The sequence below is a fragment of the Oryctolagus cuniculus genome, chromosome 1 (genome assembly GCF_051225735.1).
Source record: "Oryctolagus cuniculus isolate XC-2025 breed Fujian yellow rabbit chromosome 1, ASM5122573v1, whole genome shotgun sequence".
Classification (NCBI taxonomy): Eukaryota; Metazoa; Chordata; class Mammalia; order Lagomorpha; family Leporidae; genus Oryctolagus; species Oryctolagus cuniculus.
The window spans coordinates 20,074,076-20,143,445 of NC_142867.1; the positions used below are offsets into that span (position 1 = coordinate 20,074,076).

A 69,370-nucleotide genomic window follows, 5' to 3' on the forward strand; every position below is an offset into this window, starting at 1 on the left:
CCCAACTGGGACTAGAACCTGGTGTGCTGGCACCGCAAGGCGGAGGATTAACCTATTGAGCCGCGGCACCGGCCCAAATGAGCCTGTTCTTACTGATGGTGGTTGAAGACCTGGGACAAATGTGGCGAGGCCTCTGGAGACCACACTCAGAGCGGGCACACTGTCATCATGCCTTACTCGTCCTGTTGGCCAAAGCGGCTTCCTGGGCCAGTCCAGCGTCAGCCTGGGAAGAGAGGTCAGAGCTGCAGGGCAGAGGGCGTAGATGGGGGTAACCCCACGGTGCTGTCGGTGGGGCGTCTTCCACACACCTGAGAGTAACAGCCTGGCTACTTCTCTCTGCAACCAGACGTTGTCTTGTTCGCCACTGGATCCCTGGGGCCTGCAAACAGCACAGCACGTAGTAGGTGTCAGGCAAAGGTCTGTTGACTGACTAGATACAACCCTGGGCTGCGGAGCGGTACCTGGCAGGAGGTTTGCGTTACTCAGATTTTTTGCAACTACGATGAAACACACAAGGCATGGTGCTTATGAAGAAGAGAGGTTTGTTTTTGGCCCATGGTTTTCGAGGTTCATGGTCCAAGATCAGAGCTCTGAGGTCCAAGATCAGAGCTCTGAGGTCCAAGATCAGAGCGTCAGATGGCAGGAGGCAGCGGGTGTGTCCGTCTCTGTCCCTCTGTATCAAGCCACCAGGATTTGACCACGGGGACTCCACTGTAAACACCACAGCTGGATTCAGCCTCCTCGGATGATCGACACAGACGCTGGGGCCTTGGACTGCAGTATCTGGGCTTTGGGGGACCCTCAGGTTAACATCCGAGCCCCGGCAGCTGAATGTCTATGTTGGTGGCATTTCTGAAATGCCTGAAGTCGATAGCAATCAATGAGCCATTGAGCAGGGTTGGGGCATCATACTGAGTCAGCGTGATCGCGGCAGGACGGCAGACTGGGCGGCGCGTTGGACCTTTCCCTAATGACTGGACATCCGTTTTCAAATGCACGAGTGTGTTCTAGAAGTCACCGGAACTGAAAAATCCCCTTCTGTTCTTTGTATGTTGAGATCATTTCAATCACTTGGAGGATACACGTAGATTTATTATTCCAGGGTAAAATGGCACAACAATTAACGGTAATTGTAAGCTGTTAATTCTGTGTGCAAAGGTAATTGTCAAGTGTCAAATATTTGAATAAATAGAAAAATAGGCGGCTACGTCATCTGCATATTGGAGTGTCTCAGCCAGATAACTGGAGGAAGCACATCTCATTCATTTGAAACCAACAAATGTTTATGCAAATTTAAAGAAGAATACGAGGCCAAATAATAGGAACTTAATTATCTTTTATAATCCCAGTCTTTATAGAATTGGCTGGCAGAAAAGCATTTTAACATTAAACAAAATGATTTTCAAGGACTATAAATAAGTTCAGCCATTGAACCCCACGTAGACCACTCATCTCTCAGGAAAGTGTCCATCTGGGGATGAATTCAAAGCACAAAGTCTGTTTTTCCAACTCAATGTTTTATAAGGAAGGAAAATTCTAGTATCAAAGTACGGCAAAGTCTGTGACGAATTCACTTTCATTCAGGCGTGATGAAAATATACAAACAGCATGAAGGAAAAAGAAGATGATTAAAAATAAAGGCAGATTTATTTATTTGAAAGGCAGAGTGACAGAGTCAGGGGAGACACAAGGGGGCGAGGTCATCCACCTCCTGGTTCACACCTTAATTCGCACAATAGCTCAGGCGGGGCCAGGCCAAAGCCAGGGACCAGGAACTCCAGCCGGGTGTCCCATGTGGGTGGCGGGGACCCAAGCACTTGGGCCAAATACGCAATAGTGAGGGTTTCTCCAGGCTGAAGCCAGGAGCTAGGAGTTTCATCTGAGTCTCTCACGTGGGTGCAAGGGCCCAAGGACCTGGGCGGTCCTCCATTGCTTTCCAAGGCTCATCATCAGGGAGTTGGATCAGAAGTGGAGAAGCTGGGAGTTGAACTGGTGTCCATACAGGACAGAGGCTTAACCCGCTGTGACACAGTACAAGCTCCAAAAGTGTGTGTTTATTTCTCAAAGTCCTGGAGGGCTGAGGGTCTAAGATCAAGGTGACAGCAAGGTTTCGCTGTAGGTGGCTGGTGCCTCGGTGTGTGCTCCCAGGACCTCTTCTTTGTGTGTGTGTGAGGGGAGGAGGGAGGGAATGAGGGAGAAAGAGAGAGAGAGAGGGAGAGAAAGAGGGAGAGAGAGAAGGAGAGAGAGAGAGAGGATGAGCACTCTGGTTTCTCTTCTACAAGGACACTGACACCATGACCTCATTTAATTTTTTTTAAATTTATTTGACAAGTAGAGTTATAGAAAGTGAGAGAGAGAGACAGAGATAAAGGTCTTCCTTCTGTTGGTTCACTCCCCAAATGGCCACCACGGCCGGCGCTGTGCGGATCTGAAGCCAGGAGCCAGGTGCTTCTTCCTGGTCTCCCATGCAGGCGCAGGGCCCAAGGACTTGGGCCATCCTCCACTGCCTTCCTGGGCCACAGCAGAGAGCTGGATTGGAAGAGGAGCAACCGGGACTAGAAACCAGCGCCCATATGGGATGCCAACGCCGCAGGCGGAGGATTAACCAAGTGAGCCACAGCGCCGGGTCCTGACTTCATTTAATTTTAATTACTTCCTTTGAGGTGTCAGCTCCAAATGCAGCCACAGTGGATGTTAGGGGTTCAATACACGGACGCTGAAGGGATGCAAACATTCAGTCTTTAACCGCAGTCCTACAATGATTACTGGAGACTTCAATATCCAACTTTCAATAAGGGAGACAGCAACTAGACAGAAGACTCAGACAACCTGACACGGAACACTCCCCCTGCCCATCACAGAATACACACTCCTCCAGTGCACATGGAGCATCCTCCCACAGGGACTACATGTGTGGCCACAGACAAGTCTTCTACAACATTGTAAAGACTGACATCACACAAAATATGTTTTCCAATCCAAAACAGAATGAAACCAGAAATCAATAACGGAAAGCTGGAGAAGCCACTAAGAGGTGGAAGCGGAGCAAGACACTGTTAAACAGGAAGTAGGTCAAGGAAGGAATGACAAATGATATCAGAGAATAGCTGGAGAAGAAGGACAATGAAAGGACAACTAACAAAAACCAATGGGGTGGGGCCAAAGCCGCACTCCAAGGGAAATGCATAGCTGTAAATGCCTACATTAAAAAAGAAGAAAGACCTCAGGTTAATAACCTAATTTTACACCTTCAGGCACCAGAAAAAGAGAACAGGCTAAACCCAAAGTTAGCAGAGGGATGAGAACTAATAAAGATGATGACAGTGGTAAAGGAAATAAAGACTAGAAAAACAACAGAAGGAATCAACGGCTCCAGAAGCTGTGTGTTTGCAAAGAGCAACAAGATCGGCAAAGCGTTAGTTAGATTGATGGAGAGAAAACAGAGTGAAATATAGAGAAAATAGAGTGAAGAGGAGGTGGGGACGTGACAACAGAGTTTACAGAAAACGGGGGTTATAAAGTAATGCTGTCAGCAACCCAAGGTAGGAATTAGATAACTTGTGTGAAGTGCGCAAGTTCCTAGAAACACCCAAACTACCAACATTGACACAAGACAAAAGGAAATCCGAACAGACCAAGAGCAAATACAATGATTGATTGGTAACCTACCCCCCCACCCCCACCCCCACCCCCACCCCAAAGCCCAAGACCAGCTGCCTCCCTGGTGAACTCAACCAAACATCTACAGAAGAATGATCACACATCTTTCTCAAAGTCTTTCAAAAAGTAGAAGAGAGAGAGTGCTTCCTACCCCATTCTATAAAGATAGCCTTACCTTGATGCCCAAGATATAGACATCACAAGAAAACCATAGGCCAAGAGCCCTTATGAGTATGACTAAATTTAAAAATTCTCAACAAAATACTAACAAAATAAGCCCATCAGCATACGAAGAGAGCTACAGATCCTCACGAACCGGGATTTATCCCAGGAACACAACGGGTGTTCAACATAGAAAACTGATTAGTGTAAAACATCAACGGAAAGACAAGAACCTCACATGGCCATCTAAACTGATGCAGAAAAAGCATACGGCCACGTCTAACACCCTGCATTGCTGAAATGCCCCCCAAAAGTAGGAGCACCGGGCACCTTCCTCAGTACGATAAAGCTCACAGGAAGCGTTCTATGCCACAGTGAAAGACCAAAAACTTTCCCCCCAGACCAGGAACACGACGAGGACGCCCACTTTTGGTGCTGGAAGTCCTAGCCAGAGCACTCAGAGCAGAAGGAGCAAAAATCATGTCTACTGGTGAATGGCCTGCTCTTATCCCTATTTGAAACCGGAAACCGTTACACTTAGGAATAAGCCGGTCCCACCGGGACAGCTTTCACACGTTCTCCCGATCCGAGGTAACTAACAGAGTAGCTGAAACGTAGTTCATCGGCGTGAAAAGGACACTTTGAGATTCTGTGATTGTCCACAGCCCTCGTCTCTGCTGTGGAGGACCAGTGTTGTGTTCTTCGTACTATTTGTTGAACTCTTTAACTCAGTGTAGGGTTAACTTTATGATCATTAAGTAAACTGAAAATAGATCTTTGTAAACATTAAGAGTGGGGAGGGGAGAGGGAGGACAACACATTCAGCAGAAAGCGGAAGGACTGCACACGATTGGTTGCGCTTCTATACACTAGGAAGAAACAATTTAAGAAGGAAAAAATAAGAAAATAATTCTGTTTATAATAGCATCAAAGGGATACGCTACTTTGGAATAATTTCAGCCAAGGGCATCCCAGATGTGCACGCTCAAAACTACAAAACATTGCCGGGCACAGAGGAAGACGACCTAAGGGGACAGAAAGAAACCCTGTGCTCGTGGGTTGGAAGACAAAATCTGGTTAAGGTGGCGGCGCGACCCCAGGTGACCTAGGTACTCGATGCAATCCTGATCGAATCCCAAAGGCCTTATTGCAGAAATGGAAAAGGTGACCTGAAAATTCACAGGAGACTAGCAAAGGACCCAGAGGAGGCAAAACACTCCTGCAAAAGAAGAGCAGATTTGCAAGACCCCCAATTCTCGATTTCCAATGTAATCAAAACTGTGCACACTGATAGACGTACAGATGGATGGATTAGGATGGAGAGTTCTGAAACTGACCTTCAAAAAAGGTGTCATGACCATCACTAAGGACAAATGAGCTCTGCAAACGTGGTGTTGGGGACTGGCGCTGTGGTGCAGGGGGTTAACCACTGCTTACAATGCTGGCGCCCACAGGGGCACGGGAATCCTGGGTGTTCTGCTTCTGCTCCCCCATTGTCGTTGTCTTCTCTTTTTAGGATGTATTTATTTATTTGAGAGGCAGAGTCAGAGGGAGGGAGAGAGGGAGAGAGAGGGAGAGAGGGAGAGAGGGAGAGAGGGAGAGAGAGAGGTCTTCCATCTATTAGTTCACTCCCTAAATGGTAGGAGCCAGGAGCATCTTCCAGGTTCCCGACACAGTGCACTTGGGTCACCTTTCACTGTCTTCCCAGGCTGCTAGCAGGGAGTTGCATCATTTGGGACCCGAACCAGTGTCCATACGGGATGCTGGCGTTGCAGGCCAAGGCTTAATCTACTATGCCACAGTGCTGGCCCATGCACGCTCTGCTTCTGATCCAATTCTCTGACAATGTCTCTGGGAAAGCAGAGGTTGCAAGCCCAAGTGCTAGCCCCCGACACCAATGTGTGAGGCCTGAGTGCAGTTCCAGGCTCCTGGCTTCCGCCTGACCCAGCCCTGGCCACTGTGGCCATCTGGGGTCTAAGCCAGTGGATGGAAGAGCTCTCTGTCTCTGTCTCAGCTTCTCTCTCTCTCTTTCTCTCTATGTGTGATTCTGCCTTTCAAATAAGTAAATAAACGAATGTCCTTAAAATGGCGATTGGATAAACGGATATGTACATTCAAAAGAATGAAGTTGGGCTGCTAGCTCTCACCAGGTAGCAATGAACTCAAAATGCATCAAAGACCCCACAAGAGCTAAAACCATAAAAGCTTTGCAAGGCAACATAAAGGTGAACTCCGGATCTTAGATACAACGCTGAAAGCACTAGCAACAGAAGAAAAATCACGTGTAGTTCTGCCTTTATTAAATTTAAAACTCTTTGTTCATCAGGGCACCATCAAGAAAGTCAAAAGATGACGCGGGGCCGGCGCAGCAGGTGAAGCCGGCGCCTGCAGTGCCGGCATCCCATATGGGCACCCGTTCTAGTCCCAGCTGCTCCACTTCCTATCCAGCTCCCTGCTATGGCCTGGGAAAGCAGTGGAAGATGGCCCAAGTCCTTGGGCCCCTGTACCCACATGGGAGACCTGGAAGAAGCTCCTGGCTCCTGGCTTCTGATCGGCGCAGCTCCGGCCGTTGCGGCCAACTGGGGAATGAACCAGTGGATGGAAGACCTCTCTCTCTCTCTCTCTCTCTCTCTCTCTCTCTGCCTCTCCTCTCTGTATAACTCTGCCTTTCAAATAAATAAACAAATCTTAAAAAATAAGAAAGAAAGAAGAGACAGTGCAGAGGCGGGGAGGAAAGCAGCTGAGAGTTATTTATTGAATTGAGGTCTAGCATCTGGGACACACACAGAACTCTTACAACTAACAGAGAACAGGGACGTTGAGAATGAGGAAGGATCTGAGTCGCTGTTTCTCCACAAAGCAGATACTCAAATGGCAACAAGAACAGGAAAATGCATTCAACGAGATCAGCTGTCAGGGAGTGCAAATCAAAACAACGAGACGCCGTTTTACATTCGCTAGGATGGCTGTCACGGGAGACAGACAACAAGTGTTGGCAAGGATGTGGGGAAACCGGAAACCCCAACAATCACGGGGCGGGGGGGGGGATGTGACCCAGTACAGCGCTGCTGGAAACTCCTCCCATGATTAAATCCAGAGTTACCCTATGACCCGAGAACCCCACCCCTAGGTATACTCTCCAAAGGAATTGAAACACTCGGGCCAGCACTGTGGTGTGGCGGGTAGAGCCGCTGCCTGAAATGCTGGCATCCCATGTGGGCACTGGTTCAAGTTCTGGCTGCTCCACTTCCGATCCAGCTCTCTGCTGTGGCCTGGGAAAGCAGTAGAAGATGGCCCAGGTGCTTGGGCCCCTGCACCCATGGGGGAGACCTGAAAGAAGCTCCTGTCTTCGGTCTGACCCAGTTCCAGCCACTGCGGCCATTTGGGGAGTGAACCAGTGGATGGAAGACCTCTCTCTCTGTCTCTCAAATTTATTTCAAATAAATAAGTAAACCTTAAAAAATGCAAAAATCCTCATAGCAAGTTTTTAAACATATTGTTTTTAGGTTTGAAAGGCAGAGCAACGAGCAGACAGAGAGCTCTGTTAGGAAGTTAGAAATCAGCCCGTGTGTGTGTGTGTGTGTGTGTGTGTGTGTATGTGTGTGAGAAGGGCCTGAAGAGCCCGGCATCTGCTTTGGAAGCCCCGAAGCCCGGCGTTTTGCACTTCAAGTCCTGCCCAGGCCCTGAGGACCGTCCAGGTGGTCCTGAAGCCAGAATTTGGGGTGCCCTATGATATCACCATGTGCTTATTAATAAGTTACCAATATTAATAAGGCCGTGTGTTCTTGCCTAATCTCTTTGTGTTGCGGCCATCTGGGGAGTGGGCCAGCGGATGGAGGACCCCCCACCTCACCTCTCTTCTCTCTGTGTCACTGTGACTTTCAGGCAAAATAAAAACATCTTTATAAAAAATAAATAAAGGAGAGAGGTAGATCTGGGTTCACTCCGAGCACCAGGAGCCAGCCACGTGCAGGGGCCACAGCAAACCCTGAACTGGCAAGAGGCCAAGGAAAGGAAGGGGTGGACACGGCCGTGTCCCAGCTTTTAATCCACTTTCAAAGGGGCGTGGTTAATGAACCTGATTGTCTGCGGGTACACAGGTGTGGCCAGGTAGGGGCGTGAGGTCACACAGCGGCGTGGGGAAGGCGTGGTCTTCCAGCTCACAAACCTGGTCAATTTTAAGCTGTGTGCCTGCCCTTCCCCCCAAGGGAAGCTCCCTGACCTGACATGATAACAGGGGGCAATGCAACCTTCTCAGACGCCCTAAGGGAAGCCCCTCTGCTCTGCCTGGTGCCAGCAAACCGGGGAGGAATTTGCTAATTCACTCTCCACAAAACCCTTTATCCTAGAGGAGAAGGGGGAGGTGGTGAAGAGGCTCCCTTAAAAACCGGGAGTCCAAACAGACCGCGCGCTCAGCCCTCTGCTCTCTGCTGAGCCGCCCAGGTGTATTCTCTCCATGCAACCGTGCAACCTGGCTCTCCCCAGTCCGAGCGACTGGGCGCTCTCTCTCTATCTGTCCCTTTTGCTCTCTGATGGATGCCCTGTCCCCAGGAAAACCTTGTTACTCTGCTGTCTGTCTCACGCCTGAATTCTTTCTTGCGTGAAGACAAAAACCTCACGGCTTTTCCACGGTGACAAATCCACCTGCTGGTTCACTCCCCACATGCCTGCCAACAACCAGGGCTGGGCCAGGCCAAGGGCAGGACCCATCTGGGTCTCCCATGTGAGTGGAGAGACCCAAGCCCAGCAGCCGTCACCTGCTGCCTCCTGGGGTGTGCACCCACGGGAGCGTGGAGCGAGGGGTGGGCGTGGAGCCGCGACTTGAACCCCGGTGCTCCGATCCAGGATGTGGGCGCCCCAAGCGGGGTCTCACGGCTCGGCCAAATCCGTGCCCTGGCACCTGGTGTCTGTTACAGCGCTGGGCTGAGGGGCAGAAAGAGCCGATGTGGCGTGGACAGGGCTCAGCCACCCGACTCCGAGGGAGCTTGAGATCCTGGCCGCCCCAAATTCTCATTTAGTCACTCAGCAAACGTATGGCTCCTGGTCGTCCTGCGGATAAGTCAGGGGTGTTGCTCTCGGGCTGCTGGGGGAGGGGGGGGGCACCCAGGCAGGGAGGTGTGGAAGAGGTCAGAGGTCACGTGCATGTGCTCAGGTTGGCGAGGCGGCTGTCCCTGTAGCATGGCACGGTGGCATCTGTCGGGACCAGCCGGGCCTGCCGGCAGGTGCATGCCAGAGACGCGGTCTGCACATTCAAAGGGCCCGCATGAGCGGAAGCTTTCAAAGGCACAAGCAAGGAAGGTTCCAGAAGAGACCTGAGAGGCTAAAGCTTCCCTTGCAGGGAGGCGGGGGCGTGAGGCCGAGCAGGTGCCGAGCAGGTGCCAGGTCGCGGTGGGCTTCGTGCAGGGTGCGGGTCCAGCAGAGGCTCTGGTGACGGTTACTGTGGCCAGGCCACCAGACCCTCCCTGCCTTATTTATTGGTTTGGGTTGGCACCAGTGGCTCCGTTTCTGATTCTGCTGATTTTTCCAGGGCCCAGAGGCTCCGTGTGACTCCAGAGACATCCGGGAAGCAACTAGGGCTGGGACCTGCGGCCTGGCCCTGAGGGGGGACTCCGCCCGCACCCCCAAGCCTGTGGTCACAGCCCAGGGCCCTGCAGAGGGACAGGCACTTCTCACAGTGACACGGGCACCTGTGCAGAGGGGGCCCTCTGGGCCAAACGAGAGGCAGACCTGGGAAGTTGGGACTTGCCCTCCCAGCCCAGGAGGGCTCCCTGGAGGAGGAGGGCTTTTAGGGCTGACACCAGATCTGGGCTGGATGAAACTGAACTTGGTGATTCTTCAGGGTCACTGGGCAGCATCTCTTGCTCCTCCCTGCTGGGACACTTGGAACCAGCTGAACGGGTCACAGGCTGGGAAAACGAAACCAGCCTGGCACCGGCCCCGGGACCTGTCAGTCGTGACCCAGGTCCCTGTGTGCAGGTGCTGGGGGCACCGACTGGAAGGCCCGGTGCTGTGAAGAGACCACGTGGCCCTGGGCAGGAGGGGTGTGTGTAGCTGAGCAGCCGTGAGGCCTCCCGGGCCACCTGCACCCTGGCTCTCAGCCCCATTTTCTCTTCCTCCTCTGCCTGCCTCCTGGTTTCCCCCCCGCACAGGTCCAAAGCCCCCGCGGGCTCCATGCTGGGGAGCAGGGGGCGGGGTTTGGGGGTGACCTCGAGGAGGAGGTGGGGCCAGCAAACAGGGCAGGGGCACTCCTGCTGCTGCTGCCTCCCCAGGGACCTGGACCAGGGACCCCACCTGCCACGGAGGGCGTGGCCACACAGCTCAGTCTCCCAGCTGGCACTGTGCGTGAGAACCTAATCCAGGCGGCTTGGCGAGGTGCAGCCTAAGGATGCAAGTCCGCGCCCTTGGCTAAGTCGGCGGTAAGGCATGCCCTGCAGTTGCAGGAGACTCAGGGGCCCGGGTAGAGCCGCTGCCTGCAGTGCCTGCATTCTAGATGGTCACGGGTTCGAGTCCCAGCTGCTCCTCTTCCCATCCAGCTCCCTGTCAATGCGCTGCGAACGCAGTAGAAGATACCCCAAGTGCTTGGGTCTCTGCACCCACGTGGGAGACCCGGATGGAGTTCCAGGCTTTGGCCTGGCCCAGCCCCGGCTGTTGCAGGCATTTAGGGAGTGGACCAGAAGATGGAAGATCTCTCTCTAACTCTGCCTTTCAAATAAATACATAAATAAACCTTTAATTAAGATTTGTGAGCAACTGCAGTTCCCTAGAGTTTGGGGAGCGAGGTGAGCTGCTGAGACCCGTCCCACGCCGATGCCCAGCCGTGCCTGCCTTCTCTGGCTCCTGGTCTCTGGCGCGCGCGGCGAGGAGGCCCGGCGCGGGGACGCGCCTCGCCGGCGGAGGGCCCGCTTCTCCCGCCGGCTCCGCGCTCCAGGGCGCGCGCCGCGGGCCGGGTGCGATGGGCGCCCGCGCCGCTAGAGGGCAGCAGCGGCCCGGCCTTCGCCCTGGCCGAGCGTCTCTGCGCAGGGCCGCCGGGGGCGCGCACAGTGGGGTGGCTCTCGCAGAAGAGACCCTGCGGCACAGGGAAGGGAAGGGGCTTACCCAGGGCGCCAGGGCTGCGAGCTGCGGTGGGGCTCAGCCTTCCCGGTCGTGGCGCTCCCCCGTCCCGGTGGCCTTCCCGGCCCCCGGCCCCCAGCCCTCGACCCCCGGGCTCCGGGCTCCTGGCCCCCGACCCCCACCTGCCCTAAACCGCGGCGCCCGAGGCCGGTTCTTGGGCTCCCTCTTGTGGACGTTTTTGGAACCTCACGCTCAGCTGGAAAGCGTGGACAGAGCGCATTTGAGAGGCGCAGGTGCATTCTAAGCTGTTCCCTTCGCAGGCGCGTGCGTTCGCGCGTGCCCCACCGGTGAGCGCAGGCTGCGTGTCTGTGTGCACACACACGTCCAGAGCTCTTTGGCCTGCACTTTTCCACCAAACTGTTTTTTCTTTTCTTTTCTTTTCTTTTTTTTGAAGACTTATTTATTTTACTGGAAAGTCATAGTTACACAGAGGAGAGGCAGAGAGAGAGAGAGGTCATCCATCCGCTGGTTCACTCCCCAGATGGCCGCAACGGCTGGAGCTGCACCGATCAGAAGCCAGGAGCTTCTTCCGGGTCTCCCACGTGGGTGCAGGGGCCCAAGGACTTGGGCCATCTTCTACTGCTTTCCCAGGCCACAGCAGAGAGCTGGATCGGAAGTGGAGCAGCTGGAACTAGAGCCGGTGCTCATATGGGATGCCGGCGCCACAGGCAGCGGCTTTACTCACTACGTACGCCACAGCACCCGCCCCAAACTCCGTTTTTTCCTCTTTTCCACACATCATGGCTCAAGAAGCGGATTTTCTTTATTCCACTTGCTTAAGCAGTTAGATTTTCATGCCTTGAGTGGAGTGGTCCTGTGTGGCCTGGGTGGCACCTGTATAAAGCTGTCCCCTGGTGGGGGGGGTTGGGTGGGGAGGCAGGTGGCCCGGGAGCCCTGTGAGCTGGCGACGTGCCCACATTCCCTTTTCATATGTGTCAGTCATGTGACTGACAGGCGCGGGCTGGGGAGGGGCTTATCCCCATTGTACAGATGAGGACACTGAGGCCCGGGACGGAACTGCCTGAGCAAAACGCAAGTCCCTCACCCGGTTTTTGGGCGGCCCATTCCCTTCTTTGATAGGCAGGGAAGCCATCAGGGGAGTGCCTGGTGCCACTCAGCCCGTCCGGGGCTCCCGAGGCTGGAGGCCGGCTAGTCCAGCCCAGCGGCAGGTGCATGGAGGCCCTGGCAGCTGCCTGGGCAGGCTCTTTGCATGCCCCTCTCCCCCTTACCGTGGCTCCAGGGCCATTTCCTAGTTCTCTGTGGAGCCTAAGGGGCGGCAGCCCCCTCTCCCAGGCCCTGTGTCTCTCCAGAGCAGAGGGTGGGCCGTCCTGGGACCCGTGCCATGCTCAGAAGCTGCTGGAAGAAGGCAGAGTGCCAGCTATACAGCGACCTCGCCATGGTGCGTGGGAATTGCTTGTGCGCCCTACCAGGGTCTCCGGGTCCGCCGGCGTGGTGTCGTGGGTGGCGGTTTAAGGCAAACAGTGGGAAGGGGCGCTCCTCAGCGCCTTTGCCTGCTGTGAGCCCTTTCTTGGGGTGCAGGGGGAGCTGGAGGGGAGGCGGGCAAGGGCAGGCGAGGGGCAAGCAACAGCCGGGGAGTCTGTGTGGCGCGTGGGGTCGTCACTTTGTAAATGAGGGTGGGGCAGAGAGACTCCCCCAACTTCAGCCTTTAAAATAGAAGAACACTTATTTACTTGATGTAGAGAGAGAGCCCCCATCCCGTGGTTCACTCCCTGAGTGTCTTCCTCCGGGGGCTGCAGCTGGCTAGAGCCAGGTCTGGCACTTGAGTTCTCACTCTTGCTCTCCAGGACCCACATTGGCAGGAAGCGGGACCTGGGGCAGAGCTGGGCGGCTCGGCAGTCCCTCTGCAGCCCGACTGGCATCTTCACCACTAGCTCAACACCCGTGCCCCCCCCTTCAGTCTTGATCTTTGCCAATGGGAGAGTGGGGGTGTGCCCGGGGCAGCCCGAGCCCGGGCTGAGTTATTAGTGCACGTATCCCTGGCCTGTACAGGATCTCTTGTCCCTTGTTGTGATAACAGCATCTTGGTTTTCCTTTGGGAAAGAACCCCTCCCATTCGACAAGGTTTGAGGAGGACCCATGGCCGCTCCCTAACTTCTGCCTGCCAGGCCAGTGGCAAGGGCGGGGACCCCAAGCCTGGCGGGTGACTAAGTCCCTGGATGTTTGAGGCACAACCAAGGAAGGGCTGTTTGATCGACTCACTGGCTGGCAGATCTGCCTCGCTCTTCTCCGCACCAGCCGGGGTTTGCGGGGGGTGGGATCTCGTTCCTCCGCCTTGGACGTCAGCCTCGGCCATCTGGCTTGCTCTGGGCACTGGGAAGGGAGGAAGGGACCACAGCTGGCTCCCCGCTGGGCCCTGTCTCCACCCGCTTTCTTCAATTCCTCACTTGTCCAGGCGGCCACAACACCTGCTGCTGGGGTCCCAGGATGGAGAACATGGAGCAAACTGACCCCCACCTGAAGACTGGAGCCCGGCGTCTCCCAGTTGCCCCCAGAGCTGAGAAGGAAGGCGCAGTGTCACTCTAAGCCCTGAGCTCTCTAAGGCCTGAGTCTGGACTCAGCAGCTGTGCTGTCGCTGGAGAAGGTGACACCAGTGCCCAGGTGGGGTGGGGATCCTGACTCTGGGCGGCCTGTGCATCTGTGGGTGCCGCTCAAGGAGCAGGAAGCTGACATGCTGCTGGTTTAAACCACAGTGGGAGTTAGTGGCTCGTGTTAACTCAGAAGCCCAGAGGTGAGGTGGGCTTCAGGTGCAGCTTGAGCCGGAAGCTCACCGATGGACCAGTGTCTGTGTCTCCCATCTCGTGGGTCTTGATGGAGGGAGGTTTGTCTTGTAGAGCATGCCAGCTTCCTCTCTCGGGTCTCATAGGAGAGAGAGAGAGAGAGAGAGAGAGAGAGAGAGAGCTGCTTCTCCAAGCCCTGAAGCTTCTCTCCCAGACCTGACAGCAGGTGTCTCCTCGACCCTCATTGCCTCAAACTGGGCCATGCACCCACCCCTGCACCAGTGTCGGGGCTGGGAATTGGAGGGGGCAGCTGGGGCAGGCCCGCCAGGATGGGAACAAGTCAGCTGCCCTGCGCACGGAGCTGTACGGGGGAAGGAGGGGCAGGGGCGCTGGCTGGGACGGGGGGCTCCCCCGCTGCTCTGGGGTCTCTGAATGCGCGCGCGAGCCAGGCCTCCCTCTCAGGGCCCAGCCGTTGCTGGAAACGGCTGCTGTTCCCTGGCCTGCGGCCCTGTCACTCTGCCTGTCTCTGCTGTCGCGCGGTGTTGTCCCTGCGTGTTTGGGAGCCTCTGCAGGTGGCCTCTGACTCCGACGTCCTCACTGGACTCCGGGCCCACCCTCGTCCAGCGCCACCTCATCCTACCGGGCTCCACCTGCCAGCTCACGTCCAGAGATTCTGGGTGGTCGGGAATCTGGGGGGACGTCATTCAAGCCAGTAGAGGATAGCCAGCTAATGTTCCACATGTCATAATTCTTTCTTGGGGGCCAGTGCTGTGGCATAGTGGGTAAAGCTGCCGCCTGTCATGCCAGCATCCCATATGGGCACCAGTTCTAGTCCCGCTGCTCCACTTCCGATCCAGCTCTCTGCCGTGACCTGGGAAAGCAGTAGTAGATGGCCCAAGTCCTTGGGCCCCTGTACCCACATGGGAGACCAGGAAGAAGCAACTGGGGAGTGAGCCAGTGGATGGAAGACCGACCTCTCTCTACCTCTCCTTCTCTCTCTATGTAACGCTGCCTTTCAAATAAATAAATAAATCTTTTAAAAATATTCTTTTATACTAATATAAGACTACAGAATCCACTCTCAGCTTTAAAAAAAAAATTGAGGTCTGGCATTGTGGTGTAGCCGGTAAAGCCACTGCCAGCAGTGCTGGCTTCCTATATGCACAACAGTTCAAATCCTGGCTGCTCTCTGCTAATGTGCCTGGGAAAACAGCAGAAGATGAACTGAGTAATTGGGCACCTGTCACCCATGTGGGAGGCGCAGAGGAAACTCCTGGCTCCTGGCCTTAGACTGGCCCAACTCCAGCCATTGTGGCCATTTGGGGAGTGAACCAACATGGAAGACCTCTTTCTCTCTCTCTGTAATTCTGCTTTCAAATAAATAAATAAATTTGTTAAAAATGTACTTTTCATTTTTTTGAAAGGCAGAGAAGAGAGGTATCTTCCACCTGCTGGTTTACTCGCAAAATGACTGTAACAGCTACGGTCTGGGCCAGGCTGAGACCCTCCATCTGGATCTCCCACACGGGTGGCAGGTGCCCAAGCCCTTGGGCCATTTCCCCCTGCCTTTCCCAGGTGCATTAGCAGGGAGCTGGATTGGAAGTGGAGCAGCCAGGGCTTGAACCAGCGCCCATGTAGGATGCCGGCATGGCAGGTGGCAGCCTAACCCACAGTGCCATTACGCCAGCCCCCTCAAAAGGAAACCCACACCCCTCGCAGTCCCTCCCCCGACCCTGCCTCCTGCCCATGACAGCCCGTGGTAGGTTTTCTGCCTGTATGAATTTGCCTGTTCTGGGCAGTTCATGGCAGTGGGACAAGCAGCCTTTGGTAATGGGCCCCCCCACCTTTTTTTTTTTGACAGGCAAAGTGGACAGTGAGAGAGAGACAGAGAGAAAGGTCTTCCTTTGCCGTTGGTTCACCCCACAATGGCCGGTGCGGCCGGCGCGCTGCAGCCGGTGCACCGCGCTGATCCGAAGCCCAGAGCCAGGTGCTTCTCCTGGTCTCCCATGCGGGTGCAGGGCCCAAGCACTTGGGCCATCCTTCACTGCACTCCCAGGCCACAGCAGAGAGCTGGCCTGGAAGAGGGGCAACCGGGACAGAGTCCGGCGCCCCAACCGGGACTAGAACCCTGTGTGCTGGCGCCACAAGGCGGAGGATTAGCCTAGTGAGCTGTGGCGCCGGCCAGGTCCCTTGTTTTTAAGTATAACATTTTCGAAGTTGATCCATAATGAAGCAGGCATCCATATTTCACCCCTTCTTGTGGCTGGATGACAGGCTGTTGTCAGACTGTGTTGCGTTCCATGACATGATCCACGCGCCAGTCCAGGGGTGCTGTGGTGCTCACACCTCTCATTCTTACAAACGTCCATGCAGGAGCAGTTGTGAGCTTTGAAAGGCAGAGAGAGAGAGAGAGAGAGAGAGAGAGAGAGAGAGATCCGCTGGTTCACTCCCCAAATAGCAGCAACGGCCAGAGCTGAGCTGATCCAAAGTCAGGAGCCACTTCTGGGTCTCCCATGTGGGTGCAGAGGCCCAAGCACTTGGGCCATCCTCCACTGCTTTCCCAGGCCAGAGCAGAGAGCTGGATCAGAAGTGAAGCAGCCGGGACTCGAACCGGCGCCCATATGGGATGCCGGCACTGCAGGCGGCAGCTTTACCTGCTAAGCCACAGCGCTGGCCCTCCCATGAGTTTTTTGAGATACTCCGGTGCCCGGCCCCTCCCTCCCCTTCCCTTTGGAGGTCTGCCCGCTGCAGGGATGCGCCCCCTGGTGGGCACTTCTGTGTTCGAGTTTAATGGGCCAGCTCTGGCTCTGCTGGGGGAGCCTGGATTGTCTACTTCCCGGGTTCAGAATTAGGAAGTCACAGACTGTCGCTCCCCCTCTTCATGGAGGAACGACACAGGACCCTGCGCTGTTCTTTTGTCTGCTCGGCCCTCCCCGGGTTTGCTGCTGGTTCTTCCCGGGTTGGCTACCGTCCCCTCCACCTCCGTGGAAGGGTGGTTCCCCCTGCCACTTTCCCCACTTCCGCGAGGGAGCGGCACACCGCCGGCCGGCTCTCTCGGGGGCTGCTCAGGTGTTCCTTCAGATAGATGTTCCTTGTGCATGTTCTCTCTCTCTTTTTTTATATTCCTCTTCCACCAGTCCCAACTCGGCTGCCCACACGCGGAGTACGCTGCTCTCCTCCAATCAGGAGCAGGTCCTGCTGTTTATTGGTTGAACTGGAGGCAGCTGTGCGGAAGCTGTTTCTCCCTTCTCAGCGCCATATTGTGGGAGAGCAGATGCATAGAATAAGTCTTAATTCCAGTAACTTAGTCTAGTCCGGGTTGCTCCCCACAACAGACCTAAAATCTGTTTTCCCAAATTGGCTTTTCCAATAGGACTAAGGCTTTTTTTAGAAAAAAAAATATTTATACCTTCATAACCACTCGCTTCTTTTCGTTTTATTTGAAAGAGAAAGATCTTTGATCTTTGGTTTTGATCATTTGGTTTACGTCCCAAATGCCTGCAACAGCCGGAGCTGGGGAGGGGGAGGGGCGGGACTCTGAACGCCATCCGGGTCCCCCACGAGAGTGGCAGGGACCCAAGTACTCGAGCCACCCCTGCTGCCTCCCAGGGTGTGGGGCTGCAGGAAGTGGCCAGCAAGCGGGGGAACTGGGGCTGGAGCCCGGTGTGCTAATCCAGACTGCGGTGTCCCGAGTGTCGACTTCACCACCGAGCCGCACGCCTGCCCCGGGACAGAGGCCATTTGCCATTGCTCTGCCTGAACCCTGCGTCGGTGTCTGCTGGTTCGAGCCGCTCGGGGAAGAGGACCCCTCGGGCCCTCCATCGCTGGACGGACTTTTCTAGGGGCAGTGCCCGGCACCGAGCGGGAGTTGTTCTGAACAAGAAGTCTCGGCCTGTGGAGCCGCGTGTTCAGACGCAGAGAGAGCAGGCCTCGAGCCGACGGCTGGGACCCGGGGGCCGCGAAGGTGTGGTGAGCTGAGGCTGTAACAAGGCCGGATACCGCCAGACTGGGACAGCCCGCTCCGGGTCTGCTGAGCATGCGCGGGTCACACTGTGCGCTGGTACCCACGCATCCACGGGCCTCCTCCGGATGGTGGCTGTGCGTGGCCCTGGGGGCAGATCTGGGGGGAGGGCACTGAATTCGGGGAGTTTACGTCAGCACCGGGGCTGGGGATGGGGGAGGAGGCCGGTCGGGGCGGGGGACACGGGGCTCCCACGGCCAGAGGGAGCTGAGCACAGGCCCAGGCTGCCCCACGCGCGCTCCCCACGGCATCGGCCGCTCTCAGCCACATCCTGCTGCTGTGCGCTCGGACCCGCAGCCCTCGCTGGGCAGTGGGCGTGGCGTCCGTCTTCCAGGTCCCGCCTAGACAGACAGCAAGGGCCCCCGGGTTCACTTCCGGCTGTGAGACCGTGGGCCGATTGCTAAGTCTCAGTTTCCTCCCCTGTAAAATGGGTCGACAACAGTCTCCTCCTCGTGGGACTCTGGGTGAACCTCGTGAGATGAGGCAGGCCGTGGCCTGGGGGGGAGGGGCTCCGACTTGTTCCAGCGGCTCCGGACCCTTCACAGCCGGGGCGGGGGAGGGGGCACCCTGTCCATGCTCCACGGTGAGGGCTGTGTGGTCAGGGAAGGGTGTTGGAGGCCAGGGGCCAGGCCAGGGCCAGCTTTGTCCTTGCCTGTGCTGATGGCCAAGGGCTCCTCTGCCTCCTCCCCACTTCCTAGAATCAATGAAGTCCAGAGAGGTGGGGTGGCCCGCCCAAGGTCACACAGCCCATTAGAGGCAGAGCTGGCGCAAGATCCAGGTGTCCAACCGAGGGTCCCGCTCTCGGGGCCGCCCTCCCAGGCGGGGCTCACGTGCCCCATCTCTGGGCGTGGGAATCTCTGGCCTGGAGCTCCTGTCTTGTACCCCACACTGGGGTCCTGGGGGGGCACTTCCTGTCACCCCTCCTCGCTTTCCCCTGGGGTCTCTCGCCTCTTTCCCAGCTCGGCGCTGTCAGTGTTTGGGGGAGATTATGCAGTGTTGACATTGGAATATGAATTAGGCAAAAGCGGCAGCCAAATATTGGAATTAAGGGAGCAGGAGCCCAGGCTGGGATCCAAGTGCGCCCAGAGCATCTGTGCCCGGCCTGTTCCAGATGCCTGGCCCCGCCGCCCACCTGAAAGCAGCCAGTCCCCAGCCGCAGCCGAGCTGTGCACAGCCAGGCTCCGGTCCTCGACTGGCCGGCTGGGGGCGGCTGCAGCAGCAGGTCCTGTAGGCTTGTATCCTGAGGCCTGGGAGGAGGATTTGGGGGGTGTCGGGGGGCCTCAGTCCAAGGCTGTAGCCTTTGTTTGCTTGTCACAGATCCCACTTTTTTTTTTTTAAAGATTTATTTTATTTATTTGAAAGACAGAGTTACAGAGAGAGGTAGAGACAGAGAGAGAGGCCTTCCATCCGATGGTTCACTCCCCAGATGACCGCAATGGCCAGAGCTGCGCCGATCCACAGCCAGGAGCCAGGAGCTTCTTCTGGGTCTCCCATGCGGGTACAGGGGCCCAAGAACTTGGGCCATCTTCCACTGCTTTCCCAGGCCATAGCAGAGAACTAGATGGTAAGAGGAGCAGCTGGGACTCAAACCCACACCCGTATGGGATGCTGGCGCTTCAGGCCAGGGCATTAGCCCACTGCGCCACAGTGCCGGCCCCCACAGATCCCACTTCTCTGCTCTGCGACTGTCAGGCGGGTCCATATTTGCCCAAATGTGTTTGCACAGTCCAGAAAAGAAGTTTCTGGAAGGGGGGGGGGTTCCATGGCCATTGTGTGTTTGGGAAATGTTGTTTTCAACAGAGTCGCTGCAGGAATCACCCAACAGGTGCAGGCAGCATCAGTCTGGCTCCCAGACTTGTTTGTTGAGCAACCCTTATCCTCATGCGATAGCTGTCTTGGACCCGTGTCCGCAGCTCCAGTACCTGCTGCTGGAAGTGCCTGCTGGCCCCTGGTAGGCACTTGGTCCGTCCGCGTTGCGCCCGCGGTGTGGACCCGCAGTGCCCGCCCTGGCTGTGGGTTTTGTGGAAGTTAAATGAAAATGAGCAGCCGCGTGTCGCCCAGGGGTGGGGGCACCATGGTCAGCCCGGTCTCCTCTTTCAGCCTACGTGATAAATGCAGAGACACACCGGCAGCTTTGCGACCCTCCTCCCCCGGGGCTCTATCACTTTCTCCTCTAGGAGGGCGGGGTTTGGGTCCCGGACTTCCCCCACTGGCCCGAGTCTGGGGATGGTTCCGTACAAGCTTGCTGACTGGCAGCACAGGGTGTTTCTAGCTTCCAAGGCTCCTGACTGCTGAATCCAGTGCTCTGTCGGTCCCAGCATCATCACAGGGGCCCGGGACAACCCAGGGCACCAGAGAAGCAGGTGGCAGCGGGTACTTCCTAGACTACTGCTGTGGGACACCCTGGCCACCACCAGCCATCACTCCCACACCCTGCACTGCCTCAAGCCTCGGCCTGTCACCCTGAGCACCCCCTCGAAGGAGACCTGGATCTCAGAGTGTGACCTGGATCACCCAGACATCAAAGGATGCCATCCGGGCAGGTGTCCTGGTGCGGTGGGTCAAGCCGCCGTCCCATATCCCAGTGCCCAGTTGAGTCCCGGCTGCTCTGCTTCTGAACCAGCTCCCTGCCAATGCGCCTGGGAAAGTGACAGAGGACGGCCCCAGTGCTTGGACCCCTGTGATCCCTGTGGGTGACTCGGATGGAGTTCCCAGCTTCTGGCTTTGGCCTGGTCTAGCCCTGGCTGGTGCAGGTATTTGGGGAGTGAACCAGTGGATGGGAATATCTCTCTCTGTCTCTCTGCCTTTCAAATAAGTAAGTAAACAAACAGATCTTAAGAAAAAAAAAAGAAGAAAGAACACAAGTCCAAGTGCACGGATTCAGAACCGCTGTGAATTACTGCCCACCCTGCTTAGGAAATGGTTCCTGTCACTTCCCGGGTGCCCCCAGTGCAGGGGGCCTCATCCCATCTCCGCTGTGTGATTCCAGCTGCTTCCCAAAGCTGTCCCCTGGCCTCTGGTCCGTCCCCCCTTGCATCCGCCTGGAGATCTCTATAGACTCTTGTCTCTGTACATCTGTGGCCACCCCCCGCCCCGCCCCTGCCTCAGAATCCTCCAACCACGCTGCCTCCACGCCTCCCAGCCTTGGCTCTTGCTGCCTGCCCCTTGAGCCAAAATGCCTCTCCCCTCTTTCTTATGATAGAATTTTATGCAGGCTATGAGACCCAGCTTCGTCCCACCCACCCCCTCTCCCTCCCTCTTCTTCCTCCCTCCCCAGTGCTCCCGTGGTAGGTGCCTGGTGCGGTGCTTTTGCACTGTATCCTAACCTACAACACACTCGCCGTCCACCTACGCGGATCTCATTATAGGACCAGTCATCCTACACATTCCCAAATATTCAGCATTTTCTTTAAATTATAAAAGTAATACCCGTCATGTAATGGCTCCAAATGTTCATGAGTAAGAGAGACCGCCCCCTGGCTGACCTGGCTGGCCAGCACTGATCCCCGCCGTGGGAGGGCTCGTGTGTGCTTCCACACGCGTGCACCTGAGTATCCACCCCGCATGGCAGGGCCAGCATTTGTGTTAGCAGGTTCTTTGCCATTCTTTGCTGCTGTGAATAAGGCTGCACGTGTCACCTTGGGAGGCAAATATTCCTGCGGGCAGAGTCTTGGAATTAGGATGGCTGGGTGTGGCAGGGTGTGCACCTGCGCTTTGGAACTGGTCCCTGCGGAGCAGTCTCCTCCCTGCCACAGCCTGGCCCCGATGTGTGAATGCCAGGCTGCCTCTCTGAGGACAGGGTCTGGGTCCCCCTCCCCTCCCCGGCACCCAGTAGGTCTGCTCAGTGCTTGCTGGGTGCATCTGTGGCTTGCCAGGAAAAGTGGAAGTCCCTCTCCCTGAAAAGTCTGTGACAGCGCAAGAGCAGGAGACCTTGACCCGTTCCATTCGGCTCTCTGAACCGTGAAGAACCCCTCGGAGGCCTGGGTACTTTCTTTTTAAGTGTGTGCAGAGGGGGAGTGTGGTTTTTGTCTTCAAAACCGGTGTGGAGGATCTGGGTTGCCATGGCGACTCTGGAGCAGTGCCGCCTTTCCCTCCCCTCCATCTTGGGAGCCCTGGTTGCCATAACAACCGGTGAATCCACTCCTCTTCCCCCCCCTGCCCCTCCCCGCGGGGGGCCTCCAGCTTCCCCACCGCTGGGACTCGGCGGCTCAGGGGTTTGGGGCAGCCCTGCTGTCACTCGACCCGAGATCCGGTCCGAGAGGGGCTGAGAGTGGAGGGGTGGCGGCAGATGACAGCCTGGCCTGGCGAAGGGGAGGGGCCCCAGGTACTGCCGTTTGCATTTAGTTTGAACGGGTCTCCGAAAGCTTCATGTGTTGGGAGTTTGGCCCCCAGTGCGGTGTCAGAGAGGGAGCTGGCCCCTCCCCCCGGCTACCGGCTTCCCGTTGGCTGCTTTCAGCCTCCATAATTGCGGGCTGAGTCACCCCTTTTTCTCACAAGCCGGCAGTCTCGGGTACTTTGTCGTAGTCAAGGGAAACGGACGCGGTGCAGAGCAGGCAGCCGGGCGCCCTGAGGGTCCCCGCTGTCCTGAGGGGCCTGAGGAGAGGGGACATTGGCGCCTCATGCACTTACCACGGGAGTGTCCCGTGGCTAAATGAGAGGAGGGCGGCGAGAGGCCGGCTGAGCCCGGGGCGGCGGCGGGGTGCGTGTGCCGGGTAACGGGGTAACCCCGGGCTGACTCCTGGAGGCCGGAGGTGGGAGAACCGTAATGTAGACGCTACCCCGTTCCCCTCGCTCCTGCTTCCCGGGCGTGTCCCGCCTCCGTGACCAGTCCTGCCCAAACCAGAAATTCCACCTTCAAACTGGCCTCCTCCCTCTGCCCCCGTGCCCCGCGTCCTGTTAGCCATGAGTCCCGTGGATTCCCTGGGGCCGTGGCTTTTGTGGGTGTTCCCCTCTCCCATCACATGCGCCATAGGTGGCGGGAGGGGCGCCCTGTCTGCGGGGGTCGAGGAGGAGCCCCCCCCCCCCCCCCCCCCCGCCGCTGGGGCCCCTCCTCCTGTGATCTTTGCTTCCAGCCACGGGGACACTCCAGGCAGGAAGCTCCCTTCCCTTTCCCCGTTCCCTTCCCCCCCTACCCCCGGAACACACAGCTCTGTGCCCTGGGGTCGCCTTTCCCTGACTTCCCTGTGAGATCAGCTCGTGTCCCCTCTTTGAGATCATGGGGGAAGAGAGAGGTTCCCGGTCCCTTCACCGGCTGAGTGCCGCACAGGAAACGCAAGGAGCATGGGAACGGAAGTGCACACCTGGGGCCGGCGCTGTGCAGCTATTGATGCCACATCCCTATCAGAGCACTGGTTCCAGTCCCAGCCGCTCCGCTTCGGATCCGGCTCCCTGCTAATGCGCCTGGGAATGCAGGAGAGGACGGCCCAAGTGCTTGGGCCCCTGCACCCACATGGGAGACCCAGATGGAGCCCTGGGCTCCTGGCTTTGGACTGGCTCCACCCTGGCCACTTGGGGAGTGAACCAGTGGGTGGAAGCTCGCTCGCTCACTCTCTCTCTCTCTCTCTCTCTCCCTCCCGATTTCTCTCTCTCCCTCCCCCATCACACTGCCTTTCAAACAAGTAAATACATCTTTAAGAAGAGACAGAAGCCTGCATGGCATGGCGGTGGAGCACCAGGCTCTCTCTACTCCCACATCTCAGTATACGGAGGGAGAAAGCCACCAACGGGAGCCCGGATGGCTCAGCAGAGAGGAGGAAGCGGAGCCCCTGGACCCTAGGGGTGCGGAAGGCGCCACTGGGGAGAAGCCGGCTGACTCCTCTCTGCAGAAGCCTGGATGGGTCGGAGCAGCAGGTGCGGAGGAGAGAGATGTGGATGGGCCTGAGGGTGGGGGCCGGGGGTGCAGGGTGAAAGCTGTGTCAGGAGCAAGTAGACCCTCAAGCCCCGACCTTACCCCTGCACAGCCAGGTGACGGTTCCCCCACGACCCACCGGAGCCTGGGGTCTCAGAGATGTGAGGTGGTGTGGAGAAGGATGGGGTGCAGAGTCCGGCTGAGGGCAGGGTTGAGTCAGCACAAAAACTGATGAGACTCCCAGCCCCCCTCCAGTTCCCCCCATCTCCAAGACACCAGACTTGTGTCTGCACCCTACTCCTAAGCCCGCGGGGAGACTGAGGCACCCCAGAGAAAGGCCCGGTGCATGCTTGTGTCTAGGGGTCTGAGGTCGGCCGTTGCGGCGTGGGGAGGCAGATTGTCCTTGGTGGGAGTGCTCCCTTCGGGAGCCCTAAGGCCTGCTCTCTCTGAGACTTCACATTCCGTGAACACAGTCAAAGGTCCCTGGCATCGAATTTTCTCCTGAGGAAAACATGACGCAAGAGGGAAATGGCACAGAATATATAAGGTCAAAGAAACCATAATTGGAGGGCCAGCGCTGTGGCATAGTGGGTAAAGCCCCACCTGCTGTGCCAGCATCCCATATGGGCGCCGATTCTGGTTGCTCCACTTCCGATCCAGCTCCCTGCTATGGCCTGGGAAAGCAGCAGAAGATGGCCCAGGTCCTTGGGCCCCTGTGCCCATGTGGGAGACCCAGAAGAAACTCCTGGCTCCTGGCTTCAGATCAGCCCAGCTCTGGCTATCGCAGCCATTTGGGGAGTGAACCAGCAGATGGAAGATGTCTCCCTGTCCCTGCCTCTGCCTCTCTGTAACTCTGCCTTTCAAATAAATAAATCTTTAAAAAGAAGTAATGTAAGAAAATTACCCAGAAAGAAAGGACTGGAGTTCCCAGCTGCTTTGGTCCCTTGAGTACCCAACTCAGGCCATGAAAAACAATACATGCCTTCAGGCTTGTCGTTAGAACTCTCAGAGGCAGGGGTCAAGAGCAGTTCTGAGAGGTTTCTGGAGAGTGCTGGCTGGGACAGGCACTTGCCTCAGGCATAGATAGCATTTGGGGGGGGGGGCAAAAAACTCATGGTCAAGACACACACAAGCGGGGCCGGTGCTATGGTGCAGCAGGTTAAAGCTGCGGCCTGCAGTGCCGGCATCCCATATGGGTGATGGTTCGAGTCCCAGCTGCTCCTCTTCCGATCCAGCTCTCTGCTCTGGCCTGGGAAAGCAGTGGAAGATGGCCCAAGTCCTTGGGCCCCTGCACCCACATGGGAGACCCAGAAGAAACTCCTGGCTCCTGGCTTTGGATCAGCGCAGCTCTGGCCATTGCGGTCATCTAGGGAGTGAACCATCGGATGGAAGACCTCTCTCTCTCCCTCTCTGCCTCTCCTTCTTTCTCTGTGTATCTCTGACTTTCAAATAAATACATACATATTTAAAAACACAAACACACACAAGCTTCACTCTTTAAAAAAACATAAGGCAAAATAACCTATCATACACAGAACAGCAGCATTTAAAAAAAGACAAACCGCCACGGTGTGGTGGGGGGCTAGGTGAGCGAGGCTGAGTCAGGTCTGGGTCTGGTCTTTATTTATTTGTAGGATGGGCATTGTGATGGCTGGATTTTGGTCCACTGCCTTAAACGTCTGCATCTTCTCAGATGCGCACTCTGCTCCCCTTCCGCTGGTCCCAGCCTTGCACATGGATGGAAGGATGGAGGATAACAATGGTGTTGTCCAGCCAGGTGCCACTGAGGGAGCGGTCATCTACGGATTACTGGAGGTCATTTGCAAATAGGTGGGCATTGCAATGGGAGTAGGTGGCCGTGGCAGAGCACAAAAGGGTGACATGGGGGAGGATTCCGTGAAAGACTTGGAAGCAGTGATGCGAGGTGGAAGCCAGGGCAGCTGAGGCGCAGACAGCTACTGCGCAGGTGACCTTGCAGAAGTGACGTGGAAGGTGAGGTGGTGTTTCTGCAAACCTGCGGTTCTGGCAGGGTCTCCAGTGAGAAGCTCTGCTTAGTGGATTCCCCGCCCCCCCGCACCGTCTCCTGGCTTTATTTGTTGGCTTTGGTTAGGGCTTGGTGCAAGTGACTCCATTTCGATTTGACAACTTCCGTAGCACCAACCTTCCCAATAGCAACGCTGGACATTTGAAGACAAAGGGGCAATGCCTTTCAGAACTCTGGGAAAGTTTCCCACGTAGCCTTCCCTGCCAGCTGGACTGCCAGTTGGTCCTGAGGGGGGAAGAAAGAACTTTCTAGAAAGAACCTGCGTCCCGGGTCAGTCTTCTCAGGAAATGACTGAAGATGTGCTCCGTTACCACCAGGGAGCTGAAAGAGAAAGGGGGGGACTGGGAATGGGGCTCCCACCCAGGAGTGAGGAGGGCAGGGGCGCCCTGGGATAATGCGAAAGGGACACCAGGAAGGCAGCTGTGCCAGGGCCCAGATGGGCGCTGGCCCAGAGCAGCAGGAGGTCAGAAGGCTCCGGGGGTGAGGGCGTTTGTCCCTAGGAAAATAAACGAGGCTGACAAATTATCTGACAGGTTTGGTCATGTGGAAAATGATATTGAGGGCATGGAAAGATTTGGTCAATTATTAAAAAAAGAAACACAAAGCAAACAAACCTAAGTTGATGAAAAATGAGGTAATCATTACCAGGAGAAAACAAAAAGAGAAAGAAAGTAGGATCGTAGCCTATTGCTTGGGCCAGGAATGAAATACATTGACACGGGAGTAGAAGCGAAAATGTAGACCAGGGATTTCAAAACACTGAGCTAGGATTGTTCTGGAAGCCTTGGGGGAGGTGAAGAGGGACTAGAGGAAAAACTCCTCTACCACCGGGAGATGTTGGTCTTAATTCGGGAGGTAGAAACAGTCGAGCAGGAGCAGGGCAAGGCAAGATGGGTGGGGCTGGGGACCAGAGCCTGGCTGTGCTCAGTTGTGAGCCACAGCAGGTGGTCTGCATCCACACATTTGACCACCGTGGAGTCAGAATATCCCAAAGATGGCATCTGCACTGAATGTACAGACTTTTTAAAAATTTATTTATTTGATAGGTAGAGATATAGACAGGGAGAAAGACAGAGAGAAAGGTCTTCCTTCCATTGGTTCACCCCCCAAATGGCTGCTATGGCTGGTGCGTTGCACCGATCTGAAACCAGGAGCCAGGTGCTTCCTTCTGGTCTCCCATGCGGGTGCAGGGCCCAAGGACTTGGGCCATCCTCCGCTGCTCTCCCGGGCCACAGCAGAAAGCTGGACTGGAAGAGGAGCAGCCGGGACTAGAACCCGGTGCCCATATGGGATGCCGGTGTTGCAGGCGGAGGATTAACCAGGTGAGCCATGGCGCCGGCCCTGTACACAGACTTTTAAAAATGACTTTTTTCTTTAAATCAGAGAGAGATTGAACAGACTGAGAGATAGAGCTTCCATATGCTGGTTTACTCCCTAAAGGCCTGCGATGGCGGGAACTGGGCCAGGCCAAAGCCAAGAGCCAGGAATTCCATCTGGGTCTCCCATGTGGGACGCAGGAGCCGTCCCCTGCTGCCTCCCAGAGTGCGCACTGGCAGGAAATCGGAAGCAGGAACTGAAGCTGGGACTTGAACTCAGGCGCTGGGCTATGAGACACGGGCATCCTAACCAGGGTCTCCAGCACCGGGCCAAATGCCCACTTCCCTGCTTCTGTTCTGGTCATGATTCCATAAATGACGCAGCGTAACAAGTGTTTAAAGAGCTGTAGGTGGTGCCAGCTGTGATAAGTCGTCCAGGGGTGACTCAGAGCTTGGGGGAGGCTGTGTGTGCCTCCCATGCAGAGGCCGCATCCTTTCAGATGAGGGCGGGGGTCCTGGACCCCACCGCCTGGAGGATGTGGAGGCGGGACTATGTGTGGTTTTCGGGAGATTGACAAGTGATGTTCCGGTGAAAGCAAAAGCGAATCAGCAGACGAGAGGGGCTCAGGCTCTGCCTTCACAGGAGATGAGCGAATGATCACCCCCACTTTTTTTTTTTTTAAATAAAGTTGATTAAGTACAGAAAAATTAAAAACCAAACTTGGGAAGAGGGTGAACTCGGAATGCCATGCTAACATGAAGGGACATTTGCCGATCGCGGTTGGTCACAGGTGGTAATGAATACCCCCTCCTTATCCCCTCCTATTTTTAAGGGTCAGCCGGGGGCTGGTTGAGCTCACAGGGTGGGAGCGGGAGGCAGGTGCACCTGGGCCCCAGCACTCTCTCTGTCACTCAGCTGTGAGGACGAGGCAAGTTACTCAACCTCTCTGAAGTTGTTTCCTTCTGAGTATGGTGGAGATAATAAGAGGGAGAAAAAAGCCAGGACACCCCACTAGGTACCCCACCAGATCGCACACCCCTGGGGAGGACCCTTTAACAGTTGAGCTTCTGGGGGACCTGATACCCAACCTGCAGTCGGGGTGACATTAAGGATTGCGAAGCCACGGGCAAAGTACCTGGCACACAGTAGGTGCTACTAAATAGTGGGTCGTTTTGTGGAACCGTGGGACAGCCTGTGACCCTGCCTCTCGGGTTTCTGTCCCCGGGGGGGGGCACCTCCTGGGCGGCTCTGGCTGCCGCCCGTGGTGCCGCTGGCCACCCAGCCTCTGCGTGGGCGCAATGTGTGTCGGGACACATTTTCAGGGGGTGTCTGAGGGCCTCCGTTTGGGGATCAGGGCCGAGAGAGTCTCAGCGGCTTTGCCTGTTTTCCAAACAGAAATTATTTAGGTGGGAACAGGCTCAAGTAGAAGTTTCCATGATTTTCGCACGACCTTTAAATCCCCCAGATTCGCAGTCTCTTTCTTTCTCTAATGAAAATCTGGATCGGCTGGGAGGAAAGACAGTTAATTTGCTGCTGCTGCTGCTGCCTTGCAGGGGGCCTGGCTTCCCCCCTCCCCCTCCCCGCCGCTGGTTTCATTGGCTGCAGGCCGCTCCTGCCCCCCTGGCTGCTCTGCCCACTCACTCCGCAGCAGCAGTCCTCCCTCCCTCCCCCTCCCCTCCGTGGGAACTGCCTGCTCAGGACTCTCTAAGCCCCACCCCGTGGCCCTCGCAGCTGGAGACCTTGTGCAACTTCCTGGTTGGGCCCGGGTCTGAGCCCCTTGCCTGAAATGCATGTTCTCTGGGCTCCCGGGTCTCCTGGTTTGCTTGCTGTTGTTTGCGAACGCTTTCTCTGCACCCTGGCCCGCTGATCAGTCCCTGAGGCTCAGTCCACGCGGCTCTGTCCCTTGATTGCCTTTCTTCCTCCGTAACCCTCAGCTCACTCCCTCCCTGGACACCTGCGTGTCTGTGCTGAGATGTCTTGAAGTTGCGGCTGCTGTCTGACCCAACCTGTCCCCAAGCCCCAGCCTCTGGCTCCCGGTCCCGGTCCCCCCCCCCATCATTAACCCCACTCTCCCCCACCCCGCTTCAACTGTGCTTCTCGGCCAGCCCCACGCCCTCTGATCTAATCGGAGTGGCCTCCACACCTCCCCACCCCGAAACACACGGTCACTCCCCTGTTGTGCCTGGAACATCTGGCAGGCCACGTTGTCGCCGTCACTTCTTTTTAAAAAAGTCTTGGTGTTAAGGGATGATCTGTTCATGCAGAGGCCAACGGTGATGCAGTGACCTTGGTCCCCCAGGGTCTGGCTGAAGACGGTGCGTCTGCCTTCATCCCTGTACTGAGGGCCTGTCTCTTTCTCTTCTTCTCCTTCTTTTTGATTTATTTGAAAGGCAGAGTTATAGAAAGGGAGAGAGAGAGAGAGAGAGAAGTCTTTCATCCACTGGTCCACCCCCCCAAATAGCCAGGACGGCCGGGGCTGGGCCAGGCTAAAGCCAGGAGCCAGGAGCTTCTTCCGGGTCTCCCACACCGGTGCAGGAGTTCAAGCACTTGGGCCATCTCCACTGCTTTCCCAGGCCATTAGCGGGGAGCCTGAAGAGGAGCAGCTGGGACTCGAACTGGCGCCCATATGGGATACCAGCATTGCAGGTGGTGGCTTCACCCACTACGCCACAATGCTGGCTCCAGTCTCATTCTCTCTCTCTCTCTTAAATATTATTTACTTATTTATTTGAAAAGTAGAGTGACAGAGAGAGAAAAATCTTCCACCCACTGATTCACTCCCCAAATGGCTGTGACAGGCAGGGTTGGGCCAGGCTGAAGCCAGGAGCCAGGTGTTCCACGTGGGTATCAGGAGCCCAAGCACTTGGGCCGTCCTCCGCTGTTTCCCAGGAGTATCAGCGGTGGCTGGGTTGGAAGTGGAGCGGCTGTAGCGCCCGGTGTGTGGTGAGGAGGCGGTTCTCGGAGGCTCCTGGCTCCGCTCTCTCCTCAGTGTCTGGGTTCCACCCTGGGAGGAGCTGTTGGAGTCTCCAGAATTTGAATTCTCCAGATTCTTAGAGCGTGTCTAAGGCCGGTCAGAGGTTCCCCGCTCCACGGACGCTTTATCGCGCTCACAGAGCTGTGTCTTTTCCCTTCATCTGGCCAGGGAGCGTCTCCCTGCGGGGGAGGGGGGGGGCGTGGACTAACACTCCCACCTGCCGGCAGGGACAAGCTACCTCCCGCCAACTTTGTGCAATGGATGCTGTTTGGGGGCTTCATAAAGCTTACTGACCCCTTCTCAGGATAAAAAGCACAGAGTTTAGAACATAAAATTCACAGGAGTATAGAGGAACTGGGCTGAAAGCTGTCATTAAAATATTTACAACAGCAATTTTTGTGATATAGGAACACCATACTTCTTTAGTAACACATTCCAAAATCACTGTTGTTTTAAACAGTGATCAACATAAGGGTATTTTTTTTAAAGATTTATTTATTTATTTGAAAGGCAGAGTTACAGAGAGGCAGAGAGAGAGAGAGAGAGAGAGAGAGAGAGTCTTCCATCTGCTGGTTTACTCCCCAATTGGCCATAATGGCCAGAGTTGTGTCAATCTGAAGCCCTGAGCCAGGAGCTTCCTCCAGGTCTCCCACATGGGTGCAGGGGCCCAAGGACTTGGGCCATCTTCCACTGCTTTCCCAGGCCATAGCAGAGAGCTGGATGAGAAGTGGAGCAGCCGGGATTTGAACCAGCGCCCATTTGGAATGTCGGCACTGCAGGTGGTGGCAGCTTTACCCGCTATGCCATAGCGCTGGCCCCATATAAGCGTATTTGTGAGATAGCTGCAGTATTATGTATGATAGGAACACTATCTACCTCCATGGCTTGTAACCTGTATTTAGAAAATGGAAGGAAATGCTAAGTTTCAGTTGGAGACGGTGAGTGTGGTCCATCAACCCGAGCACGGAAACCGCCAGAGGACTTTATTTGGGAGTGTTCGGAGTTGCAGTTCCCAAGACGTGATTTCAAATGACGCTGAACCAGTGTTCTGAGGGGGGCAGAACAGCGCGACTTCGCACAGGAGACCAGATGCTGAGAAGTACCGGGGCTGCGTGACTGACAGAAGATAAAGACTGTACAAATAGGAGTCCCCATGAAAGGGGGCTGGCGCCATGGCACAGCAGGTAAAGCCGCTGCCTGCAGTGCCGGCATCCCACGTGGGCGCTGGTTCGAGTCCCACTGCTCCACTTCCAATCCAGCTCCCTGCTAATGGCCTCTAGCAATGGCGGCGGGGGCTGCTAGAGCCTAGGATGGTGTCCCGGGTGTAGATTGTGCTATAGATAAGACTGCGCCATTTTACTAACATCCCCCATCCCTCTCTCTCTAACCCTACCTTTCAAATAAATAAATAAATCTTAAAAAAAAAGAAATGTCTGTGAAAACACCAGCCTGGTAACTGAGCGCAGTGGAGTTGTTCCAGGTGCCTGCAGTTAAAGGGTGGAGTGGCCGGAAGTTCAAGTTCGAATTCTGCTGCCTGAGCCTTGCCCTCTTGCTGGCCCTCTAGCACCATTTGAAAAAATTCCTTCAATGTTGCTTTCGTGGCAAATTCTCCTTTCATCTTCCCAACACCAAGGTGTGAACTCTCTCCCCGCTCAGGTCCGCAGGCCCCCGTGCAGAGACTCCGAGTCCTCCACTCTGGGTCCCGTTGGAGAATCTGAAGCCCTGCTTCTTCCACGAAGCCCTCCTTGATGACCGCGCTTCTCTGTGAGGTGTCCCTCGGGCTGAACACTTGGAGCGTGCATGCATTCATTGGTTATTCACTGAACATCAAGGTTCCTCTTCCTCATTCGGATCGCTGTGCCAGATGCTGACATTCCGACTGATGAGTAATCAAGAACCAGTTGGACGCTCAGCGGAAGAGACAGCTGCCGCTTCAGCCAGCCGTAACCCTAACCATGACGGGCTCTGGGTAGGGCTTTACACAAAGGCCTGACGGATTCTGGAGCAGGCAGACCTTAGCATTTCAACCTGGGGAGGAGGGAAGCTCTCAAGAGGGGAGGTGACCTTGAGCTTGGCCTTGGAGCGGGAGTAGGAAATAAAGTTTCCACATGGTCTTGTTAGATCTTGCTGGTATTTTTTCTTTTCTCCGTCTTGCCACGAGTAAAGAGGAAGTCCCCAGCGAGGGGTGATCGCGGCTCCGCATGGCCTTTGTGCTCCCCTGAACTGAGCTGTGGTATTAACCCCCGATTCCGGTGACCAAGGGGTCTCGGAGTTGAAAGGGTTGATCGAGTCATTGCAGACACTCGCTGGGGAAGAGAAAGGACCAGGCCCTGAGCCGATTTGCTGCAGCTCCCAGCAGCAAGCAAGCCCAGGTTGGAAAATGTCTGCGTGGCCAGAACTAAGAGCGTCTTGTTCCTAATGAGCACGGGGGTGGGGTGGGGGGCACAGGGGGCTTCCCTGGCACCTGCCATGGCTGTGAATTAGAGGGTGGGGCTGTGGGGAGGGGAACAGCGTGGGGCTAGGAAGTCTGTGCGTAGGAGAGGAGCCTTGGGGATGGGTGGGGGTTCACGGGCCAGAAGGCTTATGCACAGACAGGTGCCATGGCCTGGAGGTTGCAAGTGACGGGACTTTAACAGTGAAAAGCGCCTTTTAGTTCTTTGGGCCTGTGTCTTGGCGCTCCTGAATCTCCCTTCCCCCAGGTCTCCTCCCGTCCATCCTCTGGCCCCTTGCAAGTACCTTTAGGCCCTGTCTGAATTTTTCTCTTGGAATGCTGAGCGTTCAATACATGCCTGTTGATTGTGTGTTTTTTGGAGTGTGAACCCTCTGGCAGGCAATCGTTGCTTTCCAAGGCTTCTGGCAGCGATCTGTGTGTCTCACGGCTCCGAGGGGGAGTTTCAGTGATCTGGGCCAAGCCTGGCAGCTCTCAGCTGGGCCCTGTGGTCGCTGGCTCGCCGGCCAGAGGCTGGCTGCTCTGGGATGCTCTTGGCTCCTCTATGCCTGCTTTTCAAGTGGTGTGCTGGCCTCGTGTTGTTCCGTTGGCCCAAGTCAGTCTCGGGGTCTGGTCTCACTCGGTGTGGGAGGACACGGCCGGAGGGCAAGCTTCCGGGGAGGCATAGAAAACACCTGGGCAGGAATGGGACCAACCTGGCACGCTCATCGTGACCAAACGACACGCCTCAGGGCCTCTGCGGCATGGGATAGATCTAAACCGACCCATCAGTGCTCAACTGAAACAGCTCAAATGTGGGGTGTCAGTTTGTAAGCTCGGCCGGTCTCGGGGCTCCTCCTGGGACTGCGTCCTGAGCATCTGAAGAGCGATCCTGGCAGAGACTGGCGGGGCCGTCCTCTCTTGTTATTATTTTTAGCCGGATGCAAACCCATGGCGTTGCCCCTTCCTGTTTGATGTGCCGGGCGGTTAAAGATCCCACGCAATCTCTCCCAGAGATGTCTTCCTCCCCCCGCCCCCGAGGGCGTCTGCGACAATCCCAAGCACCTTTCTCTCTGGTACCTGAGTCACAGTTGCTATAAATATCAGACATTGTGTTAGCGGCTCAGGGTCACGGCTCAGCTCCGCTGCACCGCCGGCGCTCGCCTCTCTGCCGTGAGTTGTGTCAGTGAGAGGCAATGGCCGGGCAGGCACAGCGAAGTGTCGTATATGGGTCAGAAGGCTCTTCTCTGAGCAAGCGAGCACAGCGTGTGTGTGTGTGTGTGTGTGTGTGTGCCGGGGGCACACAGCACAGGGCAGCCGCCGGGGCTGTCAGGTGTCTCCCGGATGTAAGGTACCCTGGCCGCCTTGTGTCTCTGCCCCGACCGGCCCCCACGCTATGCTGCTAACACATCCATGAGCTCTAGCAGCTGCCTACAGATCTCTCAGCTCCAGTCCTCGCCTAACTGCAAACTGGAAGGTCACACCTCTTGTCTGCACCTCCCAGAGTGAGCGGGGATTTTACAAAGCCGCTGCTAACAAGCTGAGGTGTCTTAGTTCGTCTTCTGTTGTTATAGGTGAATACTGCAGTCAGGGCAACGAGGGAAGAACGGCTTACCTGTTCACGGTCTGGAGACCAGGAAGTCCAGTATCAGGCAAGGTCAAGGAGCCAGCGTCCGCCCAGCACCAGGGCCTTCCAGCTGTGCGGTGCCACGGCAGGGGGGATCGCATGGTGAGACTCGGCAAGCTGCTGGCTTCAGCCCCTCCTCTTTCATTTAAAAAAAAATAAAGATTTATTTATTTACCTGAAAGGCAGAGATACAGAGAGAAGCAGAGAGAGAGAGAGAGAGAAAGAGAGAGAGTTGATCATGTGAAATTAGCTTGGTTGTGGCAAAGGTTTCACTATATACACGTATCAAACAGGCCCACTTGGGGCCGGCGCTGTGGTGCAGGGAGGAAAGCTGCTGCCTGCAGTGCCGGCATCTCATGTGGGCACCGGTTCGAGTCCTGGCTGCTCCACTTCTGATCCAGCTTCCTGCTAACACGCCTGGGAAAGCAGCAGAAGATGGCCCAAGTCCTTGGGTCCCTGTGCCCACTCGGGAGACCTGGACGAAGCCCCAGCCTCCCTGCTTCAGCCTGGCCCAGTCTGGCCATTGCAGCCATTTGAGGAGTGAACCAGTAGATGGAAGATCTCTCTCTCTCCCTCTGTAGCTCTGCCAAGTCACATTGCCCCCCCCACCCCCAGTATATGCCATTTTTATTTATCAATTACACCCCAGTAAAGGAGAGGAAGCAGGGGCAGGCAGCGTGGTCAGTCCTGGGCAGCGTGCTTGTCAGAGGTCTTGGTTTTTGCCTCTGGGTCGATTCTTCCCTCCTTCGAGACGCTGACCAGACCCAGCCTCTGCCTGCAGGGGGCCGGCTATGTATAGGTCTCCACACTTTCTTTTTTACTTTCTCCTTTTTTTTTTCCCAAGGATTTATTTATTTGACAGAACAGAGTTACAGACAGAGAGGAAGAGACAGAGAGAGATCTTCCACCGGCTGGCTCACTCCTCAAATGGCCGCAACGGCTAGAGCGGAGCTGATCCAAAGCCAGGAGCCAGGAGCTTCCTCCAGGTCTCCCATGTGGATGCAGGGCCCAAGTACTTGGGCCATCCTCCACTGCTTTCCCAGGCTATCGGCAGAGAGCTGTATCGGAAAAGGAGCAGCCGGGACTCGAACCGGTGCCCTTATGGGATGCCAACGTTGCAGGTGGTGGTTTAACCTACTGTGCTACCATGCTGGCCCCTCTGAACTTTCTAGAAGTCCATCAGCAGGCCCATGACTCTCATTTCCTAATACTCTGCCATAACATATTTCTGAGTTTGTTTTATCCTGAGGGTGTTCCTGTTTTTTTCTTTTCTTTTTTTTTTTTTCTCAAAAATGTACTTGAATTGAATTAGGACATCTGGTTAGAATATCTTTTTTTTTTTTGGCTTAAGTATGTTTGACATTATTTATTAATTAAAAAATAAAAAAATAATGAGAGAGAGAGGGAGAGAGAGAGAGAATGTCATTGCTTGCTTCACTCCCTCAATGCCCGTAACAGCTGGTAGACACGAGCTGGGCCTGGAAACTCAGTCCTGGTTTCCCACGTGGGTAGCAGAGATCCGCTCACCTGGGTCATGCCAGGGCCCCCCAGGGTGTGCACCCGGGCGCTCAAACATGGTGCATGGGGGATTTAACTGCTAGACTGAATATCCACTCCTAAGTATGTTTAAACCATTCCTTAACATGGGGCCATATTTTCAGTGACGGTGTACCCTAAAAACAATGCTTTGAATCCAAAAAAATAAAGATAGCACCCCACGTTCCCCTTTGACCACGCTAGTGGGCACGGGTCCCTCCCACCGCCATCTCCTGGGGCAACCACCCGGGCCAGCACCTGCAGCTGCTCGCGTTGTCAGAGGTGTGGAGGAGAAAGGAGCATGCGCACAAGTTCCCTTTAGCTGTCGCTGCCGCTGGCGCAAGGTGCTCTTTAAACTGGGACACTGGCCTCCTTGAACTAGACAAGAATTCTAGAAACACGACGTCGTGCCTGAGTCACCGCTGATACTTGCCGCTGACTCGATCTCTCCTTGATAGGTTCTTCAACAGTAACTTCGATTACATCATTTACTTCTTGTTGTCAGCTCTTGATCTGCTCTCTTCCTGCACTTCTTGTTTATCGAGCCCATGGCTGGACTGTCTCACCCCCTCCGCCCCCGAGACCTGTGCATCATATTCTGAAATTTCCTCTAGAAATAGAAGCTGAGTTTTCTTTGTGTCGCTGTGAGCGTGGACACGCCCCTCCCCCAACCGGTGCCCTGCGTGCGTATTTGAAATACATCATCGCACTTGGCGGGCCTTTCCTGCGGCTGGTCTTCTGTCATGATCTCAGCCACCCTCCAAAGTCCCAGGATCCTGTTCTGAATGCAGAGAGACATTCTCAGGGAGGGGACGCCGACCTGCCCAAGGTCGTGCGGTGGCTTGAAAAAATGGTCCCCAATCTTGGCAAATGCGATACGAGCAAAACACTGGAACAGGCGTGTGTGAGCAGGTGCGTCTGCCTCTTCTCCCCTCCACACCTGCCGCTGCTGTGAGGACGTGTCTGGGCTGGCCTGGCGGAATAGGACGGGCGCAACCGGTGGCCATCCCGGTCCTTCCGCTGAGGCTGACCAAAGCCTGAGCAGCTCGTGAGCTCCGTCAAGGTCAGCAGAACCCCCAGTCACCCCCCAGCTTTTTGTTGAGGCTATGTGATGACGTTTTGGACAGCGTGATGGTGGCAGCAGGGGACTGAGAGAATCAGTGTTTGGCTAAGAGCAGTTCGAAGGGACTGGGGTCGGCCTCGGTTTGGCACACCCTGGCTCTGCTGTTGCTCTTGGGAATGTGTGTTCCTTTTTTGAGACTTTGTTCTTTTCCTGTCAGCTCAGAGCTCAACGTGAGTGGCCTGGCTCTAAGCTGACAACAGCATGCGGCTTCCCCACACCTGCACAGCTGGAGACTGGGTGGGGTGAACCTTTCAACAGTTCACTCTCCTTGGGGAGGTGCTGTTTGGCCTGGTGGCTAAGATGCCTGCGTCCCACTGTGCAGTGCTTCAGATTCAGTTCCCAGCTCCAACTTCTCACCTGGGTAGACCCTGGGAGGCGGTGGTGATGGCTCAAAGCAATTGGGAGAGACCTGGATTGAGTTCCCGGCTGCACCTGGGGAGTGAACTAGCCAAGAGGCGCTAGCTCTCCCACCCCCAACTCTTTCTCTGTGTTTCTGCCTCTCAAATAAATAAAAGAAGGGAATATTGCTTAAAATGTAGGGGGCTAACAACAGCAACAGAAAGAAAGCAAAGCCAAGATTTTCCAAGGCTCTGTGGGTTAGCTGGATGACTCAGTGAGTAGGGAGAGGAGTGAGTTTGGTCCCCGGCTTCATTTCAGACCAAGCACCCCCCGCCCCGTTCCACCTGGCAGCACCTGCTCACACACTCTGCCGGTGCCCTCCTGCTTGTCGGGGCTCCTTTGATGATGGATCCTTTGGGAAACAAGGCACTTTCCTGGGAGACTTTGCTTTGCCGCTTGGCCGTCTTCTGGGGGCCCTCCGCGGGGGCTGCGCTTTCCCTGCCTTTGAAACCATTGTCTTCTTGACATGAGGAATGTACTCAGGTAAGCTCGTGGCTAATTATCTCATGGGGAGAAGGAAAAATAGAACCAACCCAGGGCTGAAATAAGAACAATGAACCGTGCAGTCTGTAAGAAGGTGCGAGCCGCTCTTTGAACGTTAGAAAAATTCATGCACACTTAAGGAACCATTTTCCCTAAACAGAATCAACTTGGGATGCTTTCCATAGCATTCAGCTCCCTCCCTCTCCCCCCACACCTCTGCTCCTGCCCCAGATTTGTCTTTTGCTTCTCCGATGGCGGGGAGGGGTGACGACAGTGAAGTCACCAGGCATGTCTGAGCTGCAGCCTCTCTCGGGGGGAGAACCGTCATTTCCTGTTCTTTCCTGGGACCGCGTCCAGCGTCCAGTGCCATGGCCGGACTGGGCTCAGCAGGGAGGCTCTTATGGCCATGTCGGGTCATGGCTGGGACTGCAGGCGTCTGGAGGCTTGACGGGCTGGATGTCCCAGGCGGAGATAGCCGATGGTTGGTGCTGTCAGCTGGATGTGTGCCTAGACATGGCTTCCCTTATGACTTGGGCTTTGCCTGGGTCCCCAGAAAGTATCCCAAGAAACCCATGTACCAGTGGCAAGGCTGCTTCTCACTCAGACTTGGAGGTCTCAAGACATCTCTTTGGCTACGTAAAAAGGTTTCTTTTAATGCTGCAATCCTATGGTTTCACAACCTGAGTCCTCCATCCTCCTGCTACTGCATCGGGTATAAGGCAGACAGCTGGGTCTGGCCACAGAAGAGGCTGCCGTGTCCCCGGTTGTGTTGGGTACCTGGGAAGGGAGCTCAGGGCTTCCTGGGTATTGTCATCTAGCAGGGGCTGTTGTGCACTGGCCGTGCCCGGGACTCTGAGAAATCTTTGCCCCTCACCCCGCCTGCCATTGCTCCCACCCCAACAGTCATGATGCTGGATCTGCGTTAGGCATACGCAGGTGAGGAAGGTAGGAGACCCTACGGTGTTAAATGCCGTGATGGGTGTCACAGCCAAAAAGCGCTAAGAGGCTTTCAGGGGAAGGCAGGCTGAGTGAGGGACGACTGCCCGGAGGAGGTGACTCGGGTGTGAGTCTTGAAAGGCGGGGAAGGAGTGAGAAGGCTATTTTAGGAGGAGGGGCCTGCCTGAGGAGTGGGGAGTGGGGAACACACTTGGGTGCCTGCAGGGTGAAGGGAGAGGTGGGAGGCAGCTGGAGGCGGGGCAGAAGCTGTAGGCAGGGCTCAAGGCCAAGCAGAGCCTCCAAGGACAGGCAGCAGCAATGCTCCCACTTTCCTGGACAAGGGCACAGACGTGAGTAGAGAAAGGGACTTGATAAGATCTCAGAGCTTACAAGTGACCTGGCAGGATTTGAACCTGGGACTCCCTGAATTGTGTGTATGTGTGTGTGGTGACGGGGAGAGAGACAGAGAGAGCACTTCCATCCACTGATTTGGTTCCCAAATACCTGCAGGAGCCGGGGCTGAGCCAGACGAAATCCAGGAGCCTGGAACTCAGTCAAGGTCTCTTACATGGGTGGCAGGGACCCAGGTACTTGGGCTGTCACCTGCTGCCTCCCAGGGTGTGCATTAGTGGGAAGCTAGAGTGGGGAGCAGAGTTGGGACTCAAAACCAGGCCCTCCAATGTGGAATGCGGGTGTCTCTGAGTTGGGACTCAAAACCAGGCCCTCCAATGTGGAATGCGGGTGTCTCGAGAGACGCGTCAATTGCCGCCCCAAGTCCCGCCCCTGACTCGTCAGTCTTGTCTCCTTTCTGCTGTGACAGCTGTCATCTACCTGCAGTGGCTGCCGCGGCACTCCCTGCCCCCCCTTCCTGTTTCTCCGAGGCTCTGGCAAACAAAGGGCATTGCTTTTCTGCACCATTTATTGTAATGACTTCAATTAAACCGTCTCGTGCTGGATCAGTGAGCAGCTCCAGGGGCTTGGTGAGCAGGGGTGGCTAGCAGGCAAGCAGAGCCTCGCGCCCTTGTCCCTGCCAATCCCGGGTCTAGGTTCTTGTCCTTGTGCTTTGAGAGAGGGGGTGGGGGCTACAGGGCAGGCAGCAGATCACAAAGCCACGAGGAAGCAAGCGTGTCACCTTCCAGGTGTCAGGGGTGGGGAGTGTGGCCAGCACCTGGCTGTCCTGCTACCCCTACTCTACTGCCTTCCTTTGGTTAAGATGGATCTGCCCTGGGCCGGCCCCACCTGGCTGCCTTCCATGCAGGCCCTGTATGCAGTGGGTCATGATGGCCTCATCCTAACTGACTACATGACCTTTGGCAAGTTGTCCCCACTCCCTGAGCCTTCTGGGAGGAAGCGGAGGGTCTCTGGACTGCTGTCCTCTCCAGCAGGGGAGGGCCCTCCTCTGCACCGCCCTGTGCCTTCAAAGGCCGGCCCCTGGAGCGGATCCGCGGGCTCCCTGGCCCATGGCTCCATCAGTGTGGCCAGTGGGTGAAGCTGGCAGGAGACTGGGAGCTAGGAGGAGAGCGAGGCCAGGGTCCTCCTTCTAGGCCAGCGCTCAGATTAGATGCAGGGGTAGTGGCGGTGCCCTCTGCTGGCTGCAGCTCTCGCCAGGCAGCCCTTCCCTCCCAGCACACGGACGCCCCTGGTGGCCTAGGGATGGCTTCCCGCAGGTCCTCGTCTCTGCGTCTCTCTGCGCAGCCCCCCGCCCCTCCTCTGTCAAGTTGCCATTGAACTACTGAGTCAAGTCCTGTCTCCCATCTCCTGCTGGGATGGGCCCTCTCCGCTCAGAAACCTTGCCCGTTCGTGAGGGGCAGGGGCAAGGAGCCTGCCTCCACGAGGGCCTCGTGCCCGGCGGAGCGGCCGCAGCTCCTCGGGGCCTTTCCTTCTCTCCCAAGGTCCCCAAGTGTCACAGTCTTAGCTCAGATCCCCGTATTCCTTTTTTTTTTTTGAAAGATTTATTTTATTTATTTCAAAGACAGAGTTACAGAGAGAGGTAGAGACAGAGAGAGAGAGACAGAGGTCTTCCATCCGCTGGTTCACTCCCCAGATGGCCGCATCTGCCGGAGCTGTGCCGATCCGAAGCCAGGAGTCAGGAGCTTCTACCTGGTCTCCCACGTAGGTGCAGGGGCCCAAGGACTTGGGCCCTATTTACTGCTTTCCCAGGCCACAGCAGAGAGCTGGACTGGCAGTGGAGCAGCCAGAACTAGAACCGGCGCCCATATGGGATGCTGGCGCTGCAGGCGGAGGATTAACCTACTGCACCACAGCTCCAGCCCCTTCTACTGCTTTCCCAGGCCACAACAGAGAGCTGGATCGAAAGGGGAGCAGCTGGGACTCGAACCGGCGCCCATATGGGATGCTGGCACTGCAGGTGGCAGCTTTTTCCACTATGCCACAGCGCCGGCCCCTCCCAGAGGTGTCTTACTTGCTGTGCAAGATGCCCCCTCGGGTTAATGTGCTTATACAAGAGGCTCTCGAAAGCCGCCTGGCCTCCCGGGCCTCCTGCCGCCGCACGAGGGCGCAGCGTCTGTCCCCGCCAGAGGGCACAGCAACACGGTGCCGTCTAGGAAGCGGAGGGCGAGCCCTTCCTGGAGACCAACTCTGCCGGCGCCGTGGTCTTGGACTTGCCAGCTTCCAGAAAGGTCTGTGGGCTCCGCCTCCCCGTGCGTTGCTTCGGACAGGCCCCTCGGCTTCCCGCAGTTATCACCTCTGTCTTGCTTCCCTGTTCCCTTTCGGGTTGCTCTCTCCTCGTAGGCTTCCAAGCAGCTCCGCTGGTTATCTTGTCACCAAGCAGGACAGCTGCTGCTCTCCCCGCTGGATGGGCCCCACTGATGCACCGGGGAAGGCCTCCAGCTTCCATCAGGGCAGGGAGACAGCAGTGCAACCCGAGGAAAAGTGGCCCAAAGTGACGGCAGCTTACCCCAGGTGACGGGTGACGCACGGGGCCTGGCTCCTTTAAGATGGGCTCGCTGGGGAAGCCCTCGCCAAGGAGGTGACACAGAAGCAGAGAAATAAATGAGTTTCCATTCTAGCAAGGAGCTGGGGCCAAACGTTCCGGGGAAGAGAGCAGCCAATGCCACGGCTTCACGGAGGGAGTGGGCTTGTATGCAAGGCTCCAGAGGAGATGCTGGGGTGGACAGGGCGAAGCTGGGGAGGGGCCAAGAGGAAGGCGGGGCCAGAGCACCCTGGACTCCCTGGCCTGGTGGCCGCTATTTTGCAACAATTCAGAATGCGTTGGAAGTCTCTGGAAAGTTTGAAAGCATGAGAAGTGAGGAGACGGGACTTAACACTGAAAAAAAGCATTCGGCGGCTGCTAAAGCCGGGCTAGTCCCTAGGGAGCGAGAGTGGCGGCCCCCTGACATTCCCAAGCAGCTGGGAGGAGGAGGAAGCCGAGGCACGGCGGGGGGGGGGGGGACCGCCATCTCTGGTGCCCCTTGGCGCCTGCGGCTTTCCCTCGGGGAGGCGTGCCCTTGCCGATGCTCCTGCTTTGGGCGGGCTGCTCGCTCATCCAGATTGCGCCACTCCAGCCCGGCACAGTAACAGGTGGCAGAGCCTAGAAAGAACACAGGGCTCCCTGGGGACTTCTGCAGCTGTGGATGACGAAGCCACGGGGGGGCACATTAATCTCCCCTGCCTGAGCAAGTCCTGCCTCTCTCCCTCCAAACAGTTCCCAGCTCTGACCCCTTCACTCCAGAGCCGCCAGGAAGTACCTTTTCTCTCCTATCCCAAAGGGCACAGCCCACACAGACGGGAGCATGCATCGTGGCCCCCGGAGTCCTTCCCCTCCGTGTCCACCCTCATCCAGACACCACCTTGGCTATCACCTGTATTTATTTTTTTATTTTTTATTTTTATGAGAGAGGTCTTCCATTTGCTGGTTTACTCTCCAGATGGCTGTAATGGCCAGGTCTGGGCCAGGCCACAGCCAGGACCCAGGAGCTTCCTCCAGGTCTCCCAAGTGGGTGCAGGAGCCCAAGCACTGGGCCATCTTCCACTGCCTCCCCAGGTGCACCAGCAGGGAGCTGGATCAGAAGTGGAACAGCTGGGACTCGAACTGGCACCAACATGGGGTGCTGGTGTCACAGGCCACAATGATGGCACTTCTCACCTGTATTAATGGGTTACCTTGAACAGGCGACAGGGGCATGTTGGGCGGAAGGGAGGGGCCTCTTTAGAAGTAGCAGTGTGGATGGGAGAATAACTTCTCCATGCTTCGATGCTAGGTCTGGGCTTTCCCTACTTCTGGTACACAATAACATCTCACCTTTTTGGGGCTGGGGTTGGCAGATAAATGGCTGGAGGGGTCCTGGGACTGCTACCCAGATGATTTCAGCGGCTGGCACTTTCTTCCCCAGGGCTGGGAAGAGGCGGAGTAGGAGGCGCGACCCTGGACAGATGTGAGCGGACACTCCACGCCCAGAGCCTGGAGACCTCCCGGCCTTGAGCTGCAGGAGCTGTGGAACCGCAGCCGCTTCCCAAGGAGCCCCGCACCCGGCTGGCTGCCCGCCCACCTGCCTGCCTCAGTTTCTTTCCATCACTGGCAGGCTGAGTCCTTCCACCCCCATCACGCCCGGCTCCCACCTGCCGCAGTGTCCCCTGGGATTGCTTGGCTTCTGAAAGGCCGGGCTGGCCTCCCTCTCGCCACCTTCAGATTCTTCCTCATTAAACAAATGAATCACAATCCTAATTAATTTGAGCAACAGAATTTATGTAACTACTCCCAGCAGGATGCCTGCTCTCAGTCGGCTGCGAGATTAATTCCTCTCTCTGGGAAACTCAGCCGTGCTGGTCAATAAGCCTTAATGATGACTGAGATCCCCCACCTGTCTCCGCTCTGGGCAGGTAACCCCTGCGAACCACACACCCGGCGGGCTCCAGGTGGTGCCCTCCACACCCAGAGAACAAGGACAAGAGCCCGCAGGCCTTAGCGGGTCCTGAGCCGCCTGGAACACACAGTAGGTATTCAGTTAGGGACACGCACAGCCCTTGTTGGGGGAGGGGGTGGGGTGCTCTGCACCACTTGCAGCCCGTGGGCGCTGTTCAGTGTCTACGTACGCAGAGACTGTGGGCTGCTCAGACACAAAACGGCCTCTAGGCCCTGAGGATGCTGACCTGCAGCCAGGCCCCTCTCCTCCCCTGCTTCCCGAGACCAGGCTCACTTTATTCCTTTTTTTTTTTTTTTTTTTTTAACTACTTTGAACTTGACCTAGCTCTTGACGCTCCCTATCCTTCAACCACCCCAGCACCACCTCTCTCCAAAGGAAGCCTCCTGACGGCCACACGGGAGGGAAGGGGAGCGAGGCGGAACGTTCTGGAATTGGTTCTCATTCTGGCTCTGCCACTCACGTCTCCTTGGATGTCACCTCTCTGTCCTCAACCTCTCCCCCAGACGGAAGTCTCACGAGGCTTTTGGGAAGATTAAATAAACACGATGCAGAATATGCCGCCGGTGCCTGACTCATTAGCGACAGGCAGCGTTCTTGGCAGTGGGACAGAGCAGTGCTCAAGACAGACAGGATGCCTGCTCCCCTAAAAGCTAATTTCCAGGAGACAGAAGCCAGCAAATACAGAATTTGAGTTAGGGAACAGCGAAATCAAACAGAAACATGTTATGGAGAAGCACGGGAGGCAGTGAGGAGACTCTCCGAAGGGCCATTTGAGCTGGAACCGAAGTGGCGAGGAATTAACCACCCGGAGAGGTCGGGGAACAGCATTCCATAAGGGGAAAAGCAGCTGACCGGCCCCAGAGGCCTGAGCGGGCGCTGCCCTGTGGGGAAGGGGCCACGGTTCCGTGAGACTGCATCATATCCCAGTTCCCTAGGTACAGGGGTCCCTGGGGGCAGGATTTGAACCCAGGTCTTTGGCTCTTGAGAATGGTGTGTTTGTTGATGCAGCTCAAAGGAGGTGTAAGAGAAAGGAAAACTGAGGCGGGGTGATGGGAGGAACAGACTCATCTAGTCCTCCGCCCGATCTGAACCTTCTGGACAGTCGGCGGGGCTGCGGGCTCTGCCTCCCGCAAGGGCTGTCCCACACCACCGGCCCGGGCTGTCACTGGTGGGGACCACTGGCCCTAACAGCCCCAAAACATGTCACTTTCTTGTTTAAAAACGATTTGGAAGGCAGAGTTACAGAGAGAGGGAGAGACAGAAAGAGCTTCCATCTGCGGGTTCACTCCCTAAATGGTTGCAACAGCCGGGACTGGGCTGGGCTGAGGCTTGGAACCAGGAGCTGCTTCTGCGTCTCCCATGTGGGTTCTGGGACCCAAGCACTTGGGCCGTCTTCTGCTGCTTCCCCAGGTGCATTACCAGGGAGCTGGATCAGAACTGGAGCAGCCGGGACACCAACCGGGTCCATGTGGGATGGCGGCGCTGCAGATGGCAGCTTTACCTGCTATGCCACACTCCAGCTCCTGCAAATATGTTTTTTAATTAAAAGATTTGAAAGTTAGAGCCACAGCAAGAGAAGGAGAGACATAGAGAGGACTCTTCCATCTGCTGGTTCACTCCCCAAATGGCCAGAAGGGCCAGGGAAACCAGGAGCCAGGAGCTTCACTGGGGTCTCCCACACGGGTGCAGGGGCCCAAGCACGTGGGCCATCTTCCACTGCTTTCCCAGGCGCGTTAGCAGGGAGTTGGATAGAAAGTGGTTCAGCTGGGGCCGGCGCTGTGGCGCAGCGGGTTAATGCCCTGGCCTGAAGTGCCAGCATCCCATATGGGCACTGGTTCTAGTCCCGGCTGCTCCTCTTCCGACCCAGCTCTCTGCTGTGGCCTGGGAAAGCAGTGGAAGATGGCCCAAGTCCTTGGGCCCCTGCACCAATGGGGGAGACCTGGAAGAAGCTCCTGGCTCCTGGCTTCAGACAGGCGCAGCTCTGGCTGTTGCGGCCAATTGGGGAGTGAACCATTGGATTGAAGACCTCTCTCTGCCTCTCCTCTCTCTGTAATTCTTTCAAATAAATATTCTTTAAAAAAAAAATCTTAAAAGAAATAAAGTGGTTCAGCCAAGCCTTGAATTGGTGCCCATACGCCAGTACATTTTTAACAGCTGCATAATAGTTCATTATGGGAACCCACCCGTTATTTGCAATAACTCAAAGAAACCCTACACGTAAATCTGTCACACAATTGTCCTGACAGGGGAGGGGCCAGGGTCTCCGTTGAGAGCTGCGTCTGGTGCCCAGGGAAACCTTTACTTAAGGGGCACGGGGCATCTGCACCCACAAACACCTGCCTCAAGTGAGCCTGCCAGTTCCCCCATCTCACCTCTCACCCCCTCCTTATCCATGTGGTCTCAGGCTGCAACCGAGAAGAGGAGGGAGGTGCGGTTGCGCCGGGAAGCAAACGCAGAGCGGACACGCGAGTCCTCTTTCAGTGTTTTTATTCGCTGGTCAAGAGGCAGGCAGGGGGGCTCCCAGGCGCGGGCCTGGTCTCAGTATGCCAGAGTCTAAGGTGACTGTGTTTTGCTTCTGCGGGGGCCTGCGCTGGGGGCAGGCCCGGGAGGCCGGGGTCCGTGGTTCTAATCGTGGTGGGTGTTGGGTACGAGTGTGCGAGCTGGGGCCCCCCCGTCTGTCGCACACCCGGCTCCTCCAGGGTAACTGAGGAAGCATTTGGAGAGCTGGGGGTGGGGGGCATTGCCTCCAGCTGGGGCGGTGTGCGTTGGGGTCGGTTGGTGTTCAGGTTCCAGCTCCTCCGCGTGGGCTGCTACCATCACATTTTCTACAGGATTCAGGTTGGGCCTGAGGAAACAAAAGGAAAAGATCAAAATCAGAGAGAGCGGCTCAGGAAGGAGGCAGCCAGGGGCACAGAGTGAAAGAGGGGAAACAGGAGAAGAGGGGGGGTGAGAGAGACAGCGGCGGGGGGTGGGGAGGTGGAGAAACGAGCAGCAAGAGGTGCGCTGGGTCGGAACACACTAACCAGGCGTAGTCACAGGCCTCTCACGCACACGGCCCATGTCAAGTACCCAGAAGCCCCCGGGAGTCAGAGCGGCTGTGCTCACTTAGGGACCACCCCTCTAAGCCCCTGTGCTGAATGAAAAACAATTTCTCAAACTTTCTGGGAGCTGAGGGCCCCGGAGCAGAGCAGCCGACGGGGGGAGTCGGCCCGAGGGACTCGGCCTCCCAGCGAAATCCTTCCGGGGCAGCGGCCAGAAGTGCAAACTGGGAGAGGCCCGGCGATGGCGAGGGGGCTGGGGGGAGGAGGGAGCGTTCCTTTCTCCCTGGACACACTCACCTCTGCCAACCAATTATTCTGTCTTCCCTAGAGGCTGTGGGGAATGGAGTTGTGGTGTCCATTGGAAAAACCCAACGGTCACTGTCAGCTTCCGAGGCATACAGATGCGGGGGGTGGGGTGGGGGTGGGGGCAGTTGGTGCTGTTGGTTGAGGAAACAGAGGAGGCAGCCAGTGCAGGGGGCAAACTCTTACTGGCAGCTCTTCCTGCTCAACTCGGCCAGAAGAGGGTGAAGCAAGCTTTCAAAAGGATCTTTCATCAGGAAACTACAAAAAAAAGAACCCATCCGTGCGTTACAGAGGGTCCCAAGCCTTTGATTCCTGCCCCTTCTCCCTGTTTGACATACTGAGCCTACATCTTCCTTTATCTTTTACTGGTGTGTGTCAAAGGCAGAGAGCGAGGCAGACAGCGCCAAGCCACTCGTTTGCTTCCCAAATGCCCTCAACAGCCGGGGCTGGGCACAAACAGGAGCCTGGAGCCGTGTGCGTTAGCAGGGAGCTGCGTGGGGAGGGGCGTGTGGGCGTGAAGCCAGTCGCCGGGCCGTGGCGCGGGGGCTTCTTCCACAGACGCCCTCGCCACCGTGCCCGTCCACTCGGGAGCCCTTCGCGTCCGCGCCCATCCCCCGTGTCGTTAGGCGTTCCGTTCCTTCTGCGCATGCTCCCAGCTCTGGGTCCTGGAGCCCTTAGGTTTGCAATGAACCGGCTTGGGGTTAAGCTGGTTTTCTCCCTTGCCCCTTTTTTGAGGCACGGAGTCTCCCCAAATGCCATATAGTAAAGGCATTTCTGGGATCGTGCGGAAGCGACCTTCTTCTGAAAAAGCAACCGGGTCCAGGATGGGGGAAGAGCCGGGCCCGGGGTCCCACAGCGAGGGAAGGATGCGGCGGGACCTACCCAGGGCAACTTCCTAATACTCTAAAGCTTCTTTTCGTCTCCTCCATTCCCAAGGCCTTAGCATCCGGGCAGTCTAGGCTAACCAACTGTCCCCTCCCCAAGCCCACCTTCCCATAACGCACAGAGGGAAGGAACGAAAGCAGCAAGCGTGTAGCACAAGGCCAGGTCCACTGACTTAAATAGCCTGGGAAACCACTGGCCTCGCCTCTAATCTCCGGTTTCCGCTGAGGCTTTTGCCGCTTATTGGCCCAGCAGAAGTGACTGATCGGTCCGTGGGCCAATGAATGATGAACTTGGAAGCGCGCGGTGACGGTTACCAGCCAGTTCTCGCCTCGCGAGACTCTGGGGTAACGGTCTTTAGTTCAACCGTTTCAACTACCTTTTTCCTCACAGTCCAGTGTCTTCTTTGTAAAGGGTGATAGGCAGTTTCTCCCCCCCCAGAAGGAACACGTTTGGGGAAGAGAATGCGGGCGTGTCATATGGAATGAGTCACTTAATGAGGGGGTCTTGCCTTGTTAAGAAGCTGGTGGGGAGTGAGCGGCGGGGAGGTGGCCGGTTACCGAGACAGAGGACTTGGGTGGCTCCCGGGGGACGGGGCGCTCAGGGCAGCGTTTGTAGCCTCGTTTGGACCGCTGGGGCTCGGACTCCTGGGGCTCGGGCTGGTTCTGGGACTTGGGTGAAATGATAGGATTGCTCCTGGGGGCTTCCGGTCAGAGGAATCGGGGGGCCAGACCGGCCGGCGGGCGGGGAGGCGGTTGTGGTGTTCTTGGCCGCGGAAATGGGCACCTGCCTCCCGGCCGGCATCGTTCCCTCGAAGGCAGGGGAGGCCGGGGCCGGGAGACGATTGCGGCATAGAGATGCGGTGGCCCTTCTCTGAAAGATGGCACTGCAGAAAATGTGGTTTCTGGAGGGTGTCAGGGTTCCCCCTAATAGCCTTTTAGGAGATGGAGTCAGAGCTGAAAAGAAGAAGTTAAGAGATGGAAAGTGTGACAGAGAGACGTGAGACCTGGAGTTCTAGAAACGCTGAGCCAAAAATAAAAATAATAAACCACGCTTGGTGCATAGTTATCACTCAGTAAGTGCTAGCTATTACTTCTCCGCCTCGCGGAGTGGTGGGAGAGGGACTTGCTCGCCTGGAGTAGTTCAAATGCACGAGGAAGCGAGAAGACATAGAACAGACAGGTTCCCGTCGTCCTCTCTGGCTACTCCTGTATTCTGAGAATTGCAGAAGCCGGCTCTCGTTGAGGGCCTGAGAAGGAAGGATTGACTAAAAGAGTTAAGGGTGTCGCCGTGTGCTGTGGACCCGAGGTGGACGGTTATGAAAAGTAGAATCAGATGTGGTGAGGGCAGGCCCTGGGGACGGGCGGGCGTGCGTGCGTGCGTGTGTGTCCCCGTATCCATGACAGTCATCATGAGTGCTGGGATGGGGTGGTGGGGAGAACCCACCTCCTGGGGAAAGGGAATGGCAGGATGATTCACTCTCTTCTGGAAACTTCCATCGATCATTGTCACAAGTGTCAAGTCACTCAGGGATCCTCTGGGCTTTGAGGGCCGAAGGGGGCGGGGGAGACTCCCTCAGGAAGCCTGGAGGCAAGGGAGCCATTTTCTGTTTGAGAGATGACTGAGGCACCTGAGTACAGCTCCTGGAGGCTCTGAGTGGAAACAAGGAACCCCCCCCCCCCACGTCATCCTGGGTTTCTTTTGGCCCTTCTGACCCTCGCTGATGCGTGTTCGCTCTTATCAAGTGGTTGAATCTGAGGCAGTTGTCAGGATGGTAGAGCTGAAAGAAGGTGCTGCTAAAGGAACTTTGGGTGCCATCTGTAGGCTTCCTGTGGGTTGGCTGGGGGCTGGCTTTCGGCCACAGTGGCAAGTCCAAAGCCACCGGGACCAGCCCCCCCCCCCCCAAGCCGAGGAGCTCTGGTGTACAGCGTCGGGGCAGGGGGAATGAGGGCCGGGCCGGAGAGAGACAGGAGAAAAGATCCTAGAAGCCAGAGGCTGAGGAGGCCCGAGACGATGGCCAAATGACAAGAGGCTGAAGCCAGCCGCAGCCAAGACAGCCCTGGAACGAGCAGGCTTGTCATTCCTCTCCCCGTTTTCACTGAATCCGGTTTCACTCACTTACCAAGCCAAGTTCTCAAAGAGTCCCTGGGGGTCCCAGCAAGCATTACATAGACTGACTGATGTCCATTTTCAGGAGCTCCTCAGAGTCCCCTAATGGCCTGACTCTGGTTCAGACCCGGGAGGGCACTCCTGAGAGCCGAAGCTGAGACGTCAGCTGCCGGGAACTGATTTCCTTCTTCATTCCCATGGAGTGGGGGCTAGTGAAGCAATCGACCGGGCCTGGAATGAGCCTCCGTTTAGCACGCTGGGATGGGGCGAGACAGCGGCATCCCAGCGGGTCACGAGGGCAGGGGTGGTAACATCAGGACAGGGGCTGCTGGCCTTGGAGTGGAGAGAGCGATGGAGCGCTGCGGTGGGAAAGGGGCGCGCAGCAGGCTGGCCGTCAGCGAAGCTGGAGCTGGATCATGTCGGATCCACTGGGGGTGGCTGGGAAGGAGGCCCAGCTGTGGAACAGGGCCCTGAAGCCAGCTGTGGCTGGGATGCGTGGGTGATGTCTTCTTCCCCCAGAGGGGACATCACACAGGCCAGAGAGGAGGTGCAGGACCCCGCCAGCGCTGAGGTGTGGGGAACCTGAATCCACAGACTGTGGTGAGAGGCAAGCACAGGGGAAGGAGAAGATGGCCCGAGGCACAAGGCCACCAGGCAGGCGCGTCCCAACACCCAAGGGTGCTCTTTTCTGCTCTTGCTTACCCTGGAAGGTGTTTAGTAGGACAACAAGGATATTCCCAATAGGCCCAGGGCTTCCTGGGCCTTCGGAAAATGTCCTCCATCCTCTCTGATGCTCCTACTGGCAAGGCCCGCTCTGGGCGCGGGAGGGCCATGCACAAGGGACAATGACTTTCTCGGGGAGCGGCCATGGCTGGGTGACTCCAGATGTAAGAAATGTCCAGGAGGAGGCAGAGTGATGGGCAGGAGCACATCTCAAAGACTCCACCCACGTCCTTCCCTCCTGCCGGTGGGAAGGGTTGAAAGGGTCTCATGGTCACAAGGAGGTATTGAGGGGCTGAGGGTAACGGCAGGGGCCAGAGATGACTTGTTCTAAGGGGTAGGCAGATGGAGACACGAAACCCCTGCCCTGCTCTGTCCCTAAGTGAGGAGTGGGGGGCGAGCGAGGGCAAGGAGGAGCAGCAGAGACAGGAGTAGGGAGTGTCTGAGCCAAGGCCCCATCCTCTGTTTGGATGGAAAGGCAATGACCTTGCCCCTGCTGCTTGCCATCCGCATGGACGAAGAACGTCCCGTTTCCAAGGGAGGTCTACCTCCTCCTTTGGGGACTTCTAGCCCACTACTCTAGGCGGCATACTTCCTGAGCTATACACGGGAAACCTGCATTGCTGCCTCCGTGTGCTAACAGTTGGTCCCAAGGCTGGTGAGGCGTTGAAAGCTTCAGCGGTGCGGTTCGCACCTGTCTTTGACAGTGAAGTTCCCCCGGAGACAGTTCCTGCCAGCTCTCCCACCCCCTTTCCCATCCCCTGGGCAAATGCACAGAAAGAAGATGGGGGGGGGGGATGAATGGGAGGCAGCAGGAAGGGGCTCCAAAGCCTTCTCCCTTAGACCTTCTGGGATAGTCCGAGGGACAGATAGTGGGGGAGAGGGCACAGGATCAGTCAGATGGGAACGACGTGAGGGCGAGGGTGAAGAGCGGCCTCAGTGACGCTCTGCTCCCTGGGAGCCGTCCCAGCACGCAGTCGGCCTCCAGACCAGGAAGAACAGAAGACTCCTGATCCCATCAGACTAGCCTCAGATTCCTTCTCCCACTTTAGGGCCCTACTGGAACTTGAACTTTAAGAGCCGGGAGTGATGCTTTGGGCGAGTTGTGTTTGTTGTCTGAGAGTGGGGGAAATACCCTTGAATGTGCTGCAAGATTCAAAGGCAGTAGAAGCCCCCCGTCCTCGGTAGGCTTTTTCTTACCACTGCCCCGGCTGCAGCTCTCCGTTTGTCCTCCAAACCCTGCTCCTAGGAGAAGCCTAGAACCAGGAGGAGGCACAACCATTATGTTGCAGAGTTGCCTGCCGGCATCATGGCCGCCCTAGGAGTGCGTGTGTCCCTTCTCACTGTAGCAGCCTAGGACAAAACTGGAATTTTTCAAAAGGAATTGTTGCAGAAAAACACAAGGTTAAGAGAAAACCAGCTAGGAGAATGTGAAAGATTCTGTAACCTGCTGGGATCCAAAGTGTTGCTGTTAGTTGTGGGCTGTTTTGGATTTCAAACCTGTTTTCATTTTGGTTGGTGGAAGATGGATTCTTCCCCCACCCTGGGAGTTGTCACCTCCACTTTGGGGTCTCCCTTGCCCTCCTTCTATCCTCTGCCCACGAAGCTCATCTTTCAGGGTTTCACTTCCTCTCTTTCTCTTCCTACTTCCTGGCTCTCTTGCCCTTTAGATGGTCTCTCTGTTTTGGGGTTTGTGCTCTAACCTAAACCTCTTCTATTGGTTGGCTGGTTGGGGCACAACGCCCTGTTGTCCTCCAGGTGTAAGCTGGGGAAGGACCGGTTCTGGCGGGGCAGGTGAGAGGCAGGCTGTAACTGTGAAAGAGAGAGCAGTGATATCAAAGAAATGCCGCCCTGCACCCAAGCATTTCCACTCCTGCCCCTTTTTCAAGACACCTGAGCCCCCCTTCCATGGCCATGCCTGTCCTGCCGTTGGTTATAGAGAACAGGTTGAAGAGTTTACACGGAAAACACAAAGTTGTATGGATGAATTTGGACCCTAGTGCTATGAACCCAATCTCAAAGCACATGGGAAAATACTCAACATTCAAAAGTATGTGCTGTTTATGTCACTATATTCAAAATGGACCAGCAGGCAGGAGGGGGAGGGAAAGGGAAGGCTGTCTTTGGCCAGCTCTGGAGGGTGGCGGTCCATTCGGGAGAGTCTCCTTTCCTTGCACCGTGGCAGGCTTCCGGGTGTGCGGTCTTGGTCTTGGCTTCAGGCGGTTCTTCCATGGCAATAGGTGAGGGCTATGGGTGGCACAGCCCAAGCCCTGAGTGGCTCCAGGGTGGCTAGGATCCTTGCAGATGGGGTCAGCTGTCTGAGGGGGGCTTTTGCGAAGTGCTGAGAATGGGTCTCAGTGAGAACGTTTCCTTCAGAGAAACTTCTGGGAGCAGGGAGGAGAAGGCTGGGTGGTGGCAGGAGGCCCCCGGGCGGTTATAGTCCTCAACCAAGGGACTTTCTCATCAAGTCACCGAGTCTTCTTCAAATGTTTGGTTGTGCGTCTATTTGAGAGGCGAAGTGACATAGAGAAAGACAGACAGACGAAGCAGGCTCCCATTGTCTTGCTCGCTCCTGCAATGGGGCTGGGAGGCGGGAACTCGATGTGGGTGTCCCACGTGGGTGGCAGGCACGCGCCTCCTTGAGCCGTCAGCTGGTGCCTGCCAGGGTGCGCATTAGCAGGGAGCTAAAGTGAGGAGAGGAGGCGGGGCAGGAACCCGGGCACTCTGATAGGGATGTGGGCATCTTGCCGGGCCAGCTCGGGGTCCTGGCGGATGGAAGTCATGACGTTGGTTTGGGGGTAATTTACCAAGTGTACCTGCCACATTCCTCGCTCTGGGGACCTTTCCAGGGAGGAACAGTGAGAGGGAGGAGGATGCCTGAGCAAGAGGCCACTGAACACATCGTACCCCCTGCAGCTCTCCAGAACCCCCCACCCTTGCCCCACTGCCTCTGGGTGCTGTCTCTCTCTCTCTCTCTTTTTTCTTTTTTTTCTGACAGGCAGAGTTAGAGAGAGAGACAGAGAGAAAGGTCTTCCTTTTCTGTTGGTTCACCCCCCAAAGGCCGCTGCGGCTGGCACACTGCGCCGATCCGAAGGCAGGAGCCAGGTGCTTCTCCTGGTCTCCCATGGGGTGCAGGGCCCAAGCACTTGGGCCATCCTCCACTGCACTCCCGGGCCACAGCAGAGAGCTGGACTGGAAGAGGAGCAACCAGGACAGAATCCGGCACCCCGACTGGGACTAGAACCCGGTGTGCAGGCGCCGCTAGGTGGAGGATTAGCCTATTGAGCCGCGGCGCCAGCCAGGTGCTGTCTCATGACTGGGTGGTGTGGGGCCAGGTGAGCCGCTCCAGGAGATGGTGAGGGAGGGCCAGCCTCGCCGAGGAACCTCAGGAATGCGAATGGAGCCTCTGAGGGGATGGAGCCATGTCCCCAGCCTGGCTGGCCCTGGGCGGACGGGATGTGTAGCTCAGAGGGTGCGGGACAGGCTGGCCCTCAGCAGGCTGGAGTCTAAGGTGCCTATGTTTGGCTGCTGTATGGGACCTGGGAGGTGTCTGGAGTTTGTCAGGAAAATACTGGAAGGAGCCCGGCAGGCGCCCTCCGCCCCCGCAGGCCCCCCGCCAGCCCCAGTGGGCCATCTGAGTGATGTGTCTGGTCTTCCTGCAGCCGTGGGGCCAGGCAGCCCCTGGGCAGGTAGAACAATGCAATGGTAGGAAGTACTAGGGGTCGTCGGAGCGGCCACCTGAGGCGGAGGGACTGGGGGGTCTTCTGAATGGGTCTTCTGAATTCCTGGTCTCGCTTATAGTTCCCGGACCCTCCTGGAAGGAAGAGCAGACTAGATACCGGGAGGAGAGCGAGAAAGACAAGGGCGTGGGGGAGGGGCAGAGAGAGAGGTTCACGTGGACCATCAAGAAAGGTGACAGCCGAGTCCTCGAAGTCACCCGTGTGTCCCTGCAAACAGTTGCGCTCACTCGCGGAGTGAGGTTGTAGAGCCAGGCAGGCCTCAGGCCAAGTTCCCCTGACAGCGTGCCCCTCAGCTGCGTCCCCCGGCTCCCGGGCGTTCCCTGTGCCAGTAGCAGCCTGAACAGGCTCGGGGTCCCTTCCTCCTGGTTTCCCGCCTGTGCCCCTGGAAGGGTGGGGTGCAAGAGCAGGGTGCAAGGAGTCGTAGCCCCTTCCCCATCCTTTTTTTTTTTCTTCCTCTCTTCTTGGGTTATAAGGTAACGAAGGGTACCATGTACACTTTCCCTGGGTGGCCCAGAAAAGAGCGTTGTGAAAGGCAAAAGGCTTGAGTGTGGGAGGGGCTGGGGCCAGGAACGGAAAGAAGAGAGGCAAGCAGGGGAACCACTGGACCCTTGTGAGTTGGCCATGGCCACCCTAGTGTTGGAGGAGGGGACCACAGGTGTGAGAGTGGGAGAGAGAGGGCTTCCTCCTACCCCACCTAAGACCCGCGGTTTATATGAGGCTGCTCCCCCCCACCCCCCCGATCTGTTGGCAAACATCTGGAAGTCTGGGGACTTGACTTACCAGGGGGCTGTGCTGGTGATGGTCAGCGGGCCGCTGGCCGGGCAGGGTGCGGCTCCCTCTCCCTCAGCTCCGAGAGGTCAGGCCAGCCAGGCCCCCTAGCTGCTGCCCAGTCTCCTGGCCATCCCAGCTCTGTTTTTCTCTCTTTAGCTCTGTCTTCAGATGTTTGGTGTCAGAAGAATTGTGGCGTTTAACAGAGCAAAGGGAGGGCGGTAGCGACAGCCTGCGGTGTTTTATGTCAGCAGAGCTGTGGGGTGTGAGTTTTTCCGGTTCTGGAGTTTTTGTGTCTGGCGGTGGGGAGGAAGCAGCAGGCCTCTTGCTTCGCAGGTCAGAACCCGCGAGGAGCCTGCCACTGCCAGGACGTGGTGGGCCCTTGGGTCAACACGAGAGGTCCTGGGTGGGGGCCTCGCACAGATGGGGTGGGCTTGGGTGATGGGGAATTTCTGATGAGTGGGAGAAGCCTCCTCTGAAAGGTCCGATTGAGACGTGAGGGCCCCCTGATAAAAGTATCGCGTGGTCAGGGCGGCCTGCTCTGGCTCCTGACAGCTCCTGCGGCTGGACTGGGGGCCCTGCGAGAGACAGTGCCCTGACTCTCCTTGCCTTGGTCTTCCACGGCTTCCCACAGTTTGTTTGCATCCTGGGAGGGGGAGCGGATAAAGAATCAGGTGAGCTGAGGGAGAGGCACAGGAGAGAGAGAACGCAGATAACAAAAGAACCCCTGAAAAGCAGAGACCCGAGACAGACTGCACCTGCTGCGATGCTGGTCCTGCAGGTCCCTGTTCCTCCAACAGCAGCCTCTGAAAACGCTCGTGTAACGCGTCCTCAGCGCCTTTCAAAGGTGCAAAGCAGCACCAACAGCAAAAGGGGAGCTGGACAAAGTGGCTTTTGCTCAACTTTCCAAGCTGGTGAGAAGCACCTTCTCTGTGCAAATCTATTGCTCATCTTGATAATTCCCCGGGGACCTCTGGTTTGCATGGGAAAAAGGGGAATCAAAATGGAGAGGATTTTAAAGTCATAGCCAAGGTAGAAGCCAGCCTCTTCATGAGCTCCCCGAGGGCAGGGGACAGGCTCCTCTAGTCTGAGTCTTGGTTGTCTCGCATCATCTGTAAGAGAGCTCAGTAAATGGGTATTTATGGACTTGAGCTCATTTTTTTGTTGTTGTTGTTGAATTTCCATGTGGATAAATACATGTAATTAGCTCCTACAGTGAAACAGAGGATCTTGAAAGCGGAGGGTGGACAAAGAGAGGGTCTGAACTTGGAAATCCACAGAGGAGAAGTGGAATAACTCCTACACAGCCACCGTTGCTGGACTGGAAGAGGTGTGGGCTAGGCAGGGGCCCAAGGCGGCAGGAGAGGGCAAAGCTAAGCATGCAGAGATAAAGGAGCCTTGTGCAGGCTCCTTTAGGCCGTGGGAGGCAGGTGAAGAGGAGTGGGAGAGCTGGAGAGGTGCTGATGGTGAACCCTAAGGTGGGGGGCAGCAGCCAGGGGTCACTCCCTGAATGCGAGGTAACCAGTACTCATGGGTGGCCCGTGAGTTTTCGCATCTGCAGAACCTCTGCCTGCCGACTCTGGGGACAGAGCTGCCCTGTGCGTGGTGTGGGTGTCATCAGGGGGCCTCCCACGCTCGCTAGGAGTCCCGCGTCAGCACGTCAGCACACAGCACCCCGCTGGCTGAGGGATGCGGCCTGTGGATGTGCGGTCGCGGCTGCCAGTAGATTCCTGGCCTCGACCACTGGAGAAGGGGCTGGGAGTCGAGAACGAGAGTCTTGGCCTTGGAAACCCATGTGCTGGAAAGCACTACAAATATCCACCCCCCAGGGGTTCCCAGACTTGGATTCATGAATATCAGAATCTCCCCTCCAAAATTCGGGGGACTGACTTTTTTTAGGCCACAATATTAAAAACATCTGTTCCTTAACAGTGTACAGAGAGCGCCTTTCAGTTTCACCGAAGTAGAAAGGAAATAACCTGAGAACAAACCTTGTTCTTAGAATTCGTTTTTGGGGGAAGATGAACCGACCCCCCGGGGGCACGGAAGAATCCTGATCCAATTCTGCTGTTGCTGCGCTGGGACAGGCCGGCTGCCGCGGCTTCTACCTGGGCACAGCCTGGGCTCGGGGACGCTGCCCCAGGGGTAGGGACGCCAGCAGCCGCCGCCAGTGCCTGACCCACACTGGCCTGATCAGTCCCGATTTCACGCATACGCTGGGGAGAGTTGCGTGGTAGGGTTGTTTCTGATGCATTTTCCAGGCAAAATCCCATCCGTCCCTCAAACCCTAGCTCCGGTGTGTGTTTTCCGAATTCTCTGCGAGACCTTCCCACGTGACATCAGGAAGGGATTTTTTATTTTTAGCAGCATGAAAAAGAATCTCTTTATTTGAGAGGCAGGGGAGGAGCGCTCAAGAGAGAGAGAGAGAGTGCGCGTTCCCATCTGCTGGTTCACTTCTCAAATACCCACCAATGGCCTGGGACTGAACCAGGCCAGGCCAAGCAGAAGCCGGGAGCCAGGAATCCTATCCAGGTCTCCCATGCTGGGTTGTAGGGAGCCAAGTACTTGGGCCATCACCTGCTGCTCCCCAGGGCGTGCACTAGCAGATAGCTGGTTTTGGGACTTGACCCCAGGCACTCTGATATGGGATTTGAGTGTCCCAACACAGCATACTAAGCCCGAGGCCGAACACCCACCCCAGCAAGGAGTTTTTGATGATATCTACTTCTCTGTATTTCAGGAGCACTTTGCATTCCAATCTCTCGCTCGCTCGTGTGCTTGTTAGCCGTGTGCTGATGCAATGACTTCTCTGCTAGATTGGGAGCTCTTTGGGGGGGCGGTCAAGGCCGTTTCTTTTTTGTATCCTCAGAGGCTGGTATGTAGTAGGTGACAGGAGCTGAAGGCAGGGGTTTTAGCTGCTCTGTAATGGGCAGACCTGGCACTGGGTGTCTTGGCAGCAGGCTGGCGGCTGTTGACGCCTCGGGGAGTCTGCGAGCCTTACGCTTGGGAGTCGTCTTGGAGACTTATCTGTAGAGACTGGCGTCCAAAGACAGGCCTCCAGTTTGGAAACTAGCGGACAGAATGAAAAGCGAGAGAACCAGCTTGCTCTTGAGGACCAACCGGAACTGACGTTTGCAGAAACGACGTGTTCATTGGGAATTACACCCAGGGCCCAGATGCCGGAGCCCGGGTTCCGGGCTGGAGCGGCCTGGGCACAGCTGCTCTGGACAATCCTCAGGCTTCTGCCAGGAAGCTGGCTTTCTGTCCTCCGAGCGGGTGTGCCCCAGCAGCGAGGGGCCCCTCACAGCTGAGTGTGTATGAACTGGAGAGCTCTCATGGGGTCATTTCTTTTACTCTGGGGCACTTGGGATTGTCTTCAAAAGTTACATTTATTGAACTGAAATCAATCTTTCTTAAAACAAGAAAGGGTTCTCCTTCGGCTTCCTAGTTCCCCATCGAGTCTAGAATTAGAGTCCCCACATAAAAACACAAAGCAAGCCAGTAAATATTCCCTTCCAATTCTCAGAAACTGTCTTGGCTCCCTGATCATACCCCCAGCCGTCCGTCAGAGAATATCTTTCTCGGTCTTGGCAGCATCGTGCTCACCCTTCTCTGGCCTTGCTCCAGGTCATCCATGTCGCTCTCCCGCGGAGGACTGAGTGCCGCCGCTCAGCCAGGCTACGAGTGCACGGCGCGATCGCCACCTGGATGGAAACGGGGCGCAGTGAACGGATGCAGCCTGTGGAAGCTGCAGACACTGGAGGACCTAGCTCACCGTGGTTCTCCACTGTGGTGGAATCCATTGCAACATTGTTGAGAAACCAACTGCAACACTCCGTCTGTTGGATAGCCAGCCGCACATTCATCTCGTGCTGCGCTTGGTCTTATACCCGGTGATACCGATTTCCCTGCAAAACGTAAACCAACTGGCTATACGAAATGTCATCTTTTTAGACGAATGTCCTACCTGTTGAGATAGCTCTGAGACTTCATGCAGCCACTCCATTATTCTGAGACATTAGCATAGATCAAGGGACACTTCTATGCCTTTGTCTCCATTGTTTGGGAAAACTGCTGAATGGATGGGGGCCGGGCTGTGATGGGCTCACCCAGCCACACTCTTGTCCTACACACATTTCTCTGGTTGCTATGGATATCAGGAGACATTTTGCCAAATGCTTTATAGGTCAAGGTAGAGAATGTGTTTGTTTGCCTGTATTCTTTAATCTTAGTTACTGCTGTCAAAACAGGAAGTGAGAGGAGTGTAGCGCCAGCCGGACCCCTATCTCTGCTGCTCTGAGCAAAGCAACACTTTCCCTTTTCTGATTCTGTCTTTACCAGGCAACGTGCTACCTAGTCTGGGCTCTTCAAGATGGCCTTGGCCTACACGGATCACCTGCACCACCGAAATGCTCTCGGAGGTGCAAAGGACTTAAGCCGCAGTTGACCTTGAAAGTCTGTTTCTAAGGGACTTGGTGAGCGGGAGTCTCTTCCCAGGCGTCTGACCGAACAAGTGACAAGATCAAGTGCGCGATCCGTGCCCTGCACATCTTGGGGTGTGATGCCTCTATCTGTCTAGGGAAGTTTCAGTCCCCAAAAAGGCACCCAACAAGCATCAGACGAGAGAGAACCCGCTAGCTGGTTGCGGGGTAGGGGGCCGGGGAAGCGCGCTGGAGAGCGGAGAGCAGTCTGCTGTCTCATTGATGATTTCTTCCTCCTCACTGGGAGGCGTTTGGAAGGGGCGGCTGCACGCTCTCTGGGGTCCCACCCAGTGTGCTTGCTAGGGTGCTCTGCCCCAGGCGAGTGGGCTCTCCCAGGGGACGGGGCGGCCCGTCAAGTGCAGCAACAGCAGGCTGCCTCTGAGCGTTTGCGGAAGTCATCTGGTAGGACGTAAGGCGGATGACTTTCAGACTTCGTCACCTCCATACTACTGCCTGGTCCCGATGTCTCGGCAGCTGGAGGCAATGAGGAGGTTTCTCCAGGGCAGAACTGTGGCTTTTCGTTCGTCTCACACTTGGGAAGAAAGATGAATGAGATTTTTTGTTCCTTTCCTAACTCCTGTCACTTTCCCGGGGTCCTGCTAGGGACCGGGGCCTGCTCTCCCATTGCCCCAGGGGTGGGTTGGGGACCTTGCCCCTTCTGGTCTCGGGCAACCTTCCTGGCTTCCTTGCTTCTCTCAGGCTCCTTCCATGCTTGACCGAATGGCTTTGGGATTCCCTCCAAAGAGGAGTCCATTTTCGATGGCTTCAGATCCTTGCCTTGACAATGCCTCTAGGCCAGGGATAGGAGAGCCCAAGATCAGCAGGTTGAAATCGAAGGAGTCGGGGGAAACACAAAGCCACTAAGGCAGAATTAACTTCTAAGACAGTTTGTTGGGGCTGCCGGCCTAGCCGTGTTCCTAACACAGCAGCGCGTGCCCTGTCTACTTTCCGTCTCCCCTCTTCTGCTCCTTGACGCACACTTCCTCAGTCCCTCTGCTCCTCCCCTGGCCTTGACTGACGACTGTGTGACCTGTGCGCCATGGCTGTGGTGGGGAAGATGCCGCCTGTTCGTGTTCTGCTTCTCTTGCTTGCTGTTCAAGTGATTACCTGACTTGCACTTTGGCCAGATGCCGCTTCTAGAGTCCGAGAACCCCAACAAGCTCTGGCTTGACATGTGCACGTAGTCTGTTGTTCAGAGGTGGCGGCCGTGTGCCAAGCTGGGCTCTTTGGGGCTGGGGGCCTCCTTGTGTCATGAGTTCCAACAGGTGGCTCCGACAATGGCCCAGGAACAGGAAGTCAGGAGAGACGGGACAAAGGGGATGCTGTGAGGCAGGGAGCCGTCTCTAAACTGTATCAGGAATCCAACTGTGATCCGTGGCTCACCCCCCGCCGCCCCCATTGCTGTTATTGGGAAAATTCAGCCATGGTTTACCTCGGTCCAGTCCCAACGAGCCTCAGTCTCAGGTTCCTTGGAAACTGCTGGGCTCTCAGAGTTATCCATCTCTCGAGGCTGATGGGATTTAAGCGTGTGTGTGTTGAGAACAGGGTAATGCCCAGTGTGACTTGCCATGTCACTCCCTCCTCTCTCTACTCTTGACATGCAGACTAATTTTCCAGGGACACGGATGTCATTGAGGCTTACTTGCAAGATTTAAAGTTTCCTAGAAGTGAAATAGGAGACAAGCTCATAACTGGTAGGTTGTGCCAAAGATTCTGCTCGTGGGCTTAAAGCATGGGGTTCCAACTACGGTATTGTAGCCCAGCTTTTTTTCCCAATGGGGCTGCGTACAGCTCTTATTTTCCTGTACGGCCATGGTTGAGTGAGAATCCAAACTGCCAACACACTTCACTTTCCCGTCCCCAGGCGTGCCACCCCTTACTGCACCCAAGCAGGAAGTCCTTGGGTGCCAGGCGTGTGTCTTGTTCATCACTGTGTTCCCAGAGCTCGGGCTGGGGCCCTCAGCTTCCTTTTGGGCTTCGTTTTCATCACCTACTTCTGTATTTCTTTCTGCCTCCTGAGTCACTTCTCAATGTTCTTTTGCTGGGCTAGGTAGGTCCTGGGGGCATTTCTCTCCCATTGCCAAAGTCCCCTAATCTTAGTCAAGTTCACGGGTTTACATTGTATGCTAATGACTGCCTCAAATTCATGTCTCCAGCCTGAGCTCTGCTCTGGTTGTCCTTTGGGTTTGGGATAAAATCCAAGTTCCTTGCCATGGCCCAAGAAATGGGTTGCTAAGCCACCCCACCCCAGCCCTTCGGTGTCACCATCTCCCCACCATCACTGCTCTGTCCACTCTGGCCTTCAACTACTCCAAAAGCATGGCTCCCTCCGGATCTTTGCCTAGCTGTTTCTCCTGTCTGGAATGTTCTTTCCTCCGATTGGTGACGAGGTCTTTCTCAACATTCAAGCCTTAATTCAACTCAGTCTCTTGAAAGAGGTTCTCCATGAGGTGTCTGCCTGGCGTGGCACCTGCCGGCAACACTCCTTACCTCAGTCCTCTGTGTGGCTCTCGGAAGTCACTTGCTTTCTCAATTGTTGTCCCTCTTCCCCACGGGTGGGTGGGCTCTAGGCAACCAGGCGCATCATCTTTGTCTTTCATATACTCCGTTGTAGCCTCTGCAACCAGCACACAGTAGGTAGCAAGTGCTCCATCAGGAAGCTGCTGGGTGCGTTGACTCTGCTGCAACCACATGGAACTATTGGCAATGCAGATGCGAACGACGCCCTCACCCAGCCCCTTGTCCTCTCCTCCTCTCCGGTCAGGATATAATGGCTCAGAGCATCCAGGTCTTCTCAGGAACCAAGGTCTTGATCAAAATGGCCGTCCTCTCTACTTCCGTGTTGGAATTAACTCACACTCGTCAAAGGAAAAGTCTGCATACAAATGAGCCCGCGCTCACCAGCTGGAGATGCTAGCTGTTAGCAGCTTCCCTGCACCTTTTCTGTTGCCATGATGCCTCTACGGATTTTTACACGTCTGAAACATAACAACCCAGGGATGCAGAAAACAGGCAATTAAACATCGCTTAGAGTCTGTTTGGGGGGCAGGTTTGATGAGTGGTGGAAACGTTCAATGTCACTGGCAATGCTGGAAAGAGCACGGGGGCGTAAAATGCCCAGGGCATCCTGAGGCACGAGGCGACCAGGACTGCACGTGGGCTGGCCGGCGTAGACCCCTTGCGGCTCTGCAGGAAGTCCGGCTGACTTTGAGACTTACCTCCTTTCACACCGCCCTTGGGAATGGAAATTTGCCCAGCCCTCCTGGCCCTGTCCTCGCACACATCCCTTTATTCCCATGTGTCCATGGGTGCGGCCAGCTTCCCGGGGGACACAGCTCCCTGTGCTCAGACACCCCTGCACATGCCCAGATGAGGAGGAGCTGAACCCTTTCCCCAACATTTTAAATTTTGTTTTGCATGTTCCGTGTGAGGAAGGAAGGAGGGCAAGCACTTACCAAGCCTCCTTTGCGTGCTCAGCACTGTTTTCACATCATGTCATCTCACTAAGGGGTCTAGAATCTTTTATGGTAAAAGAATTCTCTAGGAATCCTTCTGTCACATGCGTGTCTGGTGGCATCTCTGGTGGCAACAGGCTGTCAGAGAAGTGGACAGCTATTGAATGTGAATAATGTCCCTCCTAGTGCCCGTGAAAGAAGTGGGACAGCTGAGGAAAAGGAGCCGGGTTGTCTAGTCCATGAAAAAGCTTTCTGCCCAGAAATCGGACTCCCGTCTGGGGGTTACGGAGCCCCAGGTGAGAAGCGCAGATGCAGAGGAGGGAAGGGGGCAGCAGCCCGGGAGGTCCCAGCCAGAGACCCTCTCTGCTACACAGAGATCTGCCGAGTGCCCACTCTGAGGCACACGCACCTGCCCGCTGCTGGGGTCATCTGTGAACGAGACGCAGTTCCTTGTTTCCCTAGGGTTTGCTTCTGATGCTCAACCTTGAATATGGGAGATCTGAAAAAACCTGGAAGCCTGGGCCTGGCCAGGGCAGCTGAATTCCTCCAGATCCAATGAGGTCCTTCCTTCCAGGGTCTTAGGGAAAGTCTGGGAGAAAGGAAAGACGAAGCACAAGCCAAGTACAGGGAGATCCCAGGAGGGATAAGTTCGGGGAAGAAGAGGTCCTTTAGGTTTGGGGTGGAGGCAGTGAGAGATCTGGGAAAGTCTTTTGGATAGCGGAATGTTTCATGAAACTTGGTCTCAATGCCAGGGATGGCCTTTGAGTATGTGGACACTGATTTGGAATGCGGTGGTCCTGCCTGCTATAGCTCTGTTGTGCAGGCAAAGACCGAGCCAGGAGAGAGAGAGAGAGAGGAATTTTCTCCAGATAGCCGAATGGAGGCAAATTGGCAGATGAACCTCCATGGCTGTGTACAGTTTGTTCCGCATCCTCACCCTTCTGCATTGCTCTGTAAGGAGGAAGGGATAAAGGAGCTCTGAATATATTGACGTTTGAGGGCAAATTCAGGCTTTCTTTCACTCTGATTGACTCAACAGCCTCAGTGCGGGGAACTAAACAGTTGGTAGCAGAAGGAGAGGCAGAAGCCATCTCTAAGAAAGAAGTTGTGGGTGGCTTTGGGAAGGTCAAGGTCAAGGTCAAGGCAATAGCACAAGGCTCTGACTCTAAACTAAAATCCAGGGGGGAGCCTGATGCAGAGTTTTTATAAAGGTACTGAATGTTGTGACCTAGGCATTTCTTCTTTAAAAATGTGCACTTACACGGCTGTAAAAATAAGGGGTATGTCTTTTTATTTTTTAAACAAAGGATAAGGATAAGGGAACTTCACGGATACGAGGGAGGGACTGGAGCAGAGGACGTCAGCACAGTGTCTGAAACAGCCAGGGGAAACATCCCGCCCACCTTGCAGTGTCGCCCTTGGGTTGATTCCTCACCGGGTGCCAGGGTATCTAAGTGTAAAAGGTTCTTATTATTTTAAAAGCTAACAGAGAATTTTAAAACATTGCTGGGAGAAGCTGTGCTGTGGCTGCCATCTCGTTCTCCTCCCCTGTGGACGGTGAGCTGGGGTTGCCGTACCACTGCTCCCGGGAGGCTGCAGGAGGGGATCCCAGTAGAGTGACTGGCAGGAAGTGGTTCCTGCTTCTCCTGTCCGCGTGGACACAACACCACCAGCAGCACGGCTTGCCCGGGTCCTGACACCTGTCGTATTGTCCCCTTCTATTGCCACTGCATTCCTGAGCTTACCGTTCATTAACACAGTTGAGGTGGCCTAGTCCAGTGGCTTCTTTCTTCCCTTCCTTCTTTACTTCCTCTCATTGTCAAGTTTCGCCTCCAGCCCCGCCCCCACCAGAGCTCTCGAAAGCGAAAGCGGGGTCCCCTGCTGTTGCTATTGCCGCTGCTTCCTAGCTGTCCCACGGGGGCGGCCATCCCAGACCAGGGACCCCCTCTTAGGAACCACTGTGATTAACTCTTCTTGGCCTCTCCCACCTGCAAATCCATGAGTTTGATGCTTCCGGTTTTGAAAATGATCGAGCCTGAGTTTGTTGAGTTTTTAAGCCTGGGCTGGAAAGCAGTGTTCACTGGGCTCGTGGGGCTTGCCTGCGGGGACGCCCCACCAGCTAGAAGTTACGGCCTTTCTCCTTTTCTCACCTGCCATCCCCACCTGCAGCACCGAGGCCCTGCAGGTGCCTTTTCTTTCCTGGTTAGAGCCTCATTAGCAGTCAAGTGGACACCTGACTACTCTTGCTCAATTTCATGCCTAGTGAGATGGTTTGAGGGCCCCACTGGTTTGCCTGTTGGAAGGTGGAGTGTGGATTGCTCATGAAAAGCCACCCGGGGCTGCTGCCTTCCCGTCAGAGAGGAGGAAGTGGCCAAGAGAGGGTGGTTGTTATTACTACTGCCGCGGGGAATAACGACCACGTACGCCAGCTGCTTAATGGAAATTACTTAACATAACCCTTCCACGTTCACTAAACCCTATACATCCAATATCTTGTCCCCATTCTACAGGCGAAGAAACAGAGGCTCAGCGCAGTCTGACAGCTGAGCGGGAGGTGAGGCCAGGGCTCTTACCCAGCACCGCTCCGGCACTCCTGCTCAGAACCCATACTTCCTGGCGAGGTGGAGGGGCACCCCTTGGCCCTGCTTGAGCACCTAAATGACCCCTTCCCCCACTGGTTTACAGCCACTCTCCCGTTCCCCTTCCTCCCCCTTCCTCCCAATATCCAAAGCACTGTGGTATCCAAGATCTCAATGGATCCTCAAGGTACCCTAGAATGAAGGCCTGAGATTATTTGGGGTGCGCAGCTGGCAGTCGGGGATCATGCCTCTTCTTGGTCGCCAAGCTGAGTCCAGCTAGTCTCCGAGGGGGCTAACCTGCTTGCGGTTTTCACTAGGGGCCGGCTTTCTATAGGAAAAGTGGTCTTTTGATGAATGGCCCTGGTGAAGGGGCCCCACTTCCTCTTGCCTTTCCTCTTTTGGTCACTTCCTCTGTAGATTTCTTTCAGGTTTAAATGTTTGAAAATTGTTTGAGAGACAGAAAGGAAGAGAGAGAGAGAGAGAGAGAGATCTTTCACTCCCATATTCACTCTCCCAATGCCTGAAATGGCTAGGACTAGGCCAGGTGGAATCCAGGAGCGGGGCTGTCAATCCAGGTCTCCCACAAGGGTGGGAGGGACTCGACCACTGGAGCCTCCCCTGCTGCCTCCCAGGGTGCCTTAGAAGAAGGCTGGGGCAGCACGCGGGCAGGGCCTTGCGTGCAGGCACTCAGGTATGGGTGCTGGCATCTTCACCACCAGGCCAGACGTCCACCTCTCCTTTGGGCTCAAAGGTGACCATGCACATTTTACGAATCATGGTCTTTCTCACCATAGCCAGTGGGATGGAGTTAAGTCGCAAGAGGGCATAGCCAACAGGAGAGCAAGCCAAGATCGCTCGCAGTCACCCCAGCGTAAGAGATGAGTGTCCTCCTTGGGTGTGTTGGTTGTGCGGCTTGGCTTGGGCCTGGAGCAGACACTGGAGGGGTGGTCAGGAGGGGCAGGGCGGGGGTTCTGAGCGGTCGCTCAGGTGGAGGAAAAGGAAGATGGGGCAAACGGACTTTCATGAGCTGGTCAAGGCTGGGAAGGAAGAAAGTGGGGAGAAGGGACCTGGGTTTTTACAAAATGGGCTGCACTCCCAAGACAGGACAGAAGTTTCCAGAATGGAGACATCGAAATGACCCGAAGCACGTGGGGTAGTTACATAAGAAGAGCTAATCTTCTTTTTGTTTGGGCAAAACCATAGCCAACTCCAAATGGACTCATGGCTTTTCATTCGGAATAGGGTTTGGGCCAGAGTTTACATCTCAATAGAGGCAGGCAGGACCAGCCGAGGGTGTGGGTCTCTGACCAAGGACTTGGCTGGACCTGGGTCTGTGACACTGGACAAAGCAATTTCACTTCTCTGAGTGTGCTGCTTCATTAGAAAAATGGAGCTAATGCTTTTCCTGTAGGGTTAGGGATAACAACAAGGTTTCAGACGCTTGGGGGTGGGGCAATCAGCCGAGCTGCAACCCAGTTACTGGGCTAAGTGAGCTGTGGCGACTGCAGCCTTCTGAGTGCTCACACTTTCCCTGACGCCCGAGCCGCCGGCCGCAGCCCTGGCCACACAGCCCGGGCTGGGAATTTCACGGGGCCAGGGGTCTTTGTGTCTATGATCCTTTGGCTTCCATTCCTAGGGGGATGGTGCCACTAGTAAGAAAGACCTCAGGGTCACGGGTCCCAGCACCCCTGGACGTAAGAGGAGGGCCTTCAAGCTGGGAGGAGGTGGCTTCTAAAGTGTCCGCTCGGAGGACACCTCTTGGATGTTCCACTTCCAGGCTTTGGCCTCCCCCGTCCTCAGCTCTTTGCCCGTTAGCCCTGCTGTAAGCATCTAGATTTCTCCTGCCCGTGCGAGTCCAGCTGCGTAGGGCTCCTTCCTTAATCTGTTGTGACCAGGATTAGAGATTTCAGAGCCTGTGTCCTCGCACAGAAGGAGCCTGTGGGAGCTCTGGGGACAGCGATGGTCCTGTTTGCACTTTTCCGGAGACGAAGCTGCAGCCGGGAGGGCTCTGGGCATTTGTGTGTGTGTGTGGGGAGGGGGCAGGGGCTTCTGGCCTGGGCCCTTCTTCAGATTCTTTCCCAAATCCTTTCCTCCCGAGGGGTGAGCTGGGCGGCCTGTGCCTGCGCAGGGCCAGGGAGCTCTAGTTGTGTCTTTGTGTGTCGCTGACGGTCTGCCGCCAGGACGCTGCAATAGCTTCCTTAGTGGTCCTGCCCCTCTCGTCTCCAGGGGCTGCCACGCGCCCCCCACAGGCCAGCATGCATTTGCTCCGACACTGGCACCATTAGCAAGGACCGAGGAGGGCCGTCCTGGACCCCCACGTGGGGTCGGGAGCCTGGTGGGGATGCCCTCGAGCCTGGGTGCTGTGCTCCCTGCCCCTCCTGCCTGGGCCTCTCTGCACTTCTCCGCCAAGGTCCTGTGCCCTTGGACTTGTCTTCATCTTTCCTGGCCACCAGCCCCTCGCTCCGGGGACTGACCTGGAATCGGATGATTTCCACGCAAGGGCGTAGCCTTCCTGTTCCGCCTCTGCCTTCTCCCTCTTCGCTGTCCTGGTCCTGCTAGCTCTTGGCCATTTCCCCGGGGACCTCTTCTGGGCTTCTGCCTGCAAAGCCCTTTCGCCTGCCCGCTGACCTGAAAGGCCGCCTTGCTCAAATGCCACCTTCTCTGGAAGCCTTCCTGGGCTGTTCGGGGCAGAATCCGGAGCTCTCTTTTCCCGAGCTGCCAGTGTGGCTGCTGTTCCCTCTGCCATTTGCAACAGCACCTGGAGTCACCGCTTGCTTTCCACTGAGAACAGGAATTGTGGTGACCAAGGGCCGTTTCCGGTTTCACCGGAGGTGGGGGGTGGCCCAAACGTGGGCGTGCAGCACCCGGGGAAGGGTTTGAAAGAAATTTTAATTGGACTCCTCCTCTGCTCCAGCTCAGACCTGGGACCAGGAAGCTGGAGGGGGCGGGGTGGGCTTGGAGCCGTGGGAGGTGGGATGGGGAACAGAGCATAAGATGGAAATAAATAGCGAAGTCCCCCTAATGATGCCTGATTTCCTGATTTGATATCCCACATTAATTATAATTACTTGCTAGGAGATAGGGGATTAATCACCGTGTGTGGCACTTCTGCAGAACTGCAACACGATGCCTCGCTGCCTCGCAGCGGCGCTGCTCAGACGCTGGCGAAGACGGAGCAGCTTGGTGAGGATTTCTGAGACTCACCTGGGCCTCTGCAGGGCGGGGGTGTCAGTGGAGGGTGCCAATGGGGGGTGGGGGTGGGAGTGGGGGCAGGATTGTCCTCTGGGTCAGGGCATCCTGCACATGTGCCTGGAAGGGCTCACCTGCCCGTCCTTGGAATAAGAGAGACAAGAACACGAGGAAGCTTCTGACGGGGCTTCGGGAGGGCGGGTTGTATTCTGACTTCACTAACTGACTGATGGTGTAACTTTAGGAAGGCTTGCTCGGGGGACAGGTGCACTGGACTCCCAAGCGGCCAGGGAGGAGGAAGACCTCCGCCCGGACTTCTCCTCCTCCCTCCGAGTCGAGTCTGTCCTGAAGGCCAGTCTCCATAACCCGGCCCCTGGGAACCCTTTGTTGTCCTTCCTGGTGGGTGAGGGGCTCCTCTTTTGGACCCTACCCACCAGCAGGTGGCGACTGCGGCCGCCCCTGGGCCCCTGTACCCTCTGTCCCGCTGTGGCTGGTTTTCTCCAGACTGCTTCCCGCCTTTCAGCATCTAGAAATGTCGCCTGTCCAGAGATGGCCCTCCAGGCATCCTGTGTGGAACCGTCCTGGGCTGGATTGGGTTTCTCAACGGCGTTTCACACATTCTGCTGTTTATTTTCTCTCCTCTGCAATTAGAGTGGGTACTTGGCTTTGGTAACAGTTGTATGCCATGGCGTGACATGGAGGGGACAGCCAAGAGTTGATGAGTGAGTGAGTGGCTGTCTTCATAACCCCGTGCCCCTCGGGACAGTTTTGTTTGAGATCAGGGGGAGGAAGTGGCAAACGAGCTCTGAGCCTG

At 56.2% G+C, this 69,370-nt stretch overlaps 2 long non-coding RNA genes across 7 annotated transcripts; one reads left to right on the plus strand and one right to left on the minus strand.

Moving 5' to 3' along the window:
- Positions 1-17,202: 17,202 nt before the first annotated feature.
- On the plus strand, positions 17,203-43,837 carry LOC127492462 (uncharacterized). 5 transcript variants are annotated; one of them, XR_016217191.1, is made up of 3 exons: positions 17,203-17,634; positions 31,531-32,246; positions 42,759-43,837. It is a non-coding gene; the product is annotated as an uncharacterized LOC127492462 (long non-coding RNA). The 5 variants fall into 5 exon arrangements; XR_016217190.1 differs by lacking the exon at positions 17,203-17,634 and adding an exon at positions 27,767-28,045; XR_016217192.1 differs by lacking the exon at positions 17,203-17,634 and adding an exon at positions 28,580-29,215.
- A 1,905-nt stretch (positions 43,838-45,742) lies between these two features.
- On the minus strand, positions 45,743-47,702 carry LOC103351368 (uncharacterized). Of its 2 annotated transcripts, none has more exons than XR_519158.5 (3): positions 47,516-47,702; positions 46,628-46,891; positions 45,743-46,134 (listed from the first exon to the last, which is right to left on the minus strand). It is a non-coding gene; the product is annotated as an uncharacterized LOC103351368 (long non-coding RNA). The 2 variants fall into 2 exon arrangements; XR_016212647.1 differs by having other exon boundaries at positions 46,820-46,891; positions 47,516-47,700.
- Positions 47,703-69,370: the final 21,668 nt, after the last annotated feature.